The sequence below is a fragment of the Hordeum vulgare genome, chromosome 7H (assembly GCF_904849725.1).
Source record: "Hordeum vulgare subsp. vulgare chromosome 7H, MorexV3_pseudomolecules_assembly, whole genome shotgun sequence".
NCBI lineage: Eukaryota > Viridiplantae > Streptophyta > Magnoliopsida > Poales > Poaceae > Hordeum > Hordeum vulgare.
In genome coordinates this window covers 407743020-407815108 of record NC_058524.1, presented here as the reverse complement: position 1 = coordinate 407815108, position 72089 = coordinate 407743020, and the positions used below count along the sequence as shown (strand labels likewise).

At 43.9% G+C, this 72089-nt stretch overlaps 2 protein-coding genes across 2 annotated transcripts; one reads left to right on the top strand and one right to left on the bottom strand.

Annotated features, from left to right (window-relative positions):
* Positions 1–52216: 52216 nt before the first annotated feature.
* LOC123407739 (BUD13 homolog) lies at positions 52217–56430 on the bottom strand. Its single transcript, XM_045100939.1, has 8 exons — positions 56093–56430; positions 55023–55968; positions 54873–54937; positions 54717–54772; positions 53804–53907; positions 53525–53597; positions 53252–53432; positions 52217–52625 (listed from the first exon to the last, which is right to left on the bottom strand). Exons 1-8 carry the CDS (start codon positions 56316–56318, stop codon positions 52540–52542), a joined length of 1737 nt encoding a protein of 578 aa, XP_044956874.1. The 5' UTR covers positions 56319–56430; the 3' UTR covers positions 52217–52539.
* Positions 56431–64535: 8105 nt separating this feature from the next.
* Positions 64536–65578, top strand: LOC123413321. Its single transcript, XM_045106261.1, has 2 exons — positions 64536–65138; positions 65230–65578. Exons 1-2 carry the CDS (start codon positions 64841–64843, stop codon positions 65373–65375), a joined length of 444 nt encoding a protein of 147 aa, XP_044962196.1. The 5' UTR covers positions 64536–64840; the 3' UTR covers positions 65376–65578.
* The last annotated feature ends 6511 nt before the right edge of the window (positions 65579–72089 follow it).

Below are 72089 nucleotides of genomic sequence, written 5' to 3'. Positions count from 1 at the left end.
AAGAACTTCAAGTCCGTGTTGAGTGACATCTCAAAGGTCTTGGTCATGGAGGCCGCAAACTTCTTGCACAAATGGATGTTAGGAGAACCAAAAATGATGTCATCTACATAGATTTGGCATAAGATCAAATCACCATTTTTCCTCTTAGTAAAAAGAGTGGGATCGATCACCCCCACCACAAAGCCATCATCGAGTAGGAACTTCTTAAGATGATCTTACCAAGCACGGGGTGCTTGTTTAAGACCATAAAGTGCCTTGTGAAGTTTATATACATGGTCTTTGTGATGAGGGTCAACAAACCCAGGTGGTTGTGATACATATACCTCTTCTTGTAGAGGACCGTTAAGAAAAGCACTTTTCACATCCATTTGATGCAAGGTAAAACCATTGAAAACAGCATTGGCCAATAAAATGTGAATGGACTCAAGACGAGCAACAGGGGCGAAAGTTTCACCAAAGTCCAAACCTTCAACTTGGGAGTACCCCTGTGCTAATAACCTTGCCTTGTTGCGTAGAACAGTCCCGTTCTCATCTTCCTTGTTCTTGAAAATCCATTTAGTTCCAATAACATTATGTTCCTCAGTTGGTCGTTCTACCAATGACCATACTTCATTGCGTGTGAAACTGTTTAGCTCTTCTTGCATAGCAAGTAGCCAGTCATTGTCACATAGTGCATCCTGAACCCTGTGTGGCATGGTACTAGAGACAAACGAAAAGTGAGCACAAAAGTTTGTTAATTGTTTACGAGTCACTCTACCTTCCGATACGCCTGTGAGGATTTGATCAATATCAACACGACCGGCCACACGTGGCATGATGGAGGTCAAGGTTTCACGAGGTTCAACTTCGTTTCCATCATCAATGTCCTCAACATATGGATCATTTATGTGCGGAGGAAGATATTCCTCTTCGCGTTGCACCTGTTGAGGTTCATCATCAAGCATACCCATACTTTGGTCTACCTCTTGAAGATCAACTTGTTCTTGAGTGTCATCTCCCACTTGATCCTCAAAAACTGGCATGATGGGTGTGCTAATATCTTGTGGAGGTACGGGTAGTGAACTGTCTTGAGGATGCGAGATGTTCTCATCATCTTCATCATCATCATGGGGTCTTTGTTCCATAGGCAAAAGTGCACCTACACCCATGTTTAAGATATCGTGTGGGGAGTCTTCTTCACCTGCAACATTTAGATCAACTTGCTCCCCATGGGAGCGGTTAAATTCATCAAACGTCACGTCACAGGTTTCTATAACACATCCAGTGGATTTGTTGTAGACTCTGTAGGCGTGAGAGTTTGACCCATAGCCAACAAAAATCCCTTCAGTTGTTTTGGATTGAAATTTCCCTAACCATTCCTGTTTGTTGACGATGAAGCATTTGCATCCAAACACACGAAAGTACTTAACATTGGGCTTGTTCCCAGTTAGGATCTCATATGGAGTTTTCTCCAATATTGATCGGAGGAAGAGCCGGTTTGATGCATGACATGCTGTGTTGACGGCCTCAGCCCAAAAGCTATGTGGTGACTTGTATTCATCTAACATGGACCTTGCCATTTCCACAAGTGTCCGGTTCTTCCTCTCTGCCACACCATTTTATTGGGGGTGTAAGGTGCGGAGTACTGATGTTCAATCCCCTCATCACTAAGAAATTCTTCTAGGGTGTAGTTCTTGAACTCAGAGCCATTATCACTTCTTACTGCCTTGATGTCCTTGTCAAACTTCCGCTCGGCTTGTTTGGCAAAGTCAATGAAAGTGATCTTCGTCTCGTTCTTGGACTTGAGAAAGAACACCCATGTATATCTTGAGTAATCATCAACAATGACTAGGCCATACTTTTTCCCTCCAAGACTTGCCCATGAAGGAGGCCCAAATAGATCCACATGAAGGAGCTCTGATGGCCTCGAGGTGGATACAACGTTCTTGGGTGGATGTCTTGATTGATGTTGCTTCCCAGCTATGCATGCACTGCACACACGATCTTTCTTAAAAGATACATTTGTTAGTCCAAGAATGTGATTACCGTTTAAGAGATTTTGAAGGTTTTTCATGCCAACATGGGCGAGCCGGCGATTCCACAGCCAGCCCATGTCGGCCTTGGCCATTAGACAAGTTGTATGGAAAGTGCTCTCTTTCAAGAAATCAACCGTGTAAAGGTTGCCATCCAACTCTCCAACAAAATCCACTTCAAGAGTGTCTCTCTTAAAGACTTTCACATCCTTAGTCCAAATAGTGTGTCATAACCGACGGAAGCCAATTGACGAACTGAAAGTAAATGATATTGAAGAGATTGGACAAGCATGACATTTGCAATAGACATGTCATTAGTGATTGCCACCTTGCCCAACCCAATTACCTGCCCTTTCGACCCTCCACCAAATACAATGCTCATGTATGGTCGAATGGCTTGCATGAAGTCATAGAGCAAGTTACTATCTCCGGTCATATGATTGGTGCATCCACTGTCGATCACCCATTTTGCTCCACCGGAGAAAACAGCATGTAAAGAATTAAGACTTGGTTTGAGGTACCCATTTTGTCATGGGGCCTTTCACATTAGTTACAAGAGTCTTAGGGACCCAAATAGCATAGAATCGAAATGCATTACGGGGACCAACGAATTTAGCATAGACTTCTCCTTCCTTTGATTTGCGTAGTACATAGGATGGCGGCATGAATTCGGTTGTCTTGTTGTGAGTAGACGGACCCCTAGTGGCCGATCCACTCACAACCTTACCTTTCTCCGTGTGTCCCTCTGGTACAAATATTTCCTTAAGAGGAGTGGTACTCTTCAGAGGAGATGCACTTTTCTTGGCAGTGCTAGGGTTGAACCCAAGCCCTTCCTTGGCGACACCTCCATTGTGTCGACTTAAGATCTCATTGAGAGTATTTTGTCCTTGTGCACATGTCATGAGACCTCTGTCTAGCTGTGCCCTCAACGAACAGTTTTCCTCAAATAGATGTCAGTTCACTACTAGGGTTAGTAGTGCAGGTATCAACATTGATAATAGGTGAGGGTTGAACCCAAGCCCTTCCTTGGCGACACCTCCATTGTGTCGACTTAAGATCTCATTGAGAGTATTTTGTCCTTGTGCACATGTCATGAGACCTCTGTCTAGCTGTGCCCTCAACGAACAGTTTTCCTCAAGGATAGATGTCAGTTCACTACTAGGGTTAGTAGTGCAGGTATCAACATTGATAATAGGTGAGGAGTAGGCCTTAGCTAGAGTGTCAAGATAAGTGACCTTAAGTTCCTCAAAGCTCTTTGTAAGAACAGTGAGTTTCTCTTCCTTGTCTTTGAGAGACAAGGATAGACGCTCACAGTCCTTAGAAAGAGAAGCATGAGAGTTCACAAGTCGGTCTTTATCATTTAGTAATTCTCTACACACATTTTCAGCCTTTTTCAAGGAAGCAAGATCATTAGCATGTTTATCAAGGTTTTCACCTAATTTTGAACATAATGCATCATTTTGTGCTTCCTCATAAAGGACTTTCTGCTCAAGGAGTTCATTTCTCTCCTTCTCCTGAGTGACGAGGGTGTCGAGTTCCTTGATGGTATTGGTGTGCTTACTCACCATTTCCATAAGTATGCGAAACATAGTGAGCTTCTTTCCTTTAAGAGAGCACATAAATTTGTTCATTTTAGCAAACATGGGATGATCTAAATCATCATCCTCATAATGATCTTCCGCATCAAGATACTCATCAGAAGGGGTAGAAACTAGACTGAAAGAGTTTAACCATGGGGTTACCTTAACCTTATCATGGGAGCTTTGGTCTTCCCCATTTCCCATGGCAGTCTTTGCCATCAAACACTTGTGAGCGTTGCCCTTGTAGTCCTTCATATAGTTGTAGTGAACAACATCACCACTTTTGTTGACTAGCCTCAAGGTACTCTGTGTATCTTGAGCTACTCTGGCAACTCCACCAACATCTTCTGGATCTGATTCTTCTTGTGCAACCATTGCTCTTCCATCTGTCCTCTTGGACTTGGAGTTCATAGGGTTTGGTAACTTCTTCGTTACAAAGGTCTTTGGAAACCTTGGTTTGTCTTCTCTCTTCTCATAAGGGCAGTCGTTGGAGAAGTGGTTGGTTTCCTCACATTTATAGCATTTCCTTACCTTCTTCTTTGGAAATCTTCCCTTGAACTTCCCTGCACTGAACTTCTTCACAAAGAGAGAAATGTCCTCAAACGATGGGCTTTCATCAGAGTCAACATCATCGCCATCTTGACAGTCATCATCACCTTCTTCTTCTTCACTTTCTTCTTCGTCATACTCATGCTTGGCTTTCAAAGCAAGATTGATCTTTGATGTTGAAGTGCCATGCATGGCTAGGTGCTTTGTTGCATTTGCCTTTGACTCTTCAAATAATTGGAAAGTGGATATGATGTCATCCGGAGTCATTTCTTTGAAAGCATGATGCTGTTTCATGTCCCATACCATTTGATGGTGATATGGAGCAAGAGCGTGAAGTAACTTGTCCACAAGGAATCTCTTGGTCAGATTGAAACCATCTTGCGTCTTGTCACAGTCACATGACTCAATGTCTGCGGCGAGAGTCATGAGCCGTTCTAGTAGCTGCTTGGGAGATTCACCCTTTTCCATACAGAAATTCTGTAATTGCCCCTTGTCAATTTCATATTGAGCAAGCCGAAGAGTGGAGGCACCGGTCTTGGTCCTTATGATGCTGTCCCACAATTCCTTGGCACTTGTGATGTGAATGTAAGGTCTTCTTTGCTTGTCATTCATTCCTTTTCTTATGCACATGATCGCAGTGTCATTGAGATGCTTTTCATAAGTTTCTCTGGGCGTGAGGCATCTTGGATCAACAGGATTGTACCCATGTTCGAGGATGTCCAGCATCTCATCATTGGCGTACCTAAGATGATCCTGCATACCAACTCTCCACAAAGCAAAATCGGAATTCTCATCAAGCAAGGGAGGTTTTCCTCCAGGATTGTACTTAGGTTTCTCAATTTGAGATCTAGCATAAAGCCATGGAACACTGGTTTGGTTCCTCTCTAGAGGAGGTTGGCCAAATGGAGTACCGTGCACGTGGGGCCCTGAGGCCCTCGGGGACGTGGTTGTCCCCGTGATGCTAGTCTCATTTGGATCATGGTCTCAAGAGAAGCATCATGCTCCTCTTTTTGCTTGGCAAGGGCCCGTTCCAGGTCCTCAGAGGTGAAATACTTGACTTCCGAGGAAGTCCCGTCCCTCTGCACTGGAGCTACCGTAGCTGGATTCACGTCCATCTCTCTCTAGGTCGGTTAAGCCACACAAATAGAGCACGAGGCTCTGATACCAATTGAAAAGGATCGAGATGCACCTAGAGGGGGGCGAATAGGTACAAATCCAAATTTTAATAATTACTTGGCAATTTTAGGCTAAAGTGCGGAATATAAGTGTAAGCCTAATAATTGCAATGACAAAGAGTAAGCTATTAGGAGTGAAGCAAGGCAAGCGGTAAACAATAAGCAAATACAAGTATGTAATAAGGATTAACACAAGTAGAGAGTTAGGGTTAGGAATAACCGAAACTCCGAGAGAGACAAGGATGTATCCCGATGTTCACTTCCTTGGAGGGAAGCTACGTCACCGTTAGAGGGGCGGATGTTACCACGAAGGCACACCAACGCCACGAAGGCTCACCCTATTCTCCCTTTGAGATAACTCCACGAAGGCGTTTCTCAACCACTAGTGGTAAGCCTTGAGGTGGCTTCCAAACCTTCACAAACTTTCCGGGGGATATCACAATGGTTTGATTCCTCTCCGAAGACTCCTACCGCCTAGGAGTCCCCAACCTCCAAGAGTAACAAGATCACGGGGATTGCTCAAAACTTGCTCAAATCAAAAATCACTTTGGTGGGAAGGAGGAGAGGGAGACGATCTATCTTTTGATTGGAACAACACTCAGAAGGACTCACGAATGCTCTTGGGATCTAGGATTTGGTGTAGACAAGAGTGAGTGAGAGGAAAGGTGTTCTTGGGTGTGTCTTAGCTGTGTTGAACGCCCTTTCACGAGGTGGGAGAAGAGTATTTATAGTGTGGAGTGAAATCCAGCCGTTGGAGGTGCAATAAGTCACACAGGGTCCGGACGTCCGACACTTGTCGGAAGTCCGGGCGTCCGTGAGGGGCCGGACGTCCGACAGGGGCCGGTCGTCCGAGACCTGTAGGCATGACTGGAACTCTTCTGAATTCATCAACGGCCGGACGTCCGACAGGGGTCGGTCGTCCGAGGCGTGTAGATGTGCCTGAACATAATTGAATTCATCAGCATACGGACGTCCGGAGTGGCCCGGAAGACCGTGTTATACAGCACAAGTTCTACTGGTGGTGGCTTCCGGATTTCCGATGGGTGTCGGCCATCCGGCGCTCGAACATCCGGAGGGAGCCGAATTTCCGAGATATAGTGCACACATTCTACTGGTGTTGACCTCTGGATTTCCGGAGCTTGGCCGGATGTCCGGCCCTCGGACGTCCGGAGGGAGCCGGATTTCCGAGATATAAGCCTTACAGACTACTGGTGTCTGGCTGCGGATTACGGAGAGAACCGGATGTCCGGCCCTCGGACGTCCGGACGGAGCCGGATGTCCGAGTTAATTGGACATATATTGAATTGTAGACAGTGGACAGTATGTGGTGTTTGATATGTTTGTAGAGATGTGGTATGAGCAAGTTTATCGCAAAGCCTGTGATCCCCTCTTAATAGTGCGGGATCCCTATACTCAATATCAGTAAACTCAAAAGACTATTCTACAACATCTCTTCTTAATCCCGAGTCTTCTCGAAATATACATCACCAATCTTTTCAGGGAACCTTTGGCACATAAATCTTAATCTACTAAAGTACTTGCCGTCCTGAGATACACTCAACAAATAGGATTAGTTTCCTATGTATTTGTTGTCATTAACACCAAAAGACAATTAGGGGCATAGCATGCACTTTCACCAGTCTTGATCCATGCTAACTCAATGGACACCTTCGGAGATACCTGTAGAGCACCTTTATAGTCACCTAGTAGAGTAGTGGCGTTAGATACACACAAGGTATTCCTTCGGTGTTAGTGAGTTACATGATCTCATGGTCATTGGAATGAATACTTGACACGCAGAAAACAATAGCAACAAAATGACACGATCACATGCTACGTTTATAATTTGGGTCTTGTCCATCACATCATTCTCCTAATGATGTGATCTAGTTATCAAGTGACAACACTTGCATATGGTCAGAAAACCTTAACCATCCTTGATCACCTGGCTAGCCAACTAGAGGCTTACTAGGGACATTGTTTTGCCTATGTATCCACCCATGTATCTATGCTTTCATTCAATACAATTATAGAATGAGTAATAAATGATTATCTTGAAACAGGAAATATAATAATAACTATATTATCATTGCCTCTAGGGCATATTTCCAACAGTTCTATCTTCCTCCCACTCAATTTCTTTTGAGAGAAACTCTTTCTCAAGAAAAGCTCCATTCTTAGCAACAAACACTTTGCCCTCGTATCTGAGATAGTAGGTGTACCCAATTGTCTCTTTTAGGTAACCTATGAAGACGAACTTTTCCGCTTTGGGTTCCAGCTTTTCAGGCTGAAGCTTTTTGACATAAGCATCACATCCCCAAACTTTATGAAACGACAACTTTGGCCTCTTGTCATGCCATAGCTCATATGGTGTCGTCTCAACGGATTTTGATGGTGCCCTATTTAAAGTGAATGTAGGTGTCTCTAATGCATAACCCCAAAATGATAACGGCAAATCGGTAAGAGACATCATAGATCGCACCATATCTAACAAAGTACGATTACGACGTTCGGACACACCATTACGCTGTGGTGTTCCACGCGGTGTCAACTGTAAAACGATTCCACATTGTCTTAAGTGAGCACCAAACTCGAAACTCAGATATTCACCCCCTCGATCAGATCGTAGGAACTTGATCTTCTTGTTACGATGATTTTCAACTTCACTCTGAAATTGCTTGAACTTTTCAAACGTTTCAGACTTGTGCTTCATCAAGTAGATATATCCATACCTACTCAAATCGTCAGTGAAGGTGAGAAAATAACGATATCCACCACGCGCCTCCACACTCATTGGACCGCACACATCAGTATGTATGATCTCCCACAAGTCACTTGCACGCTCCATTGTTCCGGAGAACGGAGTCTTGGTCATCTTGCCCATGAGGCATGGTTTGCACGTGTCAAGTGATTCAAAATCAAGTGACTCTGAAAGCCCATCAGCATGGAGTTTCTTCATGCGCTTTACACCAATATGACCTAAGCGGCAGTGCCACAAAAAGGTGGCACTATCATTGTTAACTCTACATATTTTGGTCTCAGTGTTATGTATATGTGTGTCATCACAATCAAGATTCAATATGAACAAACCCCTCACATTGGGTGCATGACCATAAAAGATATTACTCACAAAAATAGAACAACCATTATTCTGTGACTTAAATGAGTAACCGTCTTGCAATAAACAAGATCTAGATATAATGTTCATGCTTAACGCGGGCACTAAATAACAATTATTTAAGTTCATAATGAATCATGATGGTAACTCAAGTGAGACTGTGCCGACGGCGATTGAATCAAACTTGGAACCATTTCCCACGCGCATCGTCACTTCATCCTTCGCCAGCCTTCGTTTATACCGCAGTTCCTGCTTCGAGTTGCAAATATGAGCAACAGAACCGTATCAAATACCCAGGCACTACTACGAGAGTTCGCTAGGTACACGTCAATAACATGTATATCACATATACCTGGTTTAGCGTTGGCCGCCTTCTTATCAGCCAAATACTTGGGGCAGTTGCGCTTCTAGTGACCCATCCCCTTGCAATAATAGCACTCAGTTTCAGGTTTAGGTCCAGCCTTGGGTTTCTTCTTCGGAGTAGCAACAGTTTTGCCGCCCTTCTTGGAGCTACCCTTCTTGCCTTTGCTGTTTCTCTTGAAAATAGTGGTCTTATTGACCATCAACACTTGATGCTCTTTCCGGAGTTCTGTCTCTGCGACTTTCAGCATCGCGAATAACTCGTCGGGTGACTTGTTCATCCCTTGCATGTTATAGTTCAACACAAAGCTCTTCTAGCTAGGTGGCAGTGATTGAAGAATTCTGTCAGTGATAGCCTCTTGTGGGAGTTCAATCCCCAGCTCAGCTAGACGGTTTGAGTACCCAGACATTTTGAGCACATATTCACACACAGACGAATTCTCCTCTATCTTGCAAGCATAGAATTTATCAGAGGTCTCATACCTCTCGATCCGAGCGTTCTTCTGAAAGATAAACTTCAACTCCTGGAACATCTCGTATGCTCCATGACGTTCAAAGCGTCGTTAAAGTCCCGGTTCCAAGCCATACAATACTGCACATTGAACTACCGAGTAGTCCTCCTTACGTGATTGCCAAGCGTTCAAACCATCTTGGTCAAACGTAGCGGGTGGTTCATCTCCTAGCGCAGCATCAAGGACATAATTATTTTTCCCACCTTGTAGGATGAGCCTAAGATTACGAGCCCAGTCTACAAAGTTGCTACCATCATCTTTCAGTTTAGCTTTCTCTAGGAACGTATTGAAATTCAGGGTTGCTACTACGTGAGCCATTGATCTACAACATAAAATATTCCAAAGTGGACTTAGACTATGTTCAAGATAATTAGAGTTAACTAGTCAAATTACTAATTAATTCCCACTCAAATAGACATCCCTCTAGTTACTTGAGTGTGGCATGATCCAAATTCACTAGCTCAAGTCCGATCATCACATGAGTTGAGTGTAGTTTCTGTGGTAAACATCTCTATGCTAATCATATCAACTATACGATTCATGCTCGACCTTTCGGTCTCTTGTGTTCTGAGGCCATGTCTGCACATGCTAAGCTCATCAAGTTTAACCTGAGTGTTCTGCGTGTGCAACTATTTTGCACCCGTTGTATGTGAACGTTGAGTCTATCACACCCGATCATCACTTGGTGTCTCGAAACGACGAACTGTCGCAACGGTGCATAGTCGGGGAGAACACAATTTTATCTTGAAATTTTAGTGAGGGATCACCTTATAATGCTACCGTCGTTCTAAGCAAGATAAGGTGCATAAAAGGATTAACATCACATGCAATTCATAAGTGACATGATATGGCCATGATCTTGTGCTTCTTGATCTCCATCACCAAAGCACCAGCAAGATCTTCATCGACACCGGCTTCACACCATGATCTCCATCATCATGATCTCCATCATCGTGCCGCCATCGAGGTTGTCGTGCTACCTATGCTATTACTGCTAAAGCTACTACCTTGCAATATAGTAAACGCATCTGCAAACACAAACGTTAGTTTAAAGACAACCCTATGGCTCCGGCCGGTGGCCGTAGCATCGACATGCAAGTTGATATTTAACTACTACAACATGATCATCTCATACATCCAATATATCACATCATGTCTTTGGCCATATCACATCTCACATGCATACCCTGCAAAAACAAGTTAGACGTCCTCTAATTTGTGGTTGCATGTTTTACGTGGCTGCTATGAGTATCTAGTATGATCGCATCTTACTTATGCAAAACCACGACGGAGATGTGCAAATTGCTATTTAACCTCTCTCCAAGGACCACCTCGGTCAAATCTAATTCAACTAAAGTTGAAGAAATAGGCACCCGCCAGTCATCTTTATGCAACAAGTTGAATGTTAGTCGATGAAACCGATCTCTCGTAAGCGTATGCGTAATGTTGGTCCGGGCCGCTTCAATCCAACAATACCGCCGAATCGAGAAAAGACTAGGGAGGGCAGAAATCGAACATCAACGCCCACAAAAACTTTTGTGTTCTACTCGAGATTACATCTATGCATGAACCTAGCTCATGATGCCACTGTTGGGGAACGTTGCATGGGAAACAAAAAATTTCCTATGCACACGAAGACCTATCATGGTGATGTTCATCTACGAGAGGGAGATCGGATCCACATACTCATGTAGATCGCTAAGCGGGAAGCATTAAGAAACGCGGTTGATGTAGTGGTACAGCTTCGTGATTCAAATCACCGTCGTCCCACGATCCGTTGCGATCTAGCGCCGAACGGACGGCACCTCCGCGTTCAGCACACGTACAGCTCGATTACGATCTCATCCTTCTTGATCAAACAAGAGAGACAGGAAGTATATGAGTTCTCCGGCAGCGTGACGGCGCCAGTGATGGTGATGATCTATTCCTGCATGGCTCCGCCCGAGCTCCGTAGAAAACCGATCTAGAGGAAGAACTACGAAGTAGAGGTTTAGGGTTGCACGTGGCAAAGTTGTGTCTCAAAAACCCTAAAACCTCTAGTATATATAGGAGGAGGGGAGGGGCTAGCCTTGGGGGCACCGGCCTAGAGAGGAGGAGGAAGACCCCAACTCCAATTCGGTTTGGGGAAGGAGGAGTCCTCCTCTTCCTTCCCACCTCCCTCTTTTTTTCCTTTTGATTTTTTTCTTTCTAGCCAACATAGCCCACTTGGGCTGGCCTCACCAGCCCACTAAGGGCTGGTGCGCCACCCTTGGGCTATTGGGTTCTCTCCCGGGTGGGTGGGCCCCTCCCGGTAAAGACCCGGAACCCATTCGTCACTCCCGGTACACTACGAGTAATGCGTGAAATCTTTCCGGAGGCCAAATGAAACAATCCTATATATCAATCTTCGTTTCCGCACCATTCCGGAAACCCTCGTGACCTCCGTGATCTCATCTGGGACTCCAAACAACCATTTGTCACCAACACCTATAACTCAACTATACCGAAACGTCATCGAACCTTAAGTGTGCAGACCGTGCGGGTTCGAGAACTACGCAGACATGACCCGAGACACTCCTCGGTCAATATCCATTAGCGGGACCTGGATGTCCATATTGGATCCTACACATTCTACGAAGACCTTATCGGTTGAACCTCTGTGTCAAGGATTCATATAATCCCATATATCATTCCCTTTGTCCTTCGGTATGTTACTTGCCCAAGATTTGCTCGTCGGTGTCCCTATACCTATTTCAATCTCGTTACTGGCAAGTCTCTTTACTCGTTCAGTAATACAAGATCCCATGACTAACACTTGAGTCACATTGATTGCAAGGCTTATGTGTGATGTTGTATTACCGAGTGGGCCCCGAGATACCTTTCCGTCACACGGAGTGATAAATCCCAGTCTTGATCCATGCTAACTCAACGGACACCTTCGGAGATACTTGTACAGCACCCTTATAGTCACCCAGTAACGTTGCGACATTTGATACACACAAGGTATTCCTCCAGTGTCAGTGAGCTACATGATTTCATGGTCATAGGAATGAATACTTGACACGCCGAAAACAATAGCAACAAAATGACACGATGACATGCTACGTTCATAGTTTGGGTCTTGTCCATCACATCATTCTCCTACTGATGTGATCAAGTCATCAAGTGAAAACACTTGCATATGGTCAGAAAACCTTAACCATCCTTGATCAACTAGCTAGTCAACTAGAGGCTTACTAGGGACATTGTTTTGTCTATATATCCACACATGTATCTATGCTTTCATTCAATACAATTATAGCATGGATAATAAACAGTTATCTTGAAATAGGAAATATAATAATAACTATTTTATCATTGTCTCTAGGGCATATTTCCAACATTATGCAATGCACCTGTACCTTTCAAAGATGTAAGACTGTTATATTCTCTGATTTTCGTGAAAAGATTGTTGAGGTCTTCATGGATGATTTTTTCCGTTTACGGAGCTTCTTTTGATGATTGCTTAAGAAACCTTGATCGAGTTTTGCAGAGATGTGAGCAAACTAACCTTGTCTTGAATTAGGAGAAGCACAACTTTATGGTAAATGGAGGTATTATCTTGGGCCATAACATTTTCGAATGAGGTATTGAGGTGGATAAGGCTAAAGTTGATGCAATTGAGAAGATGACATGTCCTAAAGATATTTAAGGTATCCGTAGTTTCCTTGGTCATGCTGGTTTCTATAGGAGGTTTATTAAAGACTTCTCTAAAATTTCTAGGCCTCTTACCAATTTATTACAAAAGGATGTTCCTTTCGTTGTTGATGATGATTGTATAGAAGCCTTTGAAACATGTAAGAAAACCTTAACTTCTGCACCTATTGTTCAACCACCTGATTGGAACTTGCCTTTTGAAATTATGTGTGATGCTAGTGATTATGTTGTTGGTGCTATTCTAGGACAAAGATTTGATAAGAAATTAAATGTTATTCATTATGATAGTAAAACTCTAGATAGTGCCCACAGAAATTATGCTAGCACTGGAAAAAAATCTTAGCAGCTATATTTGCTTGTGATAAATTCAGATCATACATTGTTGATTCCAAAGTAATTATTCACACTGATTGTGCTGCTATTAAATATCTTATGGAAAAGAAAGATGCTAAGTCTAGACTTACTAGGTGGGTTCTTTTGCTACAAGAATTTGATTTTCATATCATTGCTAGGAAAGGAGCTGAGAACCCCGTAGCTGATAACTTGTCTAGGTTAGAGAATGTTCTTGATGACCCACTAGCCATCGATGATAGCTTTCGTGATGAACAACTAGCTCTGGTCAATGTTTCTCATAACACACCGTGGTTTGTTGATTATGGTAATTACATTGTTGCTAAATACATACCACCTAGTTTCACCTATCAACAAAAGAAAAAAATCTTCTTTGATTAAAGACAGTACTTTTGGGATGACCCACATCTTTATAAAGAGGGAGTTGATGGTATTATTAGACGTTGTATACCTGAGCATGAAGAGGAACAAATCCTTCGGAAGTGTCACTCCAAGGCTTATGGAGGACACCATGTGGGAGATAGAACTGCACACAAGGTATTACACTGTGGAATTTATTGGCCTACTCTTTTCAAAGATGATAGTAAGTTTGTCCTCTCTTGTGATGAATGTCAAAGAATTGGTAACACTAGTAGACATTACGAAATGCCTATGAATTATTGACTTGTCATTGAACCATTTGATGATTGGGGATTTTATTATATGGGACCTTTACCTTCCTCTAATGGGTATGCACATATTTTGGTTGTTGTTGATTATGTCACTAAATAGGTAGAAGCTATTCCAACTAATAGTGTTGATCATAACACCTTTGTGAATATGCTTAAGGAATTTATTTTCCCACATTTTGGAGTCCCTAGATACTCAATGCCTGATGGTGGTTTATAGTTTATTCATGGTGTTTTCGTAAGTTGCTTGCTAGATATGATGTTAACCACAGAATTGCATCTCCCTATCATCCTCAGACTAGTGGTCAAGTAGAATTAAGCAATAGAGAAATAAAATTAATATTGCAAAAGATTGGCAATAGGTCCCAAAAGAATTGGTCTAAGAAATTGGATGATGCATTGTGGGACTACAAATCATCTTATAAAAATCCTATGGGTGTGTCTCCTTATAAAATGGTTTATGGGAAAGCATCTCATTTACCTCTTGAGTTAGAATATAAAGCTTATTGGGAAATTTAGGAACTCGACTACGATTTCAAACATTCTGGTGAAAAGAGGTTATTTGATATTAGCTCATTAGATGAATGGAGAACCCAAGCCTATGAAAATGCCAAACTATTCAAAGAAAAAGTTAAAATATGGCATGACAAAAGAATCCAAAAGTGAGAATTCAAAGTTGGTGAATATGTTATATTGTACAATTTTGGTCTTAGATTTTTTGCAGGAAAACTTCTCTCCAAATGGGAAGGACTCTATATCATCGAAGAAGTTTATCGGTCTGGAGTTATTAAGATCAACAACCCCGAAGGCACTAATCCGAAGGTGGTCAATGGACAAAGACTAAACCACTATATTTCATGTACACCAATTAATGTTGAAACAAATATTATCCAAACCATGACACCAGAGGAGCACATTAGGGAGACCTTCCAGAACACTCCAGGGCCCGTAAAAGGAAGAGGTATGTGATACGGTAAGTAAACGGGCTCAAACAAATCCGCAAAAATATTTTCTCGCAGTTCTGGAATATTTAAAAAATTAGGAAACTGAGAAACACACGGGAAGGCAACCGAGGTGTCCACTAGATACTAGGGCGTGCCAGCCCCCATGGCCTGATGTCTAGTGGCCCCTTGGGAACGTTCATGGCTCCGTTTTCTTGTGGAACATGTATTTCCTTGTATAAAAATTCTCTATATATATATCCCGATGATTTTACCCCCGTACCACGCAGAAATCCTCTATTCTTGTTTCGTGTTGTTTTTCTGTCAGAACTATCAAGTCAGGCATCATGTCTTCTCTTTCCTCCAACCACGTAGAATAAGATGCTTCGAAGATGAAGGATCTGAAAAGGGAGGAACAGCAAGAAACTATCAAAGAGGAATTCACGTCTCCCCTTCAATCTCATGGCTCGCATGATGAATTCACGAGCTCAGTCCTGCGAGATTCGGTTAAACCTCCCATTGCTAAGTTCATCTCTAGTAATAACTTGAAAAAGAGTGTTGCTTTCTCCCCTGCAGCCAACATACATCCATGGGTGGACGGTGTTGTAACTGTCACTTGAAAGCTACACAAGGAAGTAATGGAGCTCAAACAACTAGTTAACAAACTCAAGGAGGAAAATCACATCCTGAAGGGCATCACTGCCAAGAATCTACCACCATCGTCACCACCAAAGAAGATACTTGAGTACACGGGTATGGGCACCCCCCTTGGCTTGTACCAAGCTTGGGGGAGGTACCACTACTGGAATTCAGAATTTTGCCGTCTGCTTGGCCTTTGCCGTCAGCTGACACATGGCAAAGGTACTCTTTGCCGTCAGCTGTCACATTGCTGACGGCAAAGAGGTGGCTGATGGCAAAAGTTTATTTTGCCGTCGGCCACCTCTTTGCCGTCCGCTGGCGGACGGCAAAGAAGCCCTGTGCGGACGGCAAAGGGAGGGCAGACGGCAAAGCCCCCCCCCCCCCCCCCCCAAACGGCCAAATTGCACGCCACCCACCCCTCTCCTTTGCCGTCTGCCTGGGGGCCTTTGCCGTCCGCCTGGGAGCGCGGCGGACGGCAAAGGGGACGGCGGCCCACCAACCCAAGCCCCACCCGGTGCCTCCCCCCACCCCCCGGGACCTTTGCCGTCTACCTGGGGGGCCTTTGCCGTCCGCCTGGGAGCGCGGCAGATGGCAAAGGCGCGGTGGCCCACCGAACACACTCACGCCCGCCCCCCTCCAACCGACGCTTCCCACATAGCCCACCCCAGTGCTCAAATCCCCACCGCGCGCGTCGCCTCCTGCCGACGTCCCGCGCCGCCTGCCCCGCGCCAACCCTCCTCCCTGCGCCGCCCCTCCTTCCTGCCCCGCGCCGCCCCTCCTCCCTGCGCCGCCCCTCCTCCCTGCGCCGCCCCTCCTCCCTGCCCCGCGCCACCCCTTCTCCGTGCGCCGCCCCTCCTCCCTGCGCCGCCCCCTCCCCTGGCGCCTCCCCCACCCGGCGCCGCCACCACCCTGCACCGCCCCTCCCCGCCACCACCCTGCGCCACCCCTCCTCCCTGCGCTGCCCCTCCTTCCTGCCCCTCCTCCCTACGCCACCCCTCGTCCCTCCACCGCCCCTCCTCCCTAGGTAAATTTGTTTTTGTTTTTTTTCTCTATTGTCATTTTTAGGTTCATGGTAATTAGTTTGTTAGGTTATACTGTATATGCCAATTGTTTATGGTAAAATTAATGACACGAGGATGATAACATTAGTTGTCAAGAATGACGTGTTTTTTTTGGTTTTGTTTCTATTTAATTGTATTTGTAGTTTGAAAACGCCGATGTGTTCTGTGTCACACATGTGACACTTACTATTTACAAAAAATATTTTTTTCTCACAGTACCTCTTCATCGGAAAGGCTAAAAAAACAATATATTTTTTTGACTCGGGAGTACTGATGATGTGTTTCAAGAAAAATGTGGTGTCATTAGAAAAGAAAAAGGTTTAGGGTTGAGCACATTATTCTATCTTCGAAAATCGACCCGGTACCCTCCCCAAAAAAAGATCGACCGGACCAGCTGATTCATGAGCACAGCGACGTGGGAAGCACTATGTTGTGGTGTGCGTGCTTCCACCGGACAAAACAATGAAATTTTGAAACATGGACGCGCCGCCGGACCAGGCGTTGACGGCGGCGGCAGCGGCGGCCGTGCTCTCCCCGAGCGGGCCGGTCAGGTAGCTGATGAGGTTGGAGGAGATGTCGTAGTACGCGAACCCCCGACCCTCGACGCCACTGACCCTCGACCCCCGACGCCACTCACCCTCGACCCCCGACCCCCTACCCCGACCCCCGACGCCACTGACCCCCAACTCCCGAGCCCCGAAACCTCTTTGTCTTGTTGACCGAAAAGACCCCAACCCCCAACGCCAGTGACCCTCGACCCCCGATGACACTGACCCACATAGTTATGAGTTAGGTCACATAGTTATGTTAATTATAAAAACATTGTATTTGTGTTGATCATGTGAATTTCAATGTGAAGTTGTTCGACAACCTCCACGTGCGTTGGACGAGCTCTGCCCTTGCGTTTGTTGGTGAGCACAAATGACTTCTCCTCCTACCCCCTTAATTTGCTCTGTCCCGATCTTCGTGCCGATGAAACTTGCTAGCTATAGGTTTCTTCAATCGTGAGTATGCGTGACCAGTATGAGTCTCCCGTTCGAAAGGGCGACATCTATAAATATGCATTTCTTTGCATATTTATAACCGCCATCCTTTCGAATTGTCCAACATTATCCATGGACAGCCCGAGTATGTGTAGATTGGGTTTGTTTTCCCGTATGTTGTGCTCTAGATCCGATGCAGAATTTCGTCAGTGCCTCCCTGTTGTTCTCTGGGTACTCATCCTCTCTGCTTATTGCCGAGACGTGTATCAGGAGAACAGTGGGGAGGTGCTGCCGAAATTCTGCGTCGCATCTGGAGCAGAGCATGGGAAAACGAACCCAATCTACACATACTCGGGTGGGATTAGGACCTATCTTTACCTATTAGCGTGTAGGTTGCATGGACGTAATAAAACTGACAAACTTGATTAGCGTATGAATATAGATGATGAATTATATATTTATTTCTTGTGCCCCCATACGTAGCTAGGCAACATGAGTGATCGTGCTTGGATGTACACTGGTCACCCTAGTCAGAAAGACATGACCCATTAATGGTTAACAAAAACCCGGGGGTTTGTGAGAGCCGCATTTGCAAATGTCCAGCAAAAAACATGGTGCCCCTGTCCCAACTGCGACAACTGGAAAAAGCAGACAGAGTTTGAAATGGGTAAACACCTGCAGAAGTGGGGTTTTACGCCTAATTATACGGTGTGGACTTTTCATGGTGAGTCTGACCAACGTGCCAGAGCTGAGGTGATTCGTCGTCGCACCGACGAGCATGGTACTGGGATTGAAGACATGTTGCCAGACTTTGATGATGCTCGGGATTCGGACGATGAGATGGAGGAATCTGCAAAGGCCTTGTATGAAATGTTGGAGTCTTCAAAACGTCCTCTCCACGAGCAGACTGAGCTTTGTCAGCTGGATGCCATCGCGCAAGTAATGGCTCTGAAGGCTCAATTCAACCTAGGCAGAGAATGCTACGACGCGATGATGACGATATTTGGACGCCTTCTACCCAAAGGCCATGTACTGCGTGCAAACCTGTACCAGTCAAAGAAAATCCTCCGTGTACTTAAGATGCCTATGAGAAGATACATGCCTGTGAGAATGGATGTGCCTTATTTAGGCTTGAGTATGCAGCCTTGAACTATTGTCCCATTTGCAATTCTTCCAGGTATATTGTGGTAGACAACGGTATGGGTGAGAAGAATCAGACCAAAATCCCCATTAGTGTTCTTCGGTATCTGCCAATCGTACCAAGACTTCAACATCTTTTCATGGTCGAAGAGACGGCCAGACAGATGACATGGCACAAATTGGGCAAAAGAACCGAACTAGATGCGGATGGGAACAAGATGCTGGTACACACTTCAGATGGTTTTGCGTGGAGGCACTTCGATGCATTACATAAGGATAAATCGGAAGATCCAAGGCAACCTAGAGTTGCCATCAGCACGGATGGGTTCAATGTGTATGGTATGACGGCAGCACAATACAGTTGTTGGCCTGTATTTGTCATTCCACTAAATTTTCCACCCGGAGAGATTATGAAAAGAAAGAACATTTTCCTGACGTTGATAATTCTAGGGCCCAACTATCAGGGGAAGAATATGAATGTGTACATGCAGCCGCTTAAGGATTAGTTGCAAGAAGCCTGGGATAATGGGATCAAGACCTACGACGCGGCTACCAAAACAAATTTCCAAATGCATGTGTGGTACATGTACTCGACGCATGATTATCCGGCGTTTGCGCTATTCTCTGGCTGGTGTGTGCATGGAAGGTTCCCGTGCACCACATGTAAGGAAGCTCTTCAGTTCCGTTGGCTGCAGCCTGGTCGCAAGTATTCTTGCTTCGACATGCATAGACAATTCCTGGATCCTGACCATAAGTTCAGAAAAGACAAGAAGAATTTCATCAAAGGTAGAGTTGTCAAAAACACTGCACCAGCTGCGTTGACAGGCCCACAGACCCTTGATCAATTAAATGCTCTCGAGCCTGATCCTTTGCATCCAGGATACTTCAAAGGGTATAATACGGAACACGCCTGGACTCACAAGTCATGCTTATGGGATCTACCTTACTTCAAAGACCTCCTTTGCCCACACAACATCGACGTGATGCACACTGAAAAGAATATTGCAGAGGCCATTTTTGGTACATTGTTTGGCATAGAGGGGAAGTCAAAAGATAATCCTAAGGCTAGAATCGACCTAGAGGCTCTATGTGATAGACCGTTGCAAAACTTGCGATAACGGAAAGCAAAGCAAAGCATAGCGAAGCCAAAGGCATGGTTCAGTCTTGAAAGGCCAGCTATGAGGGAAATGCTATTGTCGGTGAAAATGCGGTTGATGTTCCCCGATGGGTATGCTGCGAATCTAAAGAGGGGAACGAGTCTTGAGAAATTGAAAATATTTGGTCTCAAGAGTCATGATTGGCACATATGGATTGAGCGGGTAATGCCGATGATGTTGCGTGGCCTTATCCCTGAGGATGAATGGCTAGTACTCGCAGAGATGAGCTATTTCTTCCGTTCTCTTTGTATGAAAGAACTATCGCCTGGCGTGCTAGATGAAATGGAAGAGTTGGCACCGGAGTTGATCTGCAAATTAGAAAAGAACTTTCCACCGGGCTTCTTTAATCCAATGCAACATTTGATTTTGCATCTCCCGACCGAGGCAAGAACGGGGGGCGTTCAAAATCGATGGTGCTACTCAACTGAGAGGATGCAGAAGACACTTCGAGCTAAGTGTAAAAATAAACATAGAATTGAAGCATCGATGGCCGAGGCATTCATTGCTGAGGCGGCGGCAAACTACGTGAGAGCACACTACGAAGCCAAAAATCATCATTTGCATAACCCGAAGCCTCGGTACAATGATGGCGATCCAAAAAAAGTTTGATCTAACCTCAGCCTATTCAAAGGTAAGCTCGCACCATCTGGTGCTTCGAAAGGGAAATCATTGGATGTCGAAGAATGCGGACCATTTCATTGTATATCTTCACCAACCTAACAGAAGTGCGGCCGTACATCGAGTAAGTTCTCGGTAAATTATTGTTCCGCAACTTCTAATTGCTTTGAACTACTCTTATTCCCGGATATTTGATATAGTCGATACGTCACCGAATTCTCGGATGGAGCGGTCATCGAAAAGGATTCTGTCGAAGAGTATGAGCTTCTCGCAAAACATGGAGGCGACTATCCCGGTTTCATCTCTTGGTTCAAACAAAGGGTAATTAATTACCATTAAGGGCTCATTTGATTTCTTGATCTAATTTGCGGCTAATGCATCCATTCTTTCGTATTAAACTTGTAGGCTGATGCAGAGTCTATGGACGCCGAGTTGAGACAAGTCGCTAATGGTTTTGACTATAAGGTCCGTTCATTTGACAAATACAACATCAACGGGTATCACTTTCGTACCTTTGTCAAAGATCTATCTATGCCCGACCTAAAGACTACAAATTGTTCTGTCTCTGCTATCGGCGAAGGAGACACCGAGTATTATGGAAGAGTTGAAGCAATTTATGAACTTCTATTCTATGGTGAAAACCCACCGACCGTCGTAGTCTTCAAATGTTATTGGTTTGAGCCGAGGGAGACCAGAAGGACTCATGGACATATAGGACTAGTCGAAATCAACCAAAACACCCACTTAGATGTTCCCGATGTCTATATTACGGCTCAACAAGCGACACAAGTTTTCTATCTATCGTGGGCCTGCCAAACTGATCCAAATCTCAAAGGTTGGGATGTCGTTTATGAAGTGCCACCACATTTTAGACCACCTACCCTTAATGAAGAGGATTACGAACCTCGATTAACCCAGACACATATGAAGGAGAATTCTTCCAAGAAACACGTATGTCCAAGAAACGTTTTAAGAACCGCTCTACTTCACCCCAGAACATTGAAGTAGACAGCGACAATGAATCCTTCTTAACCCCTGAGCCCGAACAGGAAGAGCTGGAAGGAGAAGAGGTTACCGCTACGGATGACCTGTCACTTCTTGACCGATTACATAATGGTGGCCTGATATGTCTCAAACGTATCTATAATTTTTGATGGTTTCACGCTGTTGTCTTGTCATCTTTGGATGTTTTATGTACCTTTTATATATTTTTTGGGACTAACTTATTAATTCAGTGCCAAGTGCCACTTCCTATTTTTTCTGTGTTTTTGGCTCTTTTCAGAACTGATTTTGGAACGGAGTCAAAACAGAATAAAATCCCCGAAATGATTTTTCCCGAACGAAAGAAGATCAGGGGGCCTGTGGGCCAAACAAGGAAGGCTACAGGGAGCCCACAAGCCCCCACTCCGCCACCAGGGGGCGGCGGTGGGCAGGCTTGTGGCCTCCCTGGCGCCCCCCTGTCCTAGATCTTGCGCCTATATATTCCCTAAAAATCAGAAGAAGAAAAATCAAGGAGCCACGAAAATACTTTTCCGCCGTCGCAAGCTTCCGTTTCCCCGAGATACCATGTGGAGACCCTTCCCGACGCCCTGCCGGAGGGGACTTTGGAGTTGGAGGGCTTCTTCATCATCCGCCCCTCCAATGACTCGTGAGTAGTTCACTTCAGACCTACGGGTCCGTAGTTAGTAGCTAGATGGCTTCTTCTCTCTCTTGGATCTTCAATACAAAGTTCTCCATGATCTTCATGGAGATCTATCCGATGTAATCTTCTTTGGCGGTGTGTTTGTCGAGATCCGATGAATTGTGGATTTGTGATCAGATTATCTATGATATATATTTGAGTCTTTGCTGATTTCTTTTATGCGTGATTTGATATCCTTGTAAGTCTCTCCGAGTCTTGGGTTTTGTTTGGCCAACTAGATCTATGATTCTTGCAATGGGAGAAGTGCTTGGTTTTGGGTTCTTACCGTGTGGTGACCTTTCCAAGTGACAGTAGGGGTAGCAAGGCACACATTGTGTAGTTTCCATCAAGGGTAACAAGGTGGGCTCTGTTGTAGATATGAGATTGTCCATCTACATCATGTCATCTTGCTTAAGGCGTTACTCTGTTCTTTGTTACTTTGCTGCTTCCAGTTCTCACTTTGCGAACAATCTATAAGGGATTGACAACCCCTTCATAGCGTTGGGAGCAAGCTCTTTGTGTTTGTGCAGGCACTTGTGATACTCCTTCACTGGATCCATACCTTGGTTCTCAAACTGAGGGAAATACTTACCACCGTTGTGCTACATCACCCTTTCCCCTTCGAGGGAACACCAACGCAAGGCTCCAAGGCCACGGGGGAAATCCTTTGCATATTTGCCTAGGAAGTCCCTTAAAGCGTAGCCGTAGCAGAAGGATTCTTGGTGCCGTTGCTGAGGAGTATCAAGCAACACTCCTATTTATGGCGTCGTTGGAAGGTCTTTTGTTGCAGTAGCAGAAGTATTTCTGGCACCGTTGCTGGGGAGGAGGATCAAGTCAAGAATATTCTCCCGTCAACGTGCCAATTTCTGGCGCCGTTGCCGGGGAGGAGAGATCTATCCAAGTAGGTCACACAAACTCATCTCCTGCATTTACTTTTTTGTCAGTTGCATCTCCTTTTTCCTCTCCCCCACTTCACATTTGTCGTTTTCATTTGCCATTCTCCTTTGCCTTTTTCATTCGCCCTTTTCTCTCGCTTGCTTTCTGCTCGCTTGTGTGCTATGTGCCTTCATTATGCTTGCATCTTCGCTTGCTGAAAATCTATTGATATGGATCCTCATCCACTAGCTAATCTCTTTAAGAGACCCACTTATGTGGAACGAATTTCTAGTGAGTTGAGTGCACTTGACTATCTTTATGGAGTTTTGCTTGAGATGCGTGAATCTGAAAACTGTGAGAAAGAAATTTATGAAGAGATACACGAGGGCTCCTTGGATGAAAAGCATGATTGCAATGGTTTCACTACAAATTCTATTAGTGACAATCATGCTAAACATATGCAAAACCCTAAGCTTGGGGATGCTAGTTTTGCTATGACCACTACTTATTGCAATAATCATGATTGGGGTGATGATCTTTCTTATGATCTTGAAAATTTGTTTAAACCTCATGATGAATATGATATTTGCAATGATATTGAAAGTGGGTTTGGATAAGTCATGACTTTAGTTGATGATAATCCCACTATTTTTGAAGAGCGTCAACTTTGCATGCATGTGGATCATGAAAAGAATATTCTTTGTGATAGTTACATTGTTGAATTCGAATATGATCCCACATGTAATAGCTATGAGAGAGGAAAATATTGTGGTAGAAACTTTCATGTTACCAAATTACCTCTCGTTATGTGGAGATTGCTATTGTCTCTTTCTTCTTCCTTGCATATCGCAACTATTGGTTGTCTTGACAATTTGTTTTCCTATAAAATGCCTATGCATAGGAAGTATGTTAGACTTAGATGTGATTTTTACATGCTTTAGGATGCTCTCGTTGTGCTTCAATTCTTGTCTTTTGTGAGAGCATCATTGAATGCCTAGCTAAGGGCGTTAAACAAAAGCGCTTGTTGGGAGGCAACCCAACGAATCTATCTTTTTTCTTTCTGTTTTTTGTTTTCCACACTTTCATAATTCTGTTATGACTGTTTTTTGTGTTTCTTTTTGCGTTTGTGCCAAGAAAAACCATTATGATTAGTCTTGGGGATGATCGTATGGTCATGCTGGAAAAGACAGAAACTTTCTACTCACGAAAAGAATTGTACTTTTGTTTCCGTGAGAGCTTTTGAGTTGATTCTTTTTTATGCTGATTTCTACGCAAATTATTAAGACGTCCCTAATTTTTCAGAATTTTTGGAGTATCAGAAGTATACGAAATATACAGATTCCTACAGACTGGTCTGCTGTTAACAGATTCTGTTTTTGTTGTGTTGGTTGCTTAATTGATGAAACTATGGATAGTATCGGGGGTATTAGCCATGGAAGATTGAAAATACAGTAACCCAACATCAGCATAAATAGAATTTAAGTTTTCTACAGTACCTAAGGAAGTGGTGGTTTGCTTTCTCATACTAATGTTATCATGAGTTTCTGTTTAAGTTTATTGTTGTGAAGTTTTCAAGTTTTGGGTGAAGTTCTTATGGACAAAGAGATAAAGAGTGGCAAGAGATCAAGCTTGGGGATGCCCAAGTCACTCCAAGAGATTCAAGGATGCCGTAAAAGCCTAAGCTTGGGGATGCCCCAGGAAGGCATCCCCTCTCTCGTCTTAAATCCATCGGTAACGTTACTTGGGGCTATATTTTTATTCACCACATGTTATGTGTTTTTGCTTGGAGCGTCTTGTATCGTAGGAGTCTTTTATTTTTGTTGTGTCACAATCATCCTTGCTGCACACCTAGAGAGAGAGACATGCACTCACTATGATTTTGTCGAGCTTCACTTATATCTTTTGGTAGACAATTCAGCTCACATGTGCTTCACTTATATCTTTTGAGCTAGATACTTTTGCTCTATGTGCTTCACTTATATCTTTTAGAGCACAGCGGTGCATGTCTTGGTAGTTGATCTATGCTTTGAAAGTAGTCTCAAAAAGGGTAGTTATCCAAAGGGATATGAAAACTTCCACCTTCATGTGCATTGAATAGTTAGAGAAGTTTGATTCATCTCAATTAGTTTTGAGTTGTGGTTTTGGTAATATTGAAGTTATGCTAGTAAGGTGTTGTGGATCTAGAAATACTTGTGTTGAAGTTAGTGATTCCCGTAGCATGCACGTATGGTGAACCACTATGTGACGAAATCTGAGCATGATTAGTCTATTGATTGTCATCCTTTGCGTGGCGGTCGGGATCGCGCGATGGTTTATGCCTACCAACCCTTCCCCTAGGAGTATGCGTTGAATGCTTTGTTTCGATTACTAATAAAACTTTTGCAACAAGTATATGAGTTCTTCATGACTAATGTTGAGTCCATGGTTTAGATGCACTTTCACCTTCCACCATCACTATCTTCTTAGTGCCGTGCAACTTTCGCCGGTGCACAAAACCCACCATTAGCCTCCCTCAAAACAGCCACCATACCTACCTACTATGGCTTTTTCAAAGTCATTCCGAGATATATTGCCATGCAACTACCACCATGACATGTGCCGTCACGTCTACATTGCCATTGCATGATTGTAAGGTATCTAGCATGATGTTTCCATTAATGTCTATGCCATGCTAGATCATTGCCACGGTACACTACCGAAGGCATTCCATATAGAGTCATAGTTGCTCTAAGTTTTGAGTTGAAAGTGTGATGATCATCATTGATGGAGCATTGTCCCATGTGAGGAAATAAAAGAGGCCAAAGATGCCCACCAAAATAAAAATATAAATATAAAAAAAAGAGGCCAAAGAGCCCACCAAAAAAATGAGAGAAAAAGAGAGAAGGGGCAATGCTACCACTTTTTCCACACTTGTGCATATTAAACACCATGATCTTCATGATTGAGAGTCTCTCGTTTTGTCACCACCATATAGCTAGTGGGAAATTTTCATTATATAACTTGGCTTGTATATTCCAATGATAGGCTTCCTCAAAATTGCCTTAGGTCTTCATGAGCATGCAAGTTGTATGCACACCCACTAGTTTTCTTTAAGAGCTTTCACATACTCTTAGCTTTAGTGCATCATTTGTATGGCAATCCCTACTCATTCACATTGATATATATTGATGAGCATCTCCACAGCTCATTGATATGCCTAGTTAATGTGACCAGCTTCTCCTTGTTTTGTCTTGCAACCTCCACCACACTCCACACCATCTATAGTGCTATAACCATGGCTCACGCTCATGTATTGCGTGAGAGTTGAAAAGGTTTGAGAAAGTAAAGGTGTGAAACAATTACTTGGCCAATACCGGGGTTGTGCATGATTTAAATTCGTTGTGCAATGATGATAGAGCATAGCTAGACTATATGCTTTTGTAGGGATAACTTCCTTTTGGCCTTGTTATTTTGAAAGTTCATGATTACGTTGCTAGTTTGCTTAAATTATTATTGTTTCCACGTAAATAGCAAACTATTATTTTGAATCTAATGGATCTGAACATTCACGTCACATAAGAGGAGTTACAAAGGACATCTATGCTAGGTAGCATGAAATCATCAAAATTCATTCTTTATCACTTCCCTACTCGAGGACGAGCAGGAGTTAAGCTTGGGGATGCTTGATACGTCTCAAACGTATCTATAATTTTTGATGGTTTCACGCCGTTATCTTGTCATCTTTGGATGTTTTATGTACCTTTTATATCTTTTTTGGGACTAACTTATTAATTCAGTGTCAAGTGCCACTTCCTGTTTTTTCTGTGTTTTTGGCTCTTTTCATATCTGATTTTGGAACGGAGTCCAAACGGAATAAAATCCCCAAAATGATTTTTCCCGAACGAAAGAACATCAGGGGCATGTGGGCCAAGCCAGGAGGGCTACAGGGAGCCCACAAGCCCCCACTCCGCCACCAGGGGGCGGCGGTGGGCAGGCTTGTGGCCTCCCTGGCGCCCCCCTGACCTAGATCTTGCGCCTATATATTCCCTCAAAATCAAAAAAAAAATCAAGGGAGCCACGAAAATACTTTTCCGCCGCCGCAAGCTTCCGTTTCCGCGAGATCTCATCTGGAGACCCTTCCTGGCGCCCTGCCGGAGGGGACTTTGGAGTTGGAGGGCTTCTTCATCATCATCATCGCCCCTCCAATGACTCGTGAGTAGTTCACTTCAGACCTACGGGTCCGTAGTTAGTAGCTAGATGGCTTCATCTCTCTCTTGGATCTTCAATACAAAGTTCTCCATGATCTTCATGGAGATCTATCCGATGTAATCTTCTTTGGCGGTGTGTTTGTCGAGATCCGATGAATTGTGGATTTGTGATAAGATTATCTATGATATATATTTGAGTCTTTGCTGATTTCTTTTATGCATGATTTGATATCCTTGTAAGTCTCTCCGAGTCTTGGGTTTTGTTTGGCTAACTAGATCTATGATTCTTGCAATGGGAGAAGTGCTTGGTTTTGGGTTATTACCGTGTGGTGACCTTTCCGAGTGACTGTAGGGGCAGCAAGGCACACATTGTGTAGTTGTCATCAAGGGTAACAAGGTGGGCTCTGTCGTAGATATGAGATTGTCCATCTACATCATGTCATCTTGCTTAAGGCGTTACTCTGTTCTTTTGGACTTAATACACTAGATGCATGCTGGATAGCGGTCGACGTGTGGAGTAATAGTAGTAGATGCAGAAAGTATCGGTCTACTTGTTTTGGATGTGATGCCTATAGATATAATCATTGCCATAGATATCGACACGACTTTGCGCGGTTCTATCAATTGCTCGACAATAATTTGTTCACCCACCGTCTACTTGCTTTCATGAGAGAAACCACTAGTAAACACTATGGCCCCCGGGTCTATTCACATCTATCGTTTCCACTTTCATTTTTACTTTGCTTTATTACTTTGCTGCTTCCAGTTCTCACTTTGCGAACAATCTATAAGGGATTGACAACCCCTTCATAGCGTTGGGAGCAAGCTCTTTGTGTTTGTGCAGGCACTTGTGATACTCCTTCACTGGATCGATACCTTGGTTCCCAAACTGAGGGAAATACTTACCACCGATGTGCTACATCACCCTTTCCGCTTCGAGGGAACACCAACGACCAAGGCCACGGGGGAAATCCTTTGCATATTTGCCTAGGAAGTCCCTTAAGGCATAGCCGTAGTAGAAGGATTCCTGGTGTCGTTGCTGAGGAGTATCAAACAGCACTCCTATTTCTGGCGCCGTTGGAAGGTCTTTTGTTGCAGTAGCATGGCCTTCCACATGTTCTTCGTGATAGTGATGATGATGATGCATTTATTGATGATAGTGATGATCATGATGCATTTATTGACCCCGAAGCATATATAGACGAGCACGATTGTTATTAGTTCATGTCAGGTATTCAACTATTATACTATATATAAATTTTGAGTTCATGTTAGGTATTCAATTTTTATTAGTCATGTTGGTATTTATGACGATGATACACTTAAATTATATACATTTTATTACTCATGTTGGTATTTATGTTGTACTAATTTCATTTACTCTTTGTCATGACAGGTGTTGAAAGATGGTGGGAAAGGGTCGAAAGCACTCCGCGGCTCCTTCTTCGTCGGCGGGTGATGGGATGGGTACTTCCATTCCTGCCTCGCCTCTTCGGAGAGTGTTGCTCTCTACTATGCAAGGAGCACCCCCCGTGAGAGGAGGTCGACCCCCCGCGAAGCCGAGAGGTACTAAAGGTACACGTTGTATTCATGTTTGTATTTATGTTGTACTCATGTTGTATGCATATTGGTATTTATATACATTTTATTACTCATGTTGGTATTTATGTTGTACTAAAGGTACACGTGGCCGCGGGAGAGGTAGGGCGGTGGCTGCCACGCCTTCTGAGGTGGAGGCTACATGGTCTTAGCCACCACCCCAAGCTGATTCACCTGAGCACAAGACTTCTAGGATGGATTCGTCTCAGGTGGAGGCTACACGGTCTCCGGTTCACGAGCCTCGGGTCGACGAGCCTTCGACCCACGAGACTCGTGTCCCAGAGGCTTCGTTCCAGGCGACTCCGGAGCAAAGCAGGGATGAGGGTACGTCCCCAGAGACCCAGTGGGATACCTGGGCTGAGCCAAGTGGCCATGCTGGTAGCGACGAGGAGCTGGGTGAGGGGGATACCGTCTACCAGCGTGGTAGTTTGGGGATCCCGCTCGTGCCGGCGACCCCCGAGCAGAGGTGGTCGATTAGGCCAAATGGGGACAAGTAAGTTAATTTACTCTTATTTAACCTTTTGCCTTCACGTTTTCTCAAATATCTAATGTTTTGGCTTTAATTTGTCATACCGTAGGGGTTGGATTGTTGCCAAGGGTGTCCGCAAGCCCAACAGCGTCCTTGGTGTGCTTTGCCGTAAAAACTTCCCAGGGTTTGTTACGTTGCTCGGTCGGGAGCGAGAGGTAGGAATGACCTGGGAGCACTACTTGGGTGCCCTGGCCCCGCAGGAGGTGGAGATCGACGGTGTTTTGTGCCACACAAGGGCCGACATGGTGATCTGACAGTTCTGGGTAATTTCTCCTTCACACAATAATAAATCAACCATAGCTAGTTATTGTACTAATCGGTGTTGTCTCGTTTGCAGACCTACTACAGGTGTGAGTAGGGATACGAGGAGGACGCGACAAAGGTTATCGAAACCGAATGTCGCCGCCTACTTCAAAACTTTCGGCATGAGGCTCAGATGCAGGCTGTTCGAGACTACTATGCCATGCGGCGTATTAGTATTGACAAGGCGAAGTGTCGTGATGCTAAGATGGAGAAGGAGCATTACATGAAGGTAATTACATATTATTAAGGCTTTGTAGTTAGTTTCCTTGATTTGGTTCTTACACGCTCAAATTTCTCTTTATTAACTTAGGTGCCCCCAAGATGGTGTGTGGATAAGATGGATTGTTCGGAAGCCTTGGTGGATCAGTGGTGCTCCGAAACATGGGAGGCCAGCCACAACAACGCCAAGGAGAGGCGTGGCAAAATGGTTGGTGTGCCACACCATCAAGGGAGCATCAACTTAATCCAATTTGGCGAGAACTGGGTATGTGGTTTGCTTCATGCCTCATGCAATTCATTCTTAATGCTATCTTGAGCCCTTTACTAATACAATTTTCCTCTCTCTCTCTCTCTTTTAGGCGCGTCATAATAAGACGGAGGTGCCACAGATGTACGACCTGTATGCGATGGCCCATACTGCCTCGTACAAGAAGGTCAAGGCATTCTCTGAGTCTTACCTCGAGCATCCAGAAAACTTCACCAACATCTCCTCCCACCACAAGCTCGTGAAGTACAGAGATCACGGGAAGGCGAGGAAAGGGGAGGACTTTAACCCGAGCGAGGGGCCTATTGATCCAGAGCTGGTGATGATAGCTGGCAACGGGGGGCCCCATGGCTCGATCGCCATTGGAGACGGCCTTATAAGTTGTCCTAGTACTCTCCGGCAGATAAAGGCACGCCAAACAAGCTCCTGTCCGCAGATAACACGTCGTCCACGACCAGTCGAGCTCGCCATCGAGGTTAGTTTAATGGACTCAACTATCTTTCCACATTATGTTGTGCGTTGGAACCAATATGATTACATTGCTAATAATGAGTTGTGTTGCATGCTGCTATTCAGAAAGAGAGAGAGAGGCAATGTAGGCGGCTATGGCGGAGAAGGATAAGGAGATTAGGGAGCTGGAGGAGAGGACGACTGCATTGGTGGAGGCGGAGAGGGCACGGAATGATGCGTCTAACAGGGCCATATACGAGCTCTCCATGGTAAGTTTCTTCTTCATGTTATTTCAAATCTTGCATTTTAATGTCCGTTTCATTAATAAATAAAAAGTTTGACTTGTCGAAACCAAATGTACAGCCTATGTGCGAGAAGAGCGGCCAAGTCCCTCCGCCGATGCCATTCGTTAACATGGCGGGGACGGTGAGTTTCATTTCAGTGCAGTGATCTTAAGAGTGCCCTCATGCTAACGACACATTGCAAACGATGTTTGGTGCAGATATCTCCCGAAACGCATCGCACGACCCTTCTACAGTGGAGCCTTCTCCACGTGAAACAAGCCAGAGCCACCGAGCTTCACCGCCGTGATGACGATAATGGTATGTTATTTCTAGTGTTTTAATAAAAATTAGCTAGGCTTCCATCTAAATGACATAATTAGCTTAGGTAGCTCCAAAATGGTCTATTTAATAAAACATGACCTATACTTAGCTAATTATCCTCGAAATGACATAATTAGCTCCAAAAAGGCATTCTTAGCTAATTTAACCCTAAGAAGGGGACAAGAGGAGAAGAAAGAGGAAAAATGAAAGGAAGGAAGAAGAAGAAGAAGAGAAGAAGAAGAAGAGAAGAAGAAGGAGAAGAAGAAGGAGAAGAAGGAGGAGGAGAAGGAGAAGGAGCTCCTCCTTCTCCTTCTTCTTCCTCCTTCTTCCTCCTTCTCCTTCTCCTTCTTCTTTTCTTCTTCTTCCCCTCTTCCTTCTCCTTCTCCTCCTCCTCCTCCTCCTCCTCCTCCTTCTTCTTTTACTTCTTCTTCTCTTCTTGCTTCTTCTCTTTCTCTTCTTCTACGTAGCTTAGACTCATCCAAGAAAGACTAAATTGGCTAATTATCCTACAAAATGACATAATTAGCTTAGTTAGCTCCTAAATGACCTATTTAATAAAAATGACCCATAGATAGCTAAGTTCTCTCCTAAATGACATAATAAGGCTTACGTAGCTGCAAGATGACCTATTCCCCCTAACTTAGGTATTAAATGGCCTATAATTAGCCTAGCTAGATCCAAAATGGCTTAATAAGCATAGTTTGCTCCGGAATGACCTATTTTACCCAAGTTAGCTCTGAAACGACCTATAGTTAGGTAGGCTTCCACCTAAATGACATAATTAGCTTAGTTACTCCAAAATGGTCTATTTAATAAAACATGACCTATACTTAGCTAATTATCCTCGAAGTGACATAATTAGCTCCAAAAAGGCATTCTTAGCTAATTTAGCCCGAAGAAGGGGACAAGAGGAGAAGAAAGAGGAAAAATGAAAGGAAGGAAGAAGAACAAGAAAAGAAGAATGAAAGGACGTGGATGTCGCCTAGAGGGGGGTGAATAGGCGCTTTATATAATTACGGTTTAGGCTTGAACAAATGCGGAATAAAACTAACGTTTAATTTGTCAAGCACAAAACCTACAACAACTAGGCTCACCTATGTGCACCAACAACTTATGCTAAGCAAGATAAACAACTAAGTGATAGCAAGATATATGGCAATAAACAATATGGCTATCACAAAGTAAAGTGCATAAGTAAAGGGTTCGGGTAAGAGATAACCGAGGCACGCGGAGACGATGATGTATCCCGAAGTTCACACCCTTGCGGATGCTAATCTCCATTGGAGAGGTGTGGAGGCACAATGCTCCCCAAGATGCCACTAAGGCCACCGTAATCTCCTCATGCTCTCGCACAATGCAAGATGTCGTGATTCCACTAAGGGACCCTTGAGGGCGGTCACCGAACCCGTACAAATGGAAAAACTTGGGGCGGTCACCGATACCCGTAAAAATTGCTCGGGGGAATCTCCACAACCTAATTGGAGACCCCGACGCTTGCCCGGAGCTTTACACCATAATGATTGAGCTCCGAGACACCACCAAGCTTCTAGGACGCCAAATCATCCACGAAGAACAATACCTAGGGTACTAAGTACCAAAGGTAATAAGCTTCTCAAACTTCACTTCCACGTATCACCGTGGAGAACTTAAACGATGCAACTAATGCAATGGCAAGGGCACACGCAGTGCCCAAGTCCTTCTCTCCCAAATCCCACCAAAGCAACTAATGCTAGGGAGAAAAATGAGAGGAAGAACGAAGAAGAACACGAAGAACTCCAAGATATAGACCCAAGGGGTTCCCCTCACTTAGAGGAGAAAGTGATTGGTGGAAATGTGGATCTAGATCTCCTCTCTCTTTTCCCTCAAGAACTAGCAAGAATCATTGGAGGGATTGAGAGTTAGCAAGCTCGAAGAAGGTCAACAATGGAGGAAGAACATGAGATAAAGAGATAAAGTTCAATGGGGCAGAAGACCCCCTTTTATAGGTGGGGAAAAATCCAACCGTTAAGCCTCATAGCCTGCAGAGAGCGGTACTACCGCTTATGGAGCGGTACTACGCTCGGTAGGTTCACCAACCATGCTGAGGCCAAAAAGTATGCAAAAATCAGTCCGACGGAGCGGTACTACCGCTCCTCAAGTGGTACTACCGCTAGGGAGCGGTACTACCGCTCCTGGAGTGGTACTACCGCTAGGGAGCGGTAGTAAAAAATTACTACCGCTCCGGGGGCGGTACTACCTCTCCGGGGGCGGTACTACCGCGAGCACCACGAGCGGTACTACCGCTGGATACTGAAACTGTTGTAACTTTCGCATACGGACTCCGAATTCAATGAAACCAAGTTTTTTGGAAAGCTAACGACATGGGCTAACACAATCTTTATAGAAATATAAATAAGAAGGAAGTGAGAAAAGTCCCATAAGAAAATGGTGAGAACCCTTCTTCGAATAAGACCGGTAAAAACTCCCAACATCGAAAACATCATAGAAGATGCATATGGATTCCATTTTCGATGAACTCGAGTTTGTCATGAAGATGAACATAAGCTCTAAAACACACAAAGAGAAACACCAAACAAGAACCAAGAAGTATGATACAAGGATGCAAATGGTTTGAGCTCTCAACGAACGATACGATCAAGCTACTCACTTGAGAGCCCCCCTTGACAGTACGACAATCTATCCTAAAACAGAAAACCTATCAAGGGCAAACCTATACCTTGCACCTCGTCCTATTGAGCTAGATGACGATGATCTTGGCTTCCTCAAGATGGACCATCTTTCTTGATTGCGTTGGCTTGATGAAGACTAATTGATTGCTCCCCCATACACACTATGGGTGAACCGCTCTTCAGCATATCTTCACAAGTCCATTGCCACCACAATGGACGGCAAGCATCAAGCATGATATATTCGTCCTGATCCACTTGAACTTGCACATCGCAATCTTGATGACGATCACCACTTGACGTCATCCTTCATGGGTTGTATGAGATCTTCCTTTTGATCCAAGCTCATGGAAGCACACCTAACCCCCACATAGAACTCTCACAAAGACCATGGGTTAGTACACAAACACGTAATGGACAATGCTTACCATACCATGGGATCACTTGATCCCTCTCGGTACATCTTGTACGCTTTGTGTGTTGATCATCTTGATTTACTCTTTGTCTGATGATCTTGATCAACCTTGTGTCTCTATGACCATTCTTTGGATAATACCTTGAATACCACCTTGGTCATCATATAAACTCCTTGAACCCAACAAATGGACTTCGAGAAGTGCCTATGGACAAATCCTATAAATATAACTTAAGGCAACCATTAGTCCATAGGAATTGTCATCAATTACCAAAACCACATATGAAGATATATGCTCTAACAAAGAAGAAGAAGGAGGAGGAAGAAGAAGGAGAAGGAGAAGGAGAAGAAGGAGGAGATGAAGGAGAAGGAGCTCCTCCTTCTCCTTCTTGTTCCTCCTTCTTCCTCCTTCTCCTTCTCCTTCTTCTTTTCTTCTTCTTCTCCTCTTCCTTCTCCTTCTCCTCCTCCTCCTCCTCCTCCTTCTTCTTTTACTTCTTCTTCTATTCTTGCTTCTTCTCTTTATCTTCTTCTACGTAGCTTAGACTCATCCAAGAAAGACTAAATTAGCTAATTATCCTACAAAATGACATAATTAGCTTAGTTAGCTCCTAAATGACCTATTTAATTAAAAAATGACCTATGGTTAGCTAAGTTCTCTCCTAAATGACATACTAAGGCTTACGTAGCTGCAAGATGACCTATTCCCCCTAACTTAGGTATTAAATGGCCTATAATTAGCCTAGCTAGATCCAAAATGGCTTAATAAGCATAGTTTGCTCCGGAATGACCTATTTTACTCAAGTTAGCTCCGAAACGACCTATAGTTAGGTAGGCTTCCACCTAAATGACATAATTAGCTTAGTTAGCTCCAAAATGGTCTATTTAATAAAACATGACCTATACTTAGCTAATTATCCTCGAAATGACATAATTAGCTCCAAAAAAGGCATTCTTAGCTAATTTAGCCCGAAGAAGGGGACAAGAGGAGAAGAAAGAGGAAAAATGAAAGGAAGGAAGAAGAAGAAGAAAAGAAGAATGAAAGGACGTGGATGTCGCCTAGAGGGGGGTGAATAGGCGCTTTAATATAATTACGGTTTAGGCTTGAACAAATGCGGAATAAAACTAACGTTTAATTTGTCAAGCACAAACCCTACAACAACTAGGCTCACTATGTGCACCAACAACTTATGCTAAGCAAGATAAACAACTAAGTGATAGCAATATATATGGCAATAAACAATATGGCTATCACAAAGTAAAGTGCATAAGTAAAGGGTTCGGGTAAGAGATAACCGAGGCACGCGGAGACGATGATGTATCCCGAAGTTCACACCCTTGCGGATGCTAATCTCCGTTGGAGCGGTGTGGAGGCACAATGCTCCCCAAGATGCCACTAAGGCCACCGTAATCTCCTCATGCTCTCGCACAATGCAAGATGTCGTGATTCCACTAAGGGACCCTTGAGGGCGGTCACCGAACCCGTACAAATGGCAAACCTTGGGGCGGTCACCGATACCCGTACAAATTGCTCGGGGGAATCTCCACAACCTAATTGGAGACCCCGACGCTTGCCCGGAGCTTTACACCACAATGATTGAGCTCCGAGACACCACCAAGCTTCTAGGACGCCAAAGCATCCACGAAGAACAATACCTAGGGTACTAAGTACCAAAGGTAATAAGCTTCTCAAACTTCACTTCCACGTATCACCGTGGAGAACTTAAACGATGCAACTAATGCAATGGCAAGGGCACACGCAGTGCCCAAGTCCTTCTCTCCCAAATCCCACCAAAGCAACTAATGCTCGGGAGAAAAATGAGAGGAAGAACGAAGAAGAACACGAAGAACTCCAAGATATAGACCCAAGGGGTTCCCCTCACTTAGAGGAGAAAGTGATTGGTGGAAATGTGGATCTAGATCTCCTCTCTCTTTTCCCTCAAGAACTAGCAAGAATCATTGGAGGGATTGAGAGTTAGCAAGCTCGAAGAAGGTCAACAATGGGGGAAGAACACGAGCTAAAGAGATAAATTTCAATGGGGAAGAAGACCCCCTTTTATAGGTGGGGAAAAATCCAACCGTTAAGCCTCATAGCCTGCAGAGAGCGGTACTACCGCTTATGGAGCGGTACTACCACTCGGTAGGTTCACCAACCATGCTGAGGCCAAAAAGTATGCAAAAAACAGTCCGACGGAGCGGTACTACCGCTCCTCGAGTTGTACTACCGCTAGGGAGCGGTACTACCGCTCCTTGAGTGGTACTACCGCTAGGGAGCGGTAGTAAAAAATTACTACCGCTTCGGGGGCGGTACTACCTCTCCGGGGGCGGTACTACCGCTACAGGAGCGGTACTACCGCGGGCACCACGAGCGGTACTACCGCTGGATAGTGAAACTGTTGTAACTTTCGCATACGGACTCCGAATTCAATGAAACCAAGTTTGTTGGAAAGCTAACGACATGGGCTAACACAATCTTTATAGAAATATCAACAAGAAGCAAGTGAGAAAAGTCCCATAAGAAAATGGTGAGAACCCTTCTTCGAATATGACCGGTAAAAACTCCCAACATCGAAAACATCATAGAAGATGCATATGGACTCCATTTTCGATGAACTCGAGTTTGTCATGAAGATGAACATAAGCTCTAAAACACACAAAGAGAAACACAAAACAAGAACCAAGAAGTATGATGCAAGGATGCAAATGGTTTGAGCTCTCAACGAACGATACGATCAAGCTACTCACTTGAGAGCCCCCCTTGACAGTACGACAATCTATCCTAAAACAGAAAACCTATCAAGGGCAAACCTATACCTTGCACCTCGTCCTATTGAGCTAGATGACGATGATCTTGGCTTCCTCAAGATGGACCACCTTTCTTGATTGCGTTGGCTTGATGAAGACTAGTTGATTGCTCCCCCATACACACTATGGGTGAGCCGCTCTTCAGCATATCTTCACAAGTCCATTGCCACCACAATGGACGGCAAGCATCAAGCATGATATATTCATGCTGATCCACTTGAACTTGCACATCGCAATCTTGATGACGATCACCACTTGACGTCATCCTTCATGGGTTGTATGAGATCTTCCTTTTGACGCAAGCTCATGGAAGCACACCTAACCCTCACAAAGAACTCTCACAAAGACCATGGGTTAGTACACAAACACGTAATGGACAATGCTTACCATACCATGGGATCACTTGATCCCTCTCGGTACATCTTGTACGCTTTGTGTGTTGATCATCTTGATTTACTCTTTGTCTGATGATCTTGATCAACCTTGTGTCTCTATGACCATTCTTTGGATAATACCTTGAATACCACCTTGGTCATCATATAAACTCCTTGAACCCAACAGATGGACTTCGAGAAGTGCCTATGGACAAATCCTATAAATATAACTTAAGGCAACCATTAGTCCATAGGAATTGTCATCAATTACCAAAACCACATATAAAGATATATGCTCTAACAAAGAAGAAGAAGGAGGAGGAAGAAGAAGGAGAAGGAGAAGGAGAAGAAGGAGGAGAAGAAGGAGAAGGAGCTCCTCCTTCTCCTTCTTGTTCCTCCTTCTTCCTCCTTCTCCTTCTCCTTCTTCTTTTCTTCTTCTTCTCCTCTTCCTTCTCCTTCTCCTCCTCGTCCTCCTCCTCCTCCTTCTTCTTTTACTTCTTCTTCTCTTCTTGCTTCTTCTCTTTATCTTCTTCTACGTAGCTTAGACTCATCCAAGAAAGACTAAATTGGCTAATTATCCTACAAAATGACATAATTAGCTTAGTTAGCTCCTAAATGACCTATTTAATAAAAAAAATGACCTATGGTTAGCTAAGTTCTCTCCTAAATGACATAATAAGGCTTACGTAGCTCCAAGATGACCTATTCCCCTAACTTAGGTATTAAATGGCCTATAATTAGCCTAGCTAGATCCAAAATGGCTTAATAAGCATAGTTTGCTCCGGAATGACCTATTTTACCCAAGTTAGCTCCGAAACGACCTATAGTTAGGTAGGCTTCCACCTAAATGACATAATTAGCTTAGTTAGCTCCAAAATGGTCTATTTAATAAAACATGACCTATATTTAGCTAATTATCCTCGAAATGACATAATTAGCTCCAAAAAGGCATTCTAAGCTAATTTAGCCCGAAGAAGGGGACAAGAGGAGAATAAAGAGGAAAAATGAAAGGAAGGAAGAAGAAGAAGAAAAGAAGAAGAAGAGAAGAAGAAGGATAAGAAGGAGGAGAAGAAGGAGGAGAAGAAGGAGAAGGAGGAGAAGGAGAAGGAGCTCCGCCTTCTCCTTCTTGTTCCTCCTTCATTCTTCTCCTTCTCCTTCTTCTTTTCTTCTTCTTCTCCTCTTCCTTCTCCTTCTCCTCCTCCTCCTCCTCCTCCTCCTTCTTGTTTTACTTCTTCCTCTTCTTTCTTCTTATCTTTGTCTTCTTCTATGTAGCTTGGACTCATCCAAGAAAGACTAAATTGGCTAATTATCCTACAAAATGACATAATTAGCTTAGTTAGCTCCTAAATGACCTATTTAATAAAAATGACCTATACTTAGCTAAGTTCTCTCCTAAATGACATAATAAGGCTTACGTAGCTGCAAGATGACCTATTCCCCCTAACTTAGGTATTAAATGGTCTATAATTAGCCTAGCTAGATCCAAAATGGCTTAATAAGCATAGTTTGCTCCGGAATGACCTATTTTACTCAATTTAGCTCTGAAACGACCTATAGTTAGCTAGGCTTCCACCTAAATGAAATAATTAGCTTAGTTAGCTCCAAAATGGTCTATTTAATAAAACATGACCTATACTTAGCTAATTATCCTCGAAATGACATAATTAGCTCCAAAAAGGCATTCTTATCTAGTTTAGCCCGAAGAAGGGGACAAGAGGAGAAGAAAGAGGAAAAATGAAAGGAAGGAAGAAGAAGAAGAAGAAGAGAAGAACAAGGATAAGGAGAAGGAGAAGAAGGAGGGGAAGAAGGAGAAGGAGGTCCTCCTTCTCCTTCTTCTTCCTCCTTCTCCTTCTCCTTCTTCTTTTCTTCTTCTTCTCCTCTTCCTTCTCCTTCTCCTCCTCCTCCTCCACCTCCTCCTCCTTCTTCTTTTACTTCTTCTTCTCTTCTTGCTTCTTCTCTTTCTCTTCTTCTACGTAGCTTAGACTCATCCAAGAAAGACTAAATTGGCTAATTATCCTACAAAATGACATAATTAGCTTAGTTAGCTTCTAAATGACCTATTTAATAAAAATATGGCCTATAGTTAGCTAAGTTCTCTCCTAAATGACATAATAAGGCTTACGTAGCTCCAAGATGACCTATTCCCCTAACTTAGGTATTAAATGGCCTATAATTAGCCTAGCTAGATCCAAAATGGCTTAATAAGCATAGTTTGCTCCGGAATGACCTATTTTACCCAAGTTAGCTCCGAAACGACCTATAGTTAGCTAGGCTTCCACCTAAATGACATAATTAGCTTAGTTAGCTCCAAAATGGTCTATTTACTAAAACATGACCTATACTTAGCTAATTATCCTTGAAATGACATAATTAGCTCCAAAAAGACATTCTTAGCTAATTTAGCCCGAAGAAGGGGACAAGAGGAGAAGAAAGAGGAAAAATGAAAGGAATGAAGAAGAAGAACAAGAGAAGAAGAAGGAGAAGGAGGAAGAAGAAGGAGAAGGAGAAGGAGAAGAAGGAGGAGAATAAGGAGAAGGCTCCTCCTTCTCCTCCTTCTTCTCCTTCTCCTTCTCTTTCTTCTTTTCTTCTTCTTCTCCTCTTCCTTCTCCTTCTCCTCCTCCTCCTCCTTCTTCTTCTTCTTCTTTTACTTCTTCTTCTCTTCTTGCTTCTTCTCTTTCTCTTATTCTACGTAGCTTAGACTCATCCAAGAAAGAATAAATTGGCTAATTATCCTACAAAATGACATAATTAGCTTAGTTAGCTCCTAAATGACCTATTTAATAAAAAATGACCTATAGTTAGCTAAGTTCGCTCCTAAATGACATAATAAGGCTTACGTAGCTGCAAGATGACCTATTCCCCCTAACTTAGGTATTAAATGGCCTATAATTAGCCTAGCTAGATCCAAAATGGCTTAATAAGCATAGTTTGCTCCGGAATGACCTATTTTACCCAAGTTAGCTCTGAAACGACCTACAGTTAGCTAGGCTTCCACCTAAATGACATAATTATCTTAGTTAGCTCCAAAATGGTCTACTTAATAAAACATGACCTATACTTAGCTAATTATCCTCGAAATGACATAATTAGCTCCAAAAAGGCATTATTAGCTAATTTAGCCCTAAGAAGGGGACAAGAGGAGAAGAAAGAGGAAAAATGAAAGGAAGGAAGAAGAATAAGAAGAGAAGGAGAAGGAGAAGGAGGAACAAGAAGGAGAAGGAGAAGGAGGAGAAAAGATCCTTCTCGTTCTTCTCCTCCTTCTTCTCCTCCTTCTTCTCCTTCTTCTTGTCATTCTTCTTTTCTTCTTCTTCTCCTTCTCCTCCTCATTCTCCTCCTCCTTCTCCTCCTCCTTCTTATTCTTCTTATTTTTCTTCTCATTCTTCTTCTCTTCTTGCTTCTTCTCTTTCTTCTTCTATGTAGGTTATTTTCCCCAACAAAGACATACTTAGCTAATTATCCTCCAAAATGACATAATTAGCATAGTTAGTTAAAAACATCATAAGAACCTTGGTTAGCTCATTAAAATTACTAATTTAGCGCCAAAATGACATAATAAGGTCAAAATGGATTAATAATCATAGTTGGCTACAAAATGACATATTTTATCCAAGTTACTCTAGAATGACCTATACTTAGCTAAGTTCTCTCCTAAATGACATAATAAGGCTATGTAGCTCCAAGATGACCTATTCCACCTAACTTAGCTATTAAATGGCCTATACTTAGCTAATTTCTCTCCGAAATAACCTATATACTTCTTCATCTAGTATTATTCTTCTAACTTTCTTATTTGTCATTTTGCAGATTACATTCACTTCACGGGAAGCTTGGATTATATTGATGGAATGCTTAAAGATGATTTCTTGTACCATGGCTTCACGGAAGCTTGTATTGAAACTATTGTAGTATATGGATATATACGAAACTTTGTATGCATGTGGATGAAACTGGTGTAATATATGGTCTCGTACGGATGGAACTTGCATAATATGTATGTACTATGGATGAAAGTTATTTTAATATGGTTATGAGTACGGAAAGAAATTTATTTATGTCAAATATGTATATATATATCCTGATTATTGTGAAAAATGATGGATATAATAAGAAATAAAATAAAAAGGGGCTGATTCCCCCCTTTGCCGTCTGCCCCCACATGGCAAAGGGGGGTGGCAGACGGCAAAGAGGGGAGAGAGGGGGGGCTGGTTCCCCCCTTTGTCGTCTGCCCCCACATGGCAAGGGGGGATGGCAGACGGCAAAGAGGGGAGAGAGAGGGGGCTGGTTCCCCCCTTTGCCGTCTGCCCCCACATGGCAAAGGGGGGAACCAGCCCACTCCCTCTCCCCTCTTTGCCATCTGCCCCCACATGGCAAAGGGGGGATGGCAGACGGCAAAGAGGGGAGAGAGAGGGGGCTGGTTCCCCCTTTGCCGTCTGCCCCCACATGGAAAAGGGGGGATGGCAGACGGAAAAGAGAGGATGCCTGTCGCTAACACTTAACGGGGCTGTTGGTGTATGTGCCGTCCCATTTAATTTGCCTTCTGCCCCCTCATGGAAAAGATTCTTTGACATCCGCTTTAAAAAAGCAGACGGCAAAGAACCTCTTCACCGGATTTTTTTTGCCGTCTACTCCAAGGACCAGGAGATGTGCAAATTGCTATTTAACCTCTCTCCAAGGACCGCCTCGGTCAAATCTAATTCAACTAAAGTTGAAGAAACAGGCACCCGCCAGTCATCTTTATGCAACAAGTTGAATGTTAGTCGATGAAACCGATCTCTCGTAAGCGTACGCGTAATGTTGGTCTGGGCCGCTTCAATCCAACAATACCGCCGAATCAAGAAAAGACTAGGGAGGGAAGAAAATCGAACATCAACGCCCACAAAAACTTTTGTTTTCTACTCGAGATTACATCTACGCATGAACATAGCTCATGATGCCACTGTTAGGGAACGTTGCATGGGAAAAAATCATATGCACACGAAGACCTATCATGGTGATGTTCATCTATGAGAGGGAGATCGGATCCACATACTCATGTAGATCGCTAAGCGGGAAGCGTTAAGAAACGTGGTTGATGTAGTGGTACAGCTTTGTGATTCAAATCACCGTCGTCCCACGATCCGTTCCGATCTAGCGCCAAACGGACGGCACCTCCGCGTTCAGCACACGTACTGCTCGATGACGATCTCAGCCTTCTTGATCAACCAAGAGAGACAGGGAAGTATATGAGTTCTCCGGCAGCATGAAGAACCGCCAGTGATGGTGATGATCTATTCCTGCAGGGCTCCGCCCGAGCTCCGCAGAAAACCGATCTAGAGGAAGAACTACGAAGTGGAGGTTTAGGGTTGCACGTGGCAAAGTTGTGTCTCAAAACCCCTAAACCTCTAGTATATATAGGAGGAGCGGAGGGGCTAGCCTTGGGGCTCAAGAGAGCCCCAAGGGCACCGGCCGAGAGAGGAGGAGGAGGACCCCAACTCCAATTCGGTTTGGGAAAGGAGGAGTCCTCCTCTTCCTTCCCACCTCCCTCTTTTTTTTCCTTTTGATTTTTTTCTTTCTAGCCGACATAGCCCACTTGGGCTGGCCTCACCAGCCCACTAAGGGCTGGTGCGCCACCATTGGGCTATTGGGTTCTCTCCCCGGTGGGTGGTCCCCTCCCGGTAAAGAACCGGAACCCATTCGTCACTCCCGATACACTGCGGGTAATGCCTGAAATCTTTCCGGAGGCCAAATGAAACAATCCTATATATCAATCTTCGTTTCCGGACCATTCCGGAAACCCTCATGACCTCCGTGATCTCATTCGGGACTCCGAACAACCTTTGGTCACCAACACCTATAACTCAACTATACCGAAACGTCACCGAACCTTAAGTGTGCAGACCGTGCGGGTTCGAGAACTATGCAGACATGACCCGAGACACTCCCCGGTCAATATCCAACAGCGGGACATGCATGTCCATATTGGATCCTACATATTCTACGAAGATCTTATAGGTTGAACCTCTGTGTCAAGGATTCATATAATCCCGTATATCATTCCCTTTGTCCTTCGGTATGTTACTTGCCCGAGATTTGCTCGTCGGTGTCCCTATACCTATTTCAATCTCGTTACTGGCAAGTCTCTTTACTTGTTCAGTAATACAAGATCCCATGACTAACACTTGAGTCACATTGATTGCAAGGCTTATGTGTGATGTTGTATTACCGAGTGGGGCCCGAGATACCTCTCCGTCACACGGAGTGATAAATCCCAGTATTGATCCATGCTAACTCAACGGACACCTTCGGAGATACCTGTAGAGCACCCTTATAGTCACCCAGTAACGTTGCGACATTTGATACACACAAGGTATTCCTCCGGTGTCAGTGAGCTACATGATTTCATGGTCATAGGAATGAATACTTGACACGCCGAAAACAATAGCAACAAAATGACCCGATCACATGCTACGTTCATAGTTTGGGTCTTGTCCATCACATCATTCTCCTAATGATGTGATCGAGTCATCAAGTGAAAACACTTGCATATGGTCAGAAAACCTTAACCATCCTTGATCAACTGGCTAGTCAACTAGAGGCTTACTAGGGACATTGTTTTGTCTATATATCCACACATGTATCTATGCTTTCATTCAATACAATTATAGCATGGATAATAAACGGTTATCTTGAAACAGGAAATATAATAATAACTATTTTATCATTGCCTCTAGGGCATATTTCCAACATTATGCAATGCACATGCTACCTTTCAAAGATGTAAGACTGTTATATTCTTTGATTTTCGTGAAAAGATTGTTGAGGTCTTCATGGATGATTTTTTCCGTTTACGGAGCTTCTTTTGATGATTGCTTAAGAAACCTTGATCGAGTTTTGCAGAGATGTGAGCAAACTAACCTAGTCTTGAATTAGGAGAAGCACAACTTTATGGTAAATGGAGGTATTATCTTGGGCCATAACTTTTAACAAGGTATTGAGGTGGATAAGGCTAAAGTTGATGCAATTGAGAAGATGACATGTCCTAAAGATATTTAAGGTATCCGTAGTTTCCTTGGTCATGCTGGTTTCTATAGGAGGTTTATTAAAGACTTATCTAAAATTTCTAGGCCTCTTACCAATTTATTACAAAAGGATGTTCCTTTCGTTGTTGATGATGATTGTATAGAAGCCTTTGAAACATTTAAGAAAACCTTAACTTCTGCACCTATTATTCAACCAACTGATTGGAACTTGCCTTTTGAAATTATGTGTGATGCTAGTGATTATGTTGTTGGTGCTATTCTAGGACAAAGAGTTGATAAGAAATTAAATGTTATTCATTATGATAGTAAAACTCTAGATAGTGCCCACAGAAATTATGCTAGCACTGGAAAAAAATCTTAGCAGGTGTATTTGCTTGTGATAAATTCAGATCTTACATTGTTGATTCCAAAGTAATTATTCACACTGATTGTGCTGCTATTAAATATCTTATGGAAAATAAAGATGCTAAGTCTAGACTTACTAGGTGGGTTCTTTTGCTACAAGAATTTGATTTTCATATCATTGATAGGAAAGGAGCTGAGAACCCCGTAGCTGATAACTTGTCTAGGTTAGAGAATGTTCTTGATGACCCACTAGCCATCGATGATAGCTTTTGTGATGAACAACTAGCTCTGGCCAATGTTTCTCATAACACACTGTGGTTTGTTGATTATGGTAATTACATTGTTGCTAAATACATACCACCTAGTTTCACCTATCAACAAAAGAAAAGAAAAAACTTCTTTGATTTAAGACAGTACTTTTGGGATGACCCACATCTTTATAAAGAGGGAGTAGATGGTATTATTAAACGTTGTATACCTGAGCATGAAGAGGAACAAATCCTTTGAAAGTGTCACTCCGAGGCTTATGGAGGACACCATGCGGGAGATATAACTGCACACAAGGTATTACACTATGGATTTTATTGGCCTACTCTTTTCAAAGATGCTCCTAAGTTTGCCCTCTCTTGTGATGAATGTCAAAGAATTGGTAACACTAGTAGACATCAGGAAATGCCTATGAATTATTCACTTGTCATTGAACCATTTGATGATTGGGGATTTTATTATATGGGACCTTTACCTTCCTCTAATGGGTATACACATATTTTGGTTGTTGTTGATTATGTCACTAAATGGGTAGAAGCTATTCCAACCAATAGTGTTGATCATAACACCTCTGTTAAGATGCTTAAGGAATTTATTTTCCCACATTTTGGAGTCCCTAGATACTCGATGACTGATGGTGGTTTATAGTTTATTCATGGTGTTTTTCGTAAGTTGCTTGCTAGATATGATGTTAACCACAGAATTGCATCTCCCTATCATCCTGAGTCTAGTGGTCAAGTAGAATTAAGCAATAGAGAAATAAAATTAATATTGCAAAAGACTGGCAATAGGTCCCAAAAGAATTGGTCTAAAAAATTGGATGATGCATTGTGGGACTACAGAACATCTTATAAAAATCCTATGGGTATGTCTCCTTATAAAATGGTTTATGGGAAAGCATGTCATTTACCTCTTGAGTTAGAATATAAAGCTTATTGGGAAATTTAGGAACTCGACTATGATTTCAAACATTCTGGTGAAAAGAGGTTATTTGATATTAGCTCATTAGATGAATGGAGAACCCAAGCCTATGAAAATGCCAAACTATTCAAAGAAAAAGATAAAATATGGCATGACAAAAGAATCCAAAAGTGAGAATTCAAAGTTGGTGAATATGTTTTATTGTACAATTTTGGTCATAGATTTTTTGCAGGAAAACTTCTCTCCAAATGGGAAGGACTGTATACCATCGAAGAAGTTTATCAGTCTGGAGTTATTAAGATCAACAACCCCGAATGCACTAATCCGAAGGTGGTCAATGGACAAAGACTAAACCACTATATTTCATGTACACCAATTAATGTTGAAACAAATATTATCCAAACCATGACATCAGAGGAGCACATTAGGGAGACCTTCCAGAACACTCCAGGGCCCTTAAAAGGAAGAGGTATGTGATACGGTAAGTAAACGGGCTCAAACAAATCCGCAAAAACATTTTCTCGCGGTTCTGGAATATTTAAAAAATAAGGAAACTAAGAAACACACGGGAAGGCAACCGAGGTGTCCACTAGATACTAGGGTGTGCCAGCCCCAACGGCCTGATGTCTAGTGGGCCCCTTGGGCACCTTCATGGCTCCGTTTTCTTGTGGAACATGTATTTCCTTGTATAAAAATTCTCTCTATATATATCCCGATGATTTTACCCCCGTACCACGGAGAAATCCTCTATTCTTGTTTCGTGTTGTTTTTCTGTCAGAACTATCAAGTCAGGCATCATGTCTTCTCTTTCCTCCAACCACATACAATAAGATGCTTGGCAGATGAAGGATCTGAAAAGGGAGGAACCGAAAGAAACTATCAAAGAGGAATTCACTTCTCCCCTTCAATCTCATGGCTCGCATGATGAATTCACGAGCTCAGTCCTGCCAGATTCAGTTAAACCTCCCAATGCTAAGTCCATCTCTAATAATAACTTGAAATAGAGTGTTGCTTTCTCCCCTGCAGCCAACATACATCCATGGGTGGACGGTGTTGTAACTGTCACTTGAAAGCTACACAAGGAAGTAATAGAGCTCAAACAACTAGTTAACAAACTCAAGGAGGAAAATCGCATCCTGAAGGGCATCACTGCCAAGAATCTACCACCATCGTCACCACCAAAGAAGATACTTGAGTACACGGGTATGGGCACCCCCCTTGGCTTGTACCAATCTTGGGGGAGGTATGTACCCCGGTATCGTATCACCATCACTCTTATTTTCTTTATCCATCTTAGTTTAATCTTTAGATATTTCGTGATCTAGTCAAATAAAAGTTTAGTTCAATCTTTTTTTTTGAGTGCTAGTTTCATGATCTATCTATCTATCTATCTATGTAATCGAGTGAGAGTTATATAATAAAGTTTAGTTTGAGTTTTGCTTCTTTACTTTTTGCTGCAATCAAAATAAAGGAAAATAATGAAAAATATCATATGCCAATCTTATATTAAGTAGCAACATCACACAAGGAAAAGTATAAGTGGTAAAATTTGTTGAAGGTTGACAAACATAGCATTGGTCCGCGATGCAACAGATGAAAGAATTAATAAGGGAAGAGAAGATTTACATGCAAATACACTATCCTTGACATCTTTTATTGTTGTGAGCCCCCATTAATTATAATATGTCAAAGCTGTTGACATTGGACAAGGGAGACAACATAATGATTTATGCTTGTTCACATTCACATAGAAGTTATATTGTTATATACCCTCTAACATGGGGTGCTTTCCCAATACCTTTGCTATTCGAAACTCCGCACTGAGTAGAGATACTACTTGTGCATCGAAAACATTAAACCCAAAGCCATGTTTCAAGAGTGCACCATACCTACCTATCGATTGAGTAAGATCCTTCAAGTAAGTTCATCGGTGCACAAAGCAATAAAAATTGCTTCTAAACATGTTTGATCATTTAGTGTAAGCGAAAATAAGTGTCGTGCAAACTTGTGATGGCAATAATAAAAGCGATGGACTGCATAATAAAGGTTTCCACCACAAGGTGCGATATAACGTGACGTTCCTTTGCACTAAGAGATTTAGCATAAAACCAAAAAGCGCATGACAACCTCTGCTTCCCTCTACGAAGGGCCTATCTTTTACCTTTATGTATTTACTTTTGTGCAAGAGTCAGAGTATTTTCATCTACTTCCTTTATCTTCTCTTTGGCAAGCATCATGTGGTGGGGAAAGATCTAGACATATATATCCAATTGAATGTGGGTGGTCATGAGTTATTATTGTTGACATCACCCTTGAGGTGAATATGTTGGGAGGCAACACTATAAGCCCCTATCTTTCTATGTGTCCGGTTGAAATCTTTTTCTCATATATATGCGGTGAGTTTTAGCAAACATAGAAGACTAAATGACGGTTGAGTATGTAGACTTGCTTAAAATCTCCCATATGTCACCCTTCATGAAAGTATGATGAATTGTGTTGCATAGTTGACTCAAAACATAGTTTTTTGAGTTTTCAATAGAGTTTATGCTTCATACTTTGATGTTGTGATGAATTGCTACTTGTTTATTAGAAGTCTTTATGATAAAAGTTATATGATGAAAATGTTGTGATGCAGTATTTTATAAAGTTTTATTTGCTGTTATAATAATGAGAATGATGCTGCTATATATGTTCGTATTTTGTTTTTATCGACACCTCTCTCTTAAAGCATGTGGTCATGGTTTTCGTTATCGGCTTTCGCTTGAGGACACGCGAGGTCTAAGCTTGGGGAGTTGATAAGTCCATTTTGCATCTGTTTTCTTACTGTTATTTATAGTGTTCTTACGCATTTTGCCACTTGGTCGAGTAATTATAATGTCTTTTCTCTCATAATATGCAATGTTTACCTAAAGTGGGAGAATGCCGGCAGATGAAATTCTGGACCTGAAAAAGCCACGTCACAGATACCTATTCACCACATCTCCAAATGGGCTGAAACTTTACGGAGATTTATTTTATAAAAAATAAAAAATACTAGAGTTAAGAAGTACCGAAGGGGGCTACCAAGCGCCCGCTAGACACCAGGGCGTGCCAGGACCCCTGGCACGGTCTGATGTCTAGTGGGCCCCCTGGCCCACCTCCGGCGATAATCTTCTGGTATAAATTCCATTTTGTCCTGAAAAAATAAGAGGACTTATAGGACGAAACGCCGCCGTCTCGAGGCGGAACCTGGGCAGGAGCACTTTTGCCCTCCGGTGGAGCAATTCACCAAAGGGGGGAATCGAGGCCATCGTCATCACCAACAATCCTCTCATCTTGGGGAGGCCAATCTTCATCAGCATCTTCATCAGCACCATCTCCTCTCAAAACCCTAGTTCATCCCTTGTGCTCAATCTTGTACGGGAACCTCGGATTGGTACCTGGAGTGTGACTAGTAGTGTTGATTACATCTTGTAGTTGATGCTTTATATTTTATTTGGTGGAAGATCATATATTCAGATCCATTATGCTATTTAATACCTCTCTGATCATGATCATGTTTATCACTTGTGAATAGTTACTTTTTTTCTTTAGGCCACGGGAGAAATCATGTTGCAAGTAGTCATGTGAAGTTGATATTCATTCGATATTTTGATGATATGAATGTTGTGATTCCCTTAGTGGTTTTATGTGAAAGTCAACTACATAACACTTCATCTTGTTTGGGCCTAATGGAATGCATTGTGGAGTAGTAATTAGAGGGTGGGTTGCCAGAGTGACAGAAACTTAAACCCAGTCTAGGCACTACTTCGTAAGGGGCTGATTTGGATCCCTATGTTTAATGCTATGGTTAGAATTTATTATTAATACTTTACCATAGTTGCAGATGCTTACGGGAGGGTTAATCATAATAGGGGGGTGTTCAAGTAAGAATAGCACCCAAGCATCGGTCCACCCTATCAAATTATCAAAATATTGAACGTGAATTAACCCAACATGACGAAACTGACTAGATGAAATTCCCGCGTGCCCTCAAGAACGCTTTGCCTATTATAAGAAACTGTTTCGGCCTGTCCTTTTCCACAAAAGGATTGGGCTACCTTGGTGCACCTATTGTTACTATTGCTACTTGTCACTTGTTACAGTTATGTTGCTATCAAACAACTTGTTACCGCTATTTTAGTGCTTGCAGAAATTACTTGTTGCATCCGGACAAACAACCAGAGGCAGCACCATCGCAATCTCACACTACATCTACTCCGTAATTCAACCCGGACGTCGTCAAAGTTCCCAGCAAGAAACCATTAGTCCATCTCGCTACAACTGCTAAAATTAACTCTCCAGACCTGGCGTAGGGGTCCTGCGAGGGGTGGAGAGTGGAGACAGGGGTACGTGCTCACCTGAGGTGGAGGCCGCGCCGGGGTCCGCGGAGGGGACATGCTGAATCTCCGAGAAGACGGGGCGGCGAGACGAGCCGGGGCGATGCGAACGTGCCGCAGGAGCGGAGCAGACGCCACCGCGATTGCATGCTCCGTTGGCTCGTCGGCTCATGACCGGCGGCAGGCGGAACCAGTGGCGGTGATGCCTGCTGTCTCCGTCTGTGGTAGCGGCGGGGAGGCGGACAAGCGCGACTTGAAAGGGAGCGAGGGATTTGGGCCAGGGCCAAGACCAGGCGGCAAGTTTTAATTTATCCATGAGGCTGCTACAACCGGGGGCCCAATACCCAACAACCGACTTAATAGCCACGGCGAAGCAACAAAACCCAATAGGGGGAGTTATCCCCGGCCGGAGAGGAAATGGGTTAGCTCAAAAAAAACAAAGTTTTTTTGGAGGGGGTTCAGTTACTTCCTTCCCTAATTAAATTAAATTAATTAGGAGCTAAGAAAATGAAATAATTTGAAAGTTTAATCCTCCTCCCTAAATAAAAAGAATATAACGTGCCTTCATTTCTTTTCAAGAAAAAAATGTCCATGTAAAAACTACTCAATCCGATCCACAATTTTGAACTAGAGTTAGTTCACAATTGCAACACTTATTATGGATCTTATGTAGTAAAATTCATAAATCACTTTGTTTAAATGCAGCAACCATCTGGACAATTTATGGTTTGATTTTGTACTGTCATAATATTTGTTGCATATTCGCACATATCTAGCTAGTCAAATCACATGTTCAAAAAAATATAGGAGTTAAAAAAATGAAATAATTTGAAAAGTTTAATCCTCCTCCCTAAATAAAAATAAAATATTTCACAGCTCTCTTGCCTTTATTATTTTTCAAGTAAAATTTGTCCATGTAAAAACTACTCCCTCCGATCCGAATAATTGTTGCACGTGTCTAGTTAGTCAAATGACATGTTGCAAAATTCTCTCTATAGTCACTTGTGGTATGTCTTTTTACCATTTTCCAAGTAAAATTTGTCCATGCAAAAACTAAGATTCATAAATCACTATGTTTAAATGCAGCAAAACATCTGGTCTGTTTATGGTTCGGTTTTGTACTGTTGGAATATTTGTTGCATCTATTTTCTGTATAGGCGCCCTTTCTTTCAGGAACATTTTACGTGTCTTCGTAAGTGATCTATTTTATGTGGAGAAGTTATAAGTATCCGATTCACTATCCACCTCAATAAAATGATGTATCCTTCGAACCACCTTTTTAGTCATGGCTAACTTTAGCTTGCCTCATTTTGTCTGGTGTTTGAATATGTTTCGAGTTCTTATGAGGGAATACGCAACATTCTTTGTACAATGTAGCTTACTGATCATTCTGGCATATTTCAAATGGCAAAGGAACTAGATGGGATTCTTGGTTCATCTAAAGCCGAAGCAGACTGATGCTTCCATCTCATATAGAGAAAATACTCACTCCGATATTTCAAACCATGTCGATGATAGGTTCATCTATTCCATGTTAACCTATTTGTTCAGTTAACTGTTAGTGTTACATCTATTACATCTGAATTGGCCTTGTTATGGTATGGGTATGCTAGAATATGCTGGTATAGCGTGGTGCTTAAGATCCTAACCTTTTTTTTTTAATTGAAACTGTTCCCTCGGTGTCTTACTATTCAGTTAATGTCTTCTCAAGTTAATCTGCTTTGAATATTAAAGCCTAGTTGTTGCAACAAATTAGTTACACGAAGCAGTTGACCGCATAAGGTCGAACGCAAAGCTTCAAGTTACACAAAACGTGCCTAAAAAATAATATGCTGTATACAGGAAGAATGTCACTAAAACTCTTCTGTGCCAAAACAAAATCTTTCAGCATATTTCCACCTACATACATGTTACAAAATGTTTTAAGTATCCAGCAAATGCACACCAAAACTGTTGCTCCACCAAGCTTTGAAACAAGCTACAGGGCTACTCAGCAGATCAATCATTCCTGGTCACCATGTGTTTGAAGAATAAAAGTTCACAAGGCTTCCTTCTCCTTTCAGGCACATTGGACAACCTCAGCAACTAATAAGACATGTTCCTGGAACAGCTGCAGCGCTCACATATCTGCCACGGACCAAAGATAGGCCTCTTGCTCCGTGGCCTGCTTATCGTTCTTTAGCTTGTACATGTCCATCTCGTATCCTGGAAACACACGTAAATGGATTTAGTGATGCCTGCCAGATGCATCGCAGCAAAGCGCATTGCAAATGAACCACAACATAAATCTGAGCCAACTAATGATGGACGGAAAGTTCTACACGTAAAAAATAAATCTGAAAACATGTTCTCTTATTTCCCGACACGATAAGATACATATCATTACCATTTTGCTCTTTTCCTTTTGTAACCATAACCAGGTTTTGAATAATTCAGGCAGAGAAACTTATCTTGGCTACGACAAACATGATATGCAAACAAATGAATGGAGGAACTGCACCAGATGCATCAGAAACATGACAGCTTGGCTAACAGTTTACAGTTATTGATTGAGCAGGTTAAAATGACGTGTTTTTCCCTTCTTATCCACCAATGCAACAAAAAGATGGCTCTCTTAAAAGAAACACAAAACTCTTCAAAACAAGAAAGGTATGAAGTGAAACTCAAACTATCCTAGTGGTTCATTTAAACCTGCCAGCCTACTAGGTAACTCAAATGGGAAGGTAGTGTTCAGTTTTCATGCCAAAAATTTAAGCCAACCTGGTTCTTTTGCCATGGCTCTTGAAAAACAGAAAGAAAAGAAAAAATGAATAAATCTGAAAGGCACATACCATTGCTGCGGTCCACTCCATCCCAATGACGCCCGGGTTTTATGCCATAACGGTTTGGAGGAGGATCTAACCCACGTTTCAGCCAGCTGTGAGCAGGTACATTTTGAGGAACTATAAAGCCGGATTCCTTCATCTTTTCATCATCTCCCAAGTCATTGAGAAGAAAGTCTGTATCTTTGCGCTGCAATGCATTAGCACACATGTCACCATTAACCAGAAGAACTACCATTGATAGATTCAATTAGCCAACTCCAAATCAAAAGCTGCAGTTACCTTGACAAGATGAGCCATAGGATCACCCCATCGGAGTCTGTTTTTCAGCATGCTGTCAAGCTCAGGATCATCCCTACACGTAAATAAACTCAACTTTAAATACTTTTCAGCTAGTTAGATATCTTCAGGTTCATTTGGAGAACAAAAAGCAGACAACACCGACACAAAAAAAAAGAGCACCTGATCAAAGTAGGAAACTTATTGTCGGTTACACAAATTCGCGAGAGATGTTAACAAGGATCAGGCCCCTTTTTGTGCAAGTTTAATAAGCAAAAATACCTTGTTCTCGCAAATGGCTGATCCTTCTCCTTTTCAAGCTCCTCCACTCGAGCCTCAGCTGCTCGTTTCTGCACCAACCCTTTACCCCATTCTATATGTTTTTCCTGCCAACAAAAACACCAGCTATTACTTATTAGCTATAGGCAGCGACATCCAGATAGAGATCCTGTTATTGAAATGACTCCAGATAAGTGAGGAAGAAGAAAAGGTGTATGAGTGATTATTCGATCATTTGCTGCATGTTGTCCCATACTTCAATGAACTCACTAATAAGTGAGATGGTTTCAACTAATCTGATTTCCCTCATATCCAGCAGGTGTCTTATCTGAATTTGTATGGATCAGTGGTTCATAGTGTGAATAGAGTGCTTACAGGGAACAGGGGAACTTGACATAAAGCGAAACCAGATTTTGGTTATGCAACAGTAACAACTTGTATGAGAGTGAACAAAGTTGGCATTAACAAGCTCTGTCCCTTTTAATGTTGTAATCTTTATAGTACTGAGTGGGAGCCTTCATAGCTTTTCTGTTTGCTGATCAGTCGTTATCCTTTCATATGTAGTGCCTGTTTTGTTTCTATACATAGAGATGTTCTTCTAGGCACTCTGCACACTGCACACCCTCTATTCCAACGGTCCCAAGGTACCATTTTATTCAAAGAAGTTAATAAATGTCGGTGCTTGCAGATAAAAAAAAGTGTGGGCCATAGTGCATTTTCTACAGTTTTGCCACAAGAACATGACACAATATCAGGATAAGTTAATTAGCACAAAACAATTGCTCATATCTATATTCTGTAGTCTGTACTACTAGAAACACATGAATTTTCATGTCACAAAGTATAATTAACCAGATGTTCAAATAAAACACAAAGATAGCTAAAAAAACCAGAGGAAGAGCATATAAATATCTACCTTTGGCTTCTCGTCTTTCTTTGCCTTCTGTATGTCTTCTTGATTTATCCTTTTTCCTGGGAAATGTCACAAAGCAATGTTAACACTGAAACTAGAACGTCTATATAGGTAACTGCCACCAAAAATGACCAAAACATGATAATGCACAGCGAATACCTTCCTTGTCTCGGAACACTACCTTTGCCCCTTTACCAGTGAACGAAGGGTCCTGTGCTGCAAACCTAAAATAGAAACACCATCCAACATATTACAAATCTTAGCAAAAGGAGTAAGCATATGCATTCCAAAACATGAAGTATCACTCACTTGAGCTTCTCATCCTCCTTAATCTTTTTGATGTCCTCTTTAACTTCCTCTGCTGACATCAACCCAGCTCTCCTTGTCTCTTTCGGAGCTCCTTCCTTTCTAACCTTCCTTGGAGAAGTGTCTCTCCCCTTACGAGGTGGAGATAAATCATCTGATCCAGACTTCCGACCCTTCCTTGGTGGAGAAATATCCCCATCTCCCAGGCTCTGTCCCAAATTTTGTCTTCTTGCGAGTGACAGGTCGTCCAGCTGTGCAGAGTCCTGGCGGTTCCGTCTTCGTGGCGGAGAGATGTCTCCGGGCTCCTCTGAATCATGCCGTGCTCGGCGCCGAGGGGGGGACCGGTTCTGAGGCTCCTCCGAGTCGTGCCTCGTGCGCCTCCGTGGTGGTGAGATGTCCTGAGGTTCCTCGGAATCATGGCGAGCTCGTCTCCTTGGTGGAGAGAGATCGTCTTGCTGCCTCGACTTTCGTGGTGGTGAGATGTCCTGGGGTTCCTCGGAATCATGGCGAGCTCGTCTCCTAGGAGGAGAGAGATCGTCCTGCCGCCTCGACTTCCGTGGTGGTGACAGATCACCTCCCTCTCCTGTACCCTTGCCCTCCGGTGAGGGTGTGTCGAGCCGCCTTTGCCTCTGCCTCTGCCTAGGCGGCGAAATGTCGCTCCCTGCAGCACCTCCACGCTTAGGAGATGGCGTGTCCTGCCGCTGCCTTCGCCGCGGGGGAGAGAGGTCCTCCTTCCTACCGGCGGCGCCACCTCCCCTCTCAGGCGACGGCGTGTCATTCCGGCGGCGGCGGCGGGGCGAGCCACTACCCGCAGGCTCCGGAACAGGCAAAGTGACCCACCCACTGCCGTCGTTAGCGATGGAGTTGTAGGGCCGGGCCGCGCGGATCGCCTCCATGCGCCGCATCCGCTTCACCTCGATGTCCTCGTTCACCTGAGGCTTCTCGTCCCCTGCAACCACACACAGCACGCCCAATTCCAGTCAAAACTCGCCGCGAATCCGGTGCAAATCTTCGATTATCAGACTAGAACCACGACCAGGTTTGGGGTCGAGATGGGGGGCCGAGATGCGTACCTGACGACGGCTCGTCCTCCTCGATCTGCACCGGCTTCTGCCACACGGGGTCCTCGTCGACGATTAGCACCCCTCCGGCGGAGGGCTTGGGGTTCTTCTTCTTCTTCTTGGCCTTCTTCTGGTCGCCGGCGGCGGCGGGGCCCGACTGGTACCGCCTGAGGTAGTCCTTCATGGACACCCCGGCCCCCGATGTGGAAGAAGACAGCGGCGGCTGCTTCGTCGCCATGGGTGGCGGCGCCGCGGGCCCCAAGGGCGCGGCTCGACGGGGGGCGGCGCCGGCGGCTATTGTTCGGCTGCGGCGAGGACGGCCGGGGTGGACCTGACGGGACTGTCTGAGCTGTTTGGGGGATGGGGAGAGGGAGAATACGTGGATCTTGATGAGGCTATGGACGGTCCAGATGGCTTCTCAAACTAGTACCGACGTACGGTCCAGATGGGTTTGATTGTTTGCCACAATCCAAAACCGTTCCGAATGAATCTGTGCGAAATGAATTTGTCGAACTAGCGACCGTGAATTTATGTGAGAGTCGAAATCCTAGTGCGCATATGTACACGAGCATATGTGATTGTAGATTATATATAGGATTTAAATAAACACGTATCGATGTGGAAGAGGGATGTGTCCGTGCTCACTTCATACCTTGATATATGTGTGTTTGTGGCTGAACTAAAGGCCTCTGTATAAATATGAAAGACACGTTCAGGTCAAAGCAAACATCCTCTTTTGATTCAGACGAATTTACTTAAAAAAAAATCATTTTCTTGTGCTTTTTCACAAGGTGATTTACTCAAAATATCACTTTTCGTCCTTGTGAGTGGTTGTAAGATCCACCCTTGTTAATCAGTTGTGTAGAGAGTGAATAAGAAAAGAATAGAAAAAAGGAGCTAAGGAGGTGCGTTGATGGATAAAAAGGGATCGAAAAAACAAAGAGAAACTCGGGACAATTAGTAGGGTGAAGTGGAATCGTTGAGACAAGCAGGCCTAATATGTGACATGTTAATGATGTGTATTTAACCAATAAAAGTGTGATATAGAGCATGTTGGTGCAAATGTATTGTGAATGGTAACAATGTCCACAATTATGGCTTGACAGTGAAAAGTGTAAGTATAGCATCTCTTTTAGGATGTATTTTTTCATCTTCCAAAACAGATCGAAATGTTGTTCAAATGAAGAAGCTACGTGGCACAACCACTATAACATCTTTCGTTTCTAAGTTTCCAGTGTCTTTTTCTTATAGTGTACAAAATAGGATTCATCTTTAGCTCGTATGACTATCCACCTTTAGCTCGTTGGTTGGTTCTCCAATTTCTATAACATATTTTTTTTTTGTTGAAAATGGTCCGTTCGATTATGACATCGCTGATGGGAACCTAGTTGCCTAGCTAAACAATGTCGTTTTTGGGTTTTCCTTCGTCTATAGCAATCGGTTGGCAAAGATTGTCTCTTCTAGCCTTATGGCTTGAATGAACACAATAAATTATGTATGATGGACAAATAAAGCAAGTCATGCAGCCCACAAATATTAACTGTTATAGTGTTTGTTGGTCATCTAATATACACTACCCTAATTGATGTTGTTGATTGTGATACAATTGGGACTCCATATCTTGCGTCCTATAGTACTTATGGCTATTTGGTTTCTCCACCATTGTCTGTTAGATATCACAGTGAATTGATCCGAGGTAAATGTTCTAGCAACAACATACTTGTCACAAATTTTATATACCACCAACTATACATTGAGTGTGTTCTCTCCATGATGAATCATTTCGATCAACACCTACCATTTGTATCACATTAATTGGTAGCAGCTAGAATGCAAGAAAAGAAAGATAGATATTAACTTGAGAATATGAAACATCCGGAAGGAAAGGCTTTGAGGAAAGCGGAATCCATGTAACACACCGTATGTTGCCGCGATGCCACTTCATTTTCTAATGGCGGAGGCTACTGTTACATCTTCTATGGTCTAGAGCGATGTGAGATCTTTGAATATATAATTTAGTCTCCTTAAATTGAATGAATCTATGTACTAGGGAAACACAATCCCCCATCTATTTCATCTCTTTGCATTTCCTTCTAGAGTTTAACTATACAAAATTCACGTCGTTGTTGTATTATGTGTTGGGGAACGTAGTAAATTCAAAATTTTCCTACGCCATACAAGGATCTATCTATGGAGAGACCAGCAACGAGCAAGAGGGAAGAGCATCTTCATACCTTTGAAGATCGCTAAGCGGAAGCGTTACTAGAACGCGGTTGATGGAATCATACTCGCAGCGATTCAGATCGCGGTGTGATTTTCGATCTACGTGTCGAATCACGGCACCTCCGCATTCAACACACGTGCAACCCGGTGATGTCTCCAACACCTTGAACCAGCAAGGAGGGAGGAGAGGTTGAGGGAGAGCTCCGGCAGCACGACGACGTGGTGGCGGTGGAGCTACGTGGAACTCCGGCAGGGCTTCGCCAAGCACCGCGGAGGACGAGGAAGAAGAGAGGTAGGGCTATGCCGAGAGGGAGAGGTTTGTGCATCTCAAAACAACCCCAACTCATGGGTATATATAGGAGGAGAGGGAGGAGTGGGCGCCATCTCTAGGGTTCCCACCCTAGGGGTGGTGGCAGCCCCATCTGGCGCCAGGAGGTGGCGGCCAGGGCAGGGAGAGGGGGGCTGGCACGCCAGGTGGGCCTGGGCCCCCTCCTGCGCTAGGGTTGCCCCCCTCCCTTCTTTGCAACGCCTTGGGCTGGGTGGGAGGCGCACCAGCCCACCAAGGGGCCGGTTCCCTCCCACACTTGGCCCATGTAGCATCCCTGGGCTGGTGGTCCCTTCCGGTGGTCCCGGTACGTTACGAGTGACGCCCGAAACATTTCCGGTGTCCAAAATCTCATTTTCTATACATAATTCTTTACCTCCGGACCATTCCGAAGCTCCTCGTGATGTCCGGGATCTCATTAGGGACTTCGAACAATCTTCGGTAACCACGTACACTATTTCCCTATAACCTAGCGTCATCGAACCTTAAGTGTGTAGACCCTACGGGTTCGGGAGACGTGCAGACATGACCGAGACATCTCTCCGGCCAATAACCAACAGCGGGGTGTGGATATTCATATTGGTTCCCACACGTTCCACGATGATCTCATCGGATGAACCACGATGTCAGGGATTCAATCAATCCCGCATGCAATTCCCTTTGTCTATCAGTATGATACTTGCCCGAGATTCGATCGTCGGTATCCCTATACCTTGTTCAATATCGTTTGCCGGCAAGCCTCTTTACTCGTTCCGTAGCACATCATCCCGTGACTAACTCCTTAGTCACATTGAGCTCATTATGATAATGTTCTACCGAGTGGGCCCAGAGATACCTCTCCGTCACACGGAGTGACAAATCCCGGTCTCGATTCGTACCAACTCAACAGACACTTTTGGAGATACCCGTAATGCATCTTTATAGTCATCCAGTTACGTTGTGACGTTTGATACACCTAAAGCACTTCTACGGTATCCGGGAGTTGCACAATCTCACGGTCCAAGGAAATGATACTTGACATTAGAAAAGCACTAGCAGACGAACAACACGATCTAGTGCTATGCTTAGGACTGGGTCTTGTCCATCACATCATTCTCCCAATGATGTGATCCCGTTATCAACGGCATCCAATGTCCATGATCAGGAAACCATGATCATATGTTGATTAACGAGCTAGCCAACTAGAGGCTTACTAGGGACATATTGTGATCTATATATTCACACATGTATTACTGTTTCTGGTTAATACAATTATAGCATGAACAACAGACAATTATCATGAACAAGGAAATATAATAATAACTACTTTATTATTGCCTCTAGGGCATATTTCCAACATTATGTGGGATCAACATAGTTGCAGTCACCCACCAAAAGATCGAGCGAGAGAAGTTTTCAACACCAAGCGACGTTCCTTTTCATTAACTTGATATGGTGAAGAAATAAAAGCGATGGAATGCATAATAAAGGTTGCCATCACAAGGGGCAATATAAAGTGACGTTCCTTTTCATTAACAGATTGCACATTCAAAAATAAAAAGCGCATGACAACCTCTGCTTCACTCTGCGAAGGGCATATCTTTTACTTTTCATGTCGAGTCAACTTCTTATTCCAATCTATTAATTCCTTAGTTGGCAAGCATCATATGGTGGGGAAAGATCCAGACACATATATACAACTGAATATAGGTGATAATGATTCATTATTTGTTGACATTATCCCCGAGATACATAAGTTGGGAGGCGAAATTTTAAGCCCCTGTCTTCCTTGTGTTTGACTGAAACTGTTTGTTCTAAAAGTATACTTTGAGTGTCAGCAATCATGGAAGACTAAATGATAGTTGAGTATGTGGAATTTGCTGAACCAAAGCTCTTACATAGACTCTTCCTGAAAATAAGATGAATTGTAATTGTTTGATGACTGAAAACATAGTTTGCTATTTTTCTAGAAAGTTTATGGTCTATACTTTAACATGTGAATAACTTGCTACTCGATCTTGAGAAGCTTTATGAGAAATACTTGCTAGTTACGATGCTAGAAAAATGTCTGAAATTATCCTTGATCAATATTATACATTATGCTAGCATTCACACTTCATAAATTATTTCTTTTATCATTTACCTACTCGAGGACGAGTAGGAATTAAGCTTGGGGATGCTGAAACGTCTCCAATGTATCGATAATTTATGAACTATTCATGTCATATTTGCCTAGGTTTATAATAACTTTATATGGTATTGATGCACTTTATGTGATTTATTTAAAACTAACCCGGACTGGCGTTGTTTTCAGCAGAATTACCGTGGTGTTGTTTTTTGTGCAGAAAATGAAAGTTCTCGGAATCGCCCGAAACTTTTTTATGATTTTTTCTGCAACATATGACCATCGTTAGAGAAAATAACCACCAGAGGAGGGTTTCCACGGAGGCACAAGCCAACATATCGCGGCCTAGGCCTTGGTCGCGTCCTGATGGATTGTGGGGACCACGTGGCTCCGTTGTGCGTGATTCCAACGCTGAAAAATCCTATAAATCCCAGAAACCCCAAAAGTAAAGAGAGAACTTCCGCTCCACCGCCGCAACTCTCTATATTGCCAAAAAACCAATCTGGAGCAATTCCAGTACCCTGCCGGAGAGGGAAAACCATCACCGGTGGCCATCTTCATCATCCCGGCAGAGGTCATGACGAGGAGGGAGTAGTTCACCCTCGAGGTTGAGGATATATACCAGTAGCTATGTGTTCAATCTCTCTCTCTCTCTCTCTTTCTCTCGTGTTCTTGAGATGGCACGATCTCAAGAACACGGTCTTTGTTAATATAGTTGGATCATATGATGTATTTCCCTTACCATCTAGTTGTGATGAATTGAGTCTTTTCTTTTAAGATCTCATCATGTTGGATTGAGCATATTGGTATGAGAGCACTTGATATATGTTGAGGCATCAACTGGTTCCGGTGACCTTGGGGATCTATGCATAGGGGTTGATTGCACGTTTTCATACCATGTTCTCCGATAAAAATCTTGGGGTGCTCCTTGCACGTTCTTTGTGCTGGATTGAATATGATAGCTCTGAAATTGGTTGATGCATGTCGCATAATTTACCCACGGATACTTGAGGTGACATTGGAGTATCTAGGTGACATTAGGGTTGATTGATATGTACCATTGGTGTTATTCTAGTACGAACTCTTAGATAGATCGAACAGAAAGGATAGCTTGATGTTATCTTAGTACGAACTATTGAATAGATTGAACGGAAAGGATAGCTTGATGTTATGTTAGTACGTACTCTTGAATAGATTGATCGGAAAGAATAACTTTTAGGTGGTTCTACTACCTACACAATTTCATCTTATTTTCTCCACTAGTTAGGAACTTTAGAGTGATTTTTTGTTGCACGTTGAGGGATCCAACTATGTTAGCATTGTTGAGAGAATGCACTAGTGAAAGTATGTACCCTGGGCCTTATTTCCAAGCATTAATACAACGTTTTGCTTGTTGTTTGCCACTTGTTACTTTGTTGTTTTTATATTTTCAGATTACAAAAACCTATGTCTACCATCCATATTGCATTTGTATCACCATCTCTTCTCCGAACTAGTGCACCTATATAATTTACCATTGTATTGGGTGTGTTGGGGACACAAGAGATTTCTTGTATTTGATTGCATGGTTGCTTGAGAGAGACATCTTCATCCTACACCTCCCATGGACTGATAAACTTAGGTCACCCACTTGAGGGAAAATTGCTACTGTCCTACAAAACTCTGCGCTTGGAGGCCCAACACGAGTCTACAAGAATAAACTTGTGTAGTAGACATCTCATACCTTCTCGGTATGAATGTAATTACGTTTCGATACTGAATTGGCAATACAAATCCACGTGGGTGATGTATGTAATGGCTACATGCTCACATGGATCGTTCTGTTCGGATATATATATCCTGATTGACAAGGATTGAATTCATTGAAATGCCTTAATATTTCAAATCTAATGATAATTTACAACATGTATGTGTGAAGCTTCAGAAGTCATTTTATGACTCTGAAGAGGTCAGAGAGTTGTGTGGTACAACCGACTAAGTGAATTACTCCTTGACAAGGATTTCTCTATAATACTAATGATTGTTGATGTGTATTCATGAAGATATCCTGAATTAGATTTAAATCTTCTTATTGACGTGGATGATCATATCATCAATGTCTATACAAGACATATTAGATACACACATTCATTTTGAGACGGATATTTGGGTCAAACCAAATGATGCTAAGTTTATAGCTTGAGCATATTCCCTCGGAAATAAATGTATGTCAGTCTTCATATATCTAGAAATATTGAAAAAGTTCAGTATGCATATATCTTATTAGAGACACATATGGTCATACTATACCTTACATGGGACACAAGCCCATTCAAACCTAGGGGAGATGGTGAAGTGATAGTGGACATGAAGTTCCATATACGAATACCATTGGAGAATTCATATGCATTGCAAAAGTAAGTCAGGCTTGACACTATATTTGTTGGCAATTTATTGAGAGTGCATCCCCAATAAAAGATATAATGGTTGGTGTAATGAATATCGTGAAATATGCCCAAAACACAAAAGGTCTTGATTAATTCCATTGAGGAAATCAAGATGGGACCATGGTGTGATATCCTGACAGTGGTCGATGATCTGATCCCAACAATGCTATATCAAAGGCTAGATTTACTGGAAGAGTATTCTGATGGAAGCCTTCAGAATAGACTCTAAATGGGTCCTTCATGTGATCATTCTGCCATTACTACCTTTGAAGCATGACAAGATATACATGTCTTCGCAGAATGACATGTGGAGATTCATTGGAATCAATTATCATTATCTACCAAGATAATGTCACTTGTACTGCCTATGGGTTATATTTATCCTCGTGAATTACAGAAATGTAAGAGGCTAGTCCGCAAACCAATTATTGTAAGGTTCGCAATGTCTCTACGAGCGTTTATATTTCAGAATCAGGTTCATGAAATTGGTATGAGACAACATTGATGTTTGCAAAGTTTAGGGGGAGTGAAATCCTAAGTTGTAACCTGTTGATGATCTTCAGATCATTCCTATTGCACTCTTTTTTCCTTTATGAATTTTCCATGATGGTTTCTCATATAAGGTTTTTAAGGAGACAATATAAATACAAATGCGGATGTATTCTATATTAGTTTCTTTTTATATTTTTTCATTGGATTTTAAAGGAGTTTTCGATGGCATATTATTATAAGGTTTCTGCTTAATTTTTCGCACATGATTTTTGAAGGAGTTTTCAGTTTGTAATATACATGTGACGAATTGATCAAGAGGGAGTTTGAGAAATAAACATGTGATCAGTTGTATGAAAGGGATGCCTTTAGAAGGTGCCTGTTGGGAAAAAATGTCTCCTCAACACACTCCTCATCTTTTATATAAGTGGGTCCGTTATAATGTTGTTTGTCTCTTTACGTTTGCTCTACAACAAAAACAACTTCAATTGAAGTACGAGACCTGGTAGCCTGCCCTGCCCATCTTTGATGATGGGCCGTTTCCACGGTAGTCAATCGATCAGTAAACGTATATTGGTTACCCCGGCCGCCGTGTCCCGGCCCGGCCATCCAGCACGTGCCCCCAACCGTAGCACGTAACGACCACCAATCACCGGATATTGAGAGTCAGCTAGCGCCTCCCCCGGTTGAGCTCCATCGACGCCGTCGTGCAAGCCGTCATCCGGACCGGCCTTCTCCACGCCGCGTGGCCTCGTATGGTTCGTATGGGCATCTTCGTCCCTCCACCTGTTCAATCATCGTCTTCAACATCTGACTTGAACTCGAACGGCGCCGTCGTGCATGCCGTCGTCCGGCCTCCTCCTCGCCCCGTGGCCTCGTATCCTCCTACGTGCCTCTTTGCTCCCTCCACCTAGCTATCACTACCCAGTACCGATATAGTCGTCGTCTTCCTTCCACCCTGCGACCGCGACCGCGACCAATACCATATGGAATTTGCTCACTAGCACTGCCCACCACGTAGCCACGTAGCCACGTACACAAAGCCTGTACATACATACATATATATAAGTTGTCAGTATCAGTGGAAATATAAGTCAGTCAGACAACAGTTGATCTCTCGTGCCTTTAGAAACCACGTACGTACTCACCGTCCATTGATCTTTGATTGATTTGTCTCTCCGCCCCGGCCGTCCATGAGGAGCTCCGTGCACGTGCCAGCTGCGGTAGAGGCGCTGCTTGGCCACCCGGTGGCGGCCCTGTCGGAGAGGCCGGCGCCGCGGCTGACGCGGCTGCTGGTGAACGTCACGGTGGAGCGGAGCCTGTGGCCCGTGCATGTGCTGCTGGCCGCCGACGCCACCGTGGCCGACCTCGCGCGCGCAGCCGTCGCCGTATACGCCTCCGAGGATCGCAGGCCGCAGCTCCCCGGCGACGACGGCGCCACAGACGCGGCCGCACGGTTCGAGCTGCACCTCTCCAAATACGCCCTCGACGGTAAGTAAGATCCAGACCGCGTTGCGTAAGCCTTCCTTCCTCCTTTAAACCTCCCCGTCCGCCAGAATTAATCAAGATTCCGTTGATGCAGCTCTGGACCCGGAGGCGAAGGTGGTGGACCTGTGCTCTCGCAACTTCTTCCTCTGCGCGACCAGGTCGACGCTGAGATCATCATCTGCTTCTTCGCTCATCACTGCCACCATGTCTCACAAGCAGGCCTGCTCACAAGGAAAGTAGCGTGTGCCATGGAAAATGAGTTTGATGTTCGATCCTTCTTTGGTTGATCGGTCTATGCTCGTACGTAGGTACGTACGGTTCGGATACGTACATGCCCGGAGTATGTACGAGCTCAAGTCTCGAGATATGTACTTGGCGACCATGTATGTTTACAGTTGCAACGTCTATATTGAGTTTTATTGAAGAGGCCTCTCCTTAATCGGAAATTGCTTTTGGCTCCCGAGCTCCATGGAGGCCCTTAATCGGAAATTGCTTTTGGCTCCCGAGCTCCATGGAGGCCTTTAAATTTGAAACTCAAATTTCATGAAAATTCGTATTTTTATATTTCAAAAAATTCTGAAAAAATAGAGGATAAGTGAAGGCTGTATGTAAATTTTTAGAAAAAAATATATTGAAATGAGGGCTGTGCAAAAAAGCAAAAAAGACAAATCTGAGGCTTTTTTATACATGACACTATTCATCGTTTCAGGCCATGAATTTGTCTTTTTTGTGCAGATCGTATTTCAAGGTATTTCATCCTAAATTTTTGCACACATACACATAACATCCTTCTTTACTTCCATATTTTTTTTCAGATTTTTTTAAAACTGAAAATTTTGAATTTTGAATTATTGAAAAATTCCGGCCTCCATAGAGGCCGAGCTCCAAACGTCCGCACTCCTCCTTAATAAGCTATATATTTTACTACTACTCCCTGCATTTTTAAATAATTATAGTTGTAGAAAATTAGTCTATTTTTTCCCAACTATAATTATTTAGATATAAAGGGAGTGTAATTTTTACCCCCGTCCGCGGAGTGGATGACCCGAGCTTAACCGACAAATGATAAAGGTCATGTTGTTAGGTTGATCTCTTCCCGAGTGGGCCCAACGGCCCACCGGACCCTGATCTATGCGCCCTGATCGGGGGCGCCCAACCCGTTAGGGTTGGTGGCCCCTTGTGACCCGTGCTATATAAACACAGGTGGGGTGCCGGTGCACGGGACACGAGGTTCGTCGCCGCCACAAACCCCACCTACAAACCCATCCGATCTAGGGTTAGCGCGGTGCTCACGAGAAGCTCCACCGACGCCACACCCTTCTTTGTTACCACCGCCGTCACCACCTCGCGATGGACGCCGGTGCGAGCTCATCAAGCTCGGGACAAGGTAAAAACCATGGCTACTACCGTGACCCATCTAACCTAGAGGATCCACGGGTCTATCAATTGTATCATGAGCCGCTAGGCATTAGATGTGTTTCGGTTTAAAGAAGCACAAGCAAAGTATTTCCCATCCCCGAGATGAACCCTAGAAGGGCAAAGTCCAAAGGAAAAAGAAAAGCATCACCGGAGCCCTCTCTGGCAAAGAGCGCCGCCTCGGCTGCGTCTGTTCCTCTCGATCCCCACACACATCGGCAAGCCGAGGTGTGGCGAAGAAGAACCCACCTCTTCGGAGGCAAAGAAACAAATCGAATTGGATCCGAAAAAGCAAAAAAAAGGGGAACAAGCAAAGAAATCACTCCTCCGGGGGCAAAGTCCACGGGCGCCACCGTTGGGGCCACTTGATGGCGACGCGCTCACCTGAAGGTGAACGCGCAAGCCGGAAGGGGGCCAAGGGGGCGCCGCTGTCCGTCTGCTGCCTCTGCTCATTTTGGGCTGGTGGTGGTTGGAGGTAAAGAAAGTATGTCGAAAGGGGAACCACAGCCGACCGCTCGACGGCGGCGCACCCACCGCAATGTGTGTGCGCAGCCGGCGAGGGAATGCCACGGCTCCGGCGAGGGAACCACGTGCCAGAGAAGCTGCTGCCTCGCAAGCTGCGGGTGCGTAGAGCGGCGCGCAGGGGAAAGGAACAGAGGCGCGCGCGGCACGGTGGTCCTTGACCCCGTCGCCGACGGCCTGTCTGGACCTCGCCGGTGGCCAGCCGCCGCCGAACACGGAGCTCGCACGAGATGTGCGGGAGAGCCACGACAGAGAGCGGCGGGGAGGGGAAAAGAATGGGCGCTATAGGTTCCCTGGTGGCTGCAACTCGTTTTTGATCGAGCGCAACGCCCGCTGGAGCGTCGGATTGCATCCGACGGCGCAGGAGAAACCCTAGAACGGCGCAGGCCAGTTGGGCCGAAAGCCTTTAGGCCACAGGCTGGTTTGGGCCAAAAGGGGAGATAGAATGCCAGCCCAGGCCGAGGCGAGGCCTCAGGCAGGCGGGAGGAGCGCCGACCCAGGTAGAGGCAGGTGGCTAGAGGCCACAAGGAGCTGGTCTGTGTTGGAAATATGCCCTAGAGGCAATAATAAAATGGTTATTATCATATTTCCTTGTTCATGATAATCGTCTATTGTTCATGCTATAATTGTATTAACAGGAAACAGTAATACATGTGTGAATAAATAGATCACCATGTGTCCCTAGCAAGCCTCTAGTTGGCTAGCTCGTTGATCAATAGATGATCAAGGTTTCCTGATCATGGACATTGGATGTCATTGATAACGGGATCACATCATTAGGAGAATGATGTGATGGACAAGACCCAATCCTAAGCATAGCACTAGATCGTGTTGTTCGTATGCTAAAGCTTTTCTAATGTCAAGTATCTTTTCCCTCGACCATGAGATTGTGCAACTCCCGGATACCGCAGGAGTGCTTTGGGTGTATCAAACGTCACAACCTAACTGGGTGACTATAAAGGTGCACTACGGGTATCTCTGAAAGTGTCTGTTGGGTTGGCACGAATCGAGATCGAGATTTGTCACTCCGTGTGACGAAGAGGTATCTCTGGGCCCACTCGGTAGAACATCATCATAATGAGCTCAGTGTGACTAAGGAGTTAATCACGGGATGATGTGCTACGGAACGAGTAAAGAGACTTACCATAACGAGATTGAACAAGGTATAGGGATACCGACGATCAAATCTCGGGCAAGTTCTATACCGACAGACAAAGGGAATTGTATACGGGATTGATTGAATCCTTGACATCGTGGTTCATCCGATGAGATCATCGAGGAACATGTGGGAGCCACCATGGGTATCCAGACCCCGCTGATGGTTATTGGCCGGAGAGGTGTCTCGGTCATGTCTGCATGCCTCCCGAACCCGTAGGGTCTACACACTTAAGGTTCGATGACGCTAGGGTTATAGGGAATTGTTATACGAGGTTACCGAAGTTGTTCGGAGTCCCGGATGAGATCCCGGACGTCACGAGGAGCTCCGGAATGGTCCGGAGGTGAAGATTGATATATAGGATGGATGGGTTTGGACGCCGGAAATGTTTCCGGCACCACCGGCAATGTGCGGGGACCACCGGAAGGGTTCCGGAGGCCCACCGGGCGGGGCCACCAGCCCTGGGAGGCTACATGGGCCAAGTGTGAGAGGGAACCAGCCCCTGGGTGGGCTGGTGTGCCCCCCACACCCAGCCCAAGGTGCCTAAGAGAGGGAAGGGGGGGGGTACCCTAGCGGAGGTGGGCCTAAGGCCCACCAGGGGGTGCGCCACCTCCTCCTCCCCTCCTGGCCGCCACCTCCTGCCCCATCTAGGGCTGCCGCACCCCTTGGTGATGGGAACCCTAAGGGGGGCGCCACCCTCCCCTTCCCCCTATATATAGTGGGGTTTTTGGCCATTGGAGACACGGGAATTTCTCCCTCTCTCGGCGCAGTCCTGTCTCTCTTCTTCCTCCTCTCCCACCGTGCTTGGCGAAGCCCTGCCAGGAGACCTTGTCGCTCCATCGCCATTACACCGTCGTGCTGCCGGAGTTCTTCCCCAACCTCTCCCTCCTCCTTGCTGGATCAAGGTGCGGGAGACGTCACCGGGCTGCACGTGTGTTGAACGCGGAGGTGTCGTGGTTCGGCACTAGATCGGAATCACACCGCAATCTGAATCGCAGCGAGTACGACTCCATCAACCACGTTCTAGCAACGCTTCCGCTTAGCGATCTTCAAAGGTATGAAGATGCTCTCACCCCTCTCTCGTTGCTGGTTTCTACATAGGAAGATCTGAATATGGCGTAGGATTTTTTTTGAATTTTGCTACATTACCCAACAGTGGCATCCGAGCCAGGTTTTCTATGCGTAGATTCTTTGCACGAGTAGAACACAAAAGGTTGTGGGCGCTGATTTTGTCAATCGATTGCCGCTACTAGTCTTATTATTTTCCGACGGTATTGTGGGATGAAGCGGCCCGGACCGATCTTACACGTACGCTTACGTGAGATAGGTTCCACCGGCTAACATGCACATGGTGCATAAGGTGGCTAGCGGGTGTTTGTCTCTCCCACTCTAGTCGGATTGGATTTGATGAAAAGGGTCCTTATTAAGGGTAAATAGCTTTGGCATATCATCGTTGTGGCTATCACGTAGGTAAGAAGGCGTTCTTTCTAGAAACCCAAATCAGCCACGTAAAACTTGCAACAACAATTAGAGGACGTCTAACTTGTTTTGCACGGTCTGACATGTGATGTGATATGGCCAAAGGATGTGATGTTATATGTGCGATGTATGAGATTATCATGTTCTTGTAATAGGATTCATGACTTGCATGTCGATGAGTATGACAACCGGCAGGAGCCATAGGAGTTGTCTTAATTTATTGTATGAGATGGAACGCCATGTGTTTACTACTTTTACTTCATTGCTAACGGTTAGCTGTAGTAGTAGTAGTAGTAGTTGGCGTGACGACTTCACGGAGACAGGATGATGGAGATCATGGTGTCACGCCTATGACGATGATGATCATGCGATGCCCGCAGATGGAGATCGAAGGAGCAAAGATGATAATGGCCATATCATGTCACTATATGATTGCATGTGATGTTTATCATGTTTTTCATCTTATTGCTTAGAACGACGGTAGCATAATAAGATGATCCCTCATAAAATTTCGAGAACGTATTCCCCTAAGTGTGCAGCGTTGCGAAGGATCGTTGTCTCGAAGCACCACGTGATGATCGGGTGTGATAGATTCTAATGTTCGCATACAACGGGTGTAAGCCAGATTTACACACGCAAACCACTTAGGTTGACTCGACGAGCTTAGCATGTACAGACATGGCCTCGAATATGAGAAACCGAAAGGTCGAACATGAGTCGTATGGTTGAATACGATCAGCATGAAGTTGCTCACCATCGACGACTAGTCCGTCTCACGTGATGGTCGGACACGGGTTAGTCGACATGGATCATGTATCACTTAGATGACTAGAGGGATGTCGATTTAAGTGGGAGTTCATACGTAATTTGATTAAATGAACTTAATTATCATGAACTTAGTCTAAAAGTTGTCTTTACAAATATTGTAGATCCAATGGCCAACACACCTGTCAACCTCAATTTCAACGCGTTCCTAGAGAAAAACAAGCTGAAAGATGATGGTAGCAACTATGCGGACTGGGTCCGCAACTTGAAGCTCATCCTCATTGCATCCAAGAAGGCTTATGTCCTTGATGCGCCGCTTGGTGACCCTCCTGTTCCCGCGGCAGCCCAAGATGTTCAGAACGTCTGGCAGACGCGGAGTGATGACTACTCTCTGGTTAGGTGTGGCATGCTCTACAGTTTAGAAATGGGGCTCCAAAGGCGTTTTGAGAAACACGGAGCATATGAGATGTTCCAAGAGCTGAAGCTAGTTTTTCAAGCTCATGCCCGTGTCGAGAGATATGAAGTCTCTGACAAGTTCTTTAGTTGTAAGATGGAGTAGAACAGTTCTGTTAGTGAGCATATACTCAGAATGTCTGGGTTGCACGGTCGTCTGACTCAGCTAGGAGTCGAACTTCCGGATGACGCTGTAATTGACAAAATCCTCTAGTCTCTCCCACCAAGCTACAAGGGTTTTGTGCTGAACTACAACATGCAAGGGATGGAGAAGACCATTCCCGAGTTGTACTCGATGCTGAAATCTGTAGAAGTAGAAATCAAGAAAGAGCATCAAGTGTTGATGGTCAATAAGACCATCAGTTTCAAGAAGAGCAAGGGTAAGAAGAACTTCAAGAAAGACGGCAAAGCCGTTGCCGCGCCCGATAAGCCAGATGTCGGGAAGAAGAAAAAGAATGGACCCAAGCCTGAGACTGAGTGCTTCTATTACAAGGGAAAAGGTCACTGGAAGTGGAACTGCCCCAAGTACTTAGCGGATAAGAAGGCCGGCAACGTCAAAGGTATATGTGATATACATGTTATTGATGTGTACCTTACCAGCGCTCGTAGTAGCTCCTGGGTATTTTATACCGGTGTTGTTGCTCACATTTGCACCTCAAAGCAGGAACTGCGGAATAAACGGAGGCTGGCCAAGGACGAGGTGACGATGCGCGTCGGGAATGGCTCCAAGGAAGATGTGATCGTCGTCGGCTCGCTGCCTCTACATCTACCTTCGGGATTAGTTTTAAACCTTAATAATTGTTATTTAGTACCAGCTTTGAGCATGAACATTGTATCAGGGTCTTGCTTAATGCGAGACGGCTACTCATTTAAGTCAGAGAATAATGGTTGTTCTATTTATATGAGTGATATGTTGTATGGTCATGCTCCGCTGGTGAATGGTTTATTCTTGATGAATCTTGATCGTGATGTTACACATATTCATAGTGTGAATACTAAAAGATGCAAGGTTGATAATGATAGTCCCACATACTTGTGGCACTACCGCCTTGGTCATATCGGTGTCAAGCGCATGAAGAAACTCCATACTGATGGACTGTTAGAGTCTCTTGACTTTGAATCATTTGACACATGCGAACCGTGCCTCATGGGCAAGATGACTA

Coding starts and splice junctions, on each gene's coding strand:
- LOC123407739 (XM_045100939.1), bottom strand. CDS start 56,318: ATGGCGACGAAGCAGCCGCCGCTGTCTTCTTCCACATCGGGGGCCGGG. Junction 54,938..55,022: donor AAGGAGGATGAGAAGCTCAA/GTGAGTGATACT, acceptor TTTCTATTTTAG/GTTTGCAGCACAGGACCCTT. Junction 53,433..53,524: donor CTATGGCTCATCTTGTCAAG/GTAACTGCAGCT, acceptor AATGCATTGCAG/CGCAAAGATACAGACTTTCT.
- LOC123413321 (XM_045106261.1), top strand. CDS start 64,841: ATGAGGAGCTCCGTGCACGTGCCAGCTGCGGTAGAGGCGCTGCTTGGC. Junction 65,139..65,229: donor CTCCAAATACGCCCTCGACG/GTAAGTAAGATC, acceptor CCGTTGATGCAG/CTCTGGACCCGGAGGCGAAG.